Source organism: Coenobita brevimanus, chromosome 37 (genome assembly GCF_032717465.1).
Source record: "Coenobita brevimanus isolate Jiangsu-jjx chromosome 37, ASM3271746v2, whole genome shotgun sequence".
In the NCBI taxonomy this organism is placed as follows: Eukaryota; Metazoa; Arthropoda; class Malacostraca; order Decapoda; family Coenobitidae; genus Coenobita; species Coenobita brevimanus.
This window is the reverse complement of record NC_136990.1, coordinates 403,342-475,430: the sequence shown is the minus strand read 5'-3', so window position 1 is coordinate 475,430 and position 72,089 is coordinate 403,342.

Sequence of the window (72,089 nt, the reverse complement as noted above, 5' to 3'; positions counted from 1 at the left end):
TGTTTCTTGGCAGTGGGCGACCCCGAGGTGGTAAGACCCTTGGCTAAAACAAATGAAAGTGGTGTGTGAGGATTTACAAGTCAAGAAGGGAAAGTTTAAGTTATTTACATAATAACAAGAAACATCAACGCAGTGCAACCTGGAAATTACCTAAGCCTGGGACTCCGCAAAACTTTCAGCTTCCTAATAATTTTGAACAAATGGAAGTCAGAATTAAAATCCGCGCTCTTTCGAGATGACAAATAGAATGTCAGGAGTAAACACAGTACCTACGAAATAACAGCAAGAAACATTGAACCCCTGACACAGCTGGACCATATTATGAAAACAGAACGAGAAGGCATGGGTATGCTTCCTGATTCTGACTACAATCTATGAAGTATATGATGAAGATAGAATATTTGTAGTCTTACCGCATCGTAGGTAAGACTGAAGCTGATTGAATCTAAACAAAACAGGTGTACCATAAATAATATCTTGCTTACACTTTCGCTAACTCAACTTTAATAATACGGACGAGAGATCCTGCTGGCTATGAATGTGACCACAAACTTCGACAGAATCTCTACGAAGCCCGGTAAGACCTTCCATTGCGAGCATCATGGGAATCAAGGTCCAGTCTCTGGACCTTGATGGGGATCACGCGGGCTTACGGTGAAGTACGGTACGGGTAACTAACTGAGACTACACTGTGTACACGCCATCAGAAAAGTATAAAAGTATAAAAGCATCCCCTCACAATGTAAATGAAAAATGAAACAGTCTGGCATCACGGGCGATGGTTATGGCTAAACACCGTTAGTCAATCATCACAATAGTCGTCCCTCTTTCATTTATAGCTCTTACAAGTTCAAAATAAATACTGTTTTTGTTAATATACTGTACACATTCATATATTTTTTCTTTGGCTGAGTAGTGGACACTCTAACCGAACCCCACCTCCCTTCCACCCCAGCCCAGCCTCTCTTCAGGCAGTGGCTTTATGCACTATATTAACCCAGTATCTAAGTACGCTTTTTGACCTTAATCCATTACCCCAGGTATTACAACTGAGGGACCTGGGTGGGTGTTTATTCCATTTATGCCAACCCAGACGAGGAATTACCATCTCTTTCAGTGGCCATGTTCACAATGTATTTTGGTTTGGACGAACAGACTCGGGGTGGTGTGAGAGACCTTTTCATTTTTTTTTGTCAAAGTTCTCCTGCAACCAATTAGCACTGCTTGTTGTCGCTATTTTTGGTGGGACTGGTTTGATTAAAGAAGTAAAAATCGGAACTAAACCATGGTGAACTGTGCAGACAAAAGTGTATTCCATGTGTTCTTCAGGTTGTCAGGGATGCATCTGAAAAATTTTACCTTAACTCCCATCGTGATACCTTTGGACAGGGTCAGTTTATGCCAGTCTGTTCGCGCATATAAAGCTGAATTTGGGACCTGGAGTCGTAAATGGATGGTTGGGTGTCGTAGTCTGGGGAAAGGTTTGTTAGGTGCATTTGTAGTCAGTTATACATTCATATACTTAACTATTTAAACAACACACCGAGGAAGCGTCACAGGCAAAGATGTGGCATGTGAAGTAAGGTGGGGGTCGGAGTCTTACATAATTTCTGGTTATCATTAAACGATTTATTTAGCTTAAGTAACACATATCACACAGGAACGGTGGGATATAGGCTTCATTTATCATTTCGCTACGGAGGGGCGGGGAGCAGGAGATGACGGTGAGCCTACACGCGTGCCTTGTGTTCCCTGCGTGGAGCTAAGCAGTTGAGGCGTCCACCCAGTAGCCAAACTTCCTCATATTTCGTTGCACCTCGCCCTGGGGAAGGTCTCTGGTTCGACCCTGGTGAGGCGTTGTCTGCCACAAGGGAATACCAGATCCCTAAACGATGTATGTGGTGTATTGTGCCTGTAGGACGGCCCCATAAAAGCATTTACTTACATGTGGTCGGCGGGTCTGGTTAGTCAGGCAGGTCGGGGTTAACCAAAAGCAACAACGACTGCTGCTACTATTATAACTACTACTGCTGCTGCTATTATTATTATTATTATTACTACTACTACTACTACTACTACTACTACTACTATTGCTATTATTATTACTTCTACTACTACTATTACTCGACTGCTACTACTATTATTACTATTACTACTACTCTTACTACTACTACTACTAGGGGCTTTCCTAAATTAAACAAAATCGGTGTATAGCAGCAAGAATAAACTACAAAGGAAACAAATGGAGAAGTCAGACAGGTATACGTGCTCTCCCTGGCCAGACGACCCAAGAGACGCCAGATAGGAAGCTAAATTTGGAGAGTTAAGGAGTTAGGAGGGAGAGTTGAGGAGAGTCTTGCTTGAGTCTGGGGTCTGCTGGGAGCGGAGGGGGAGAAGGAGGGGAAGGGGGAGGAGGAGGGAAACGGAGGAGGAGGGAAACGGAGGAGGAGGGAAACGGAGGAGGAGGGAAAGGGGGGAGAGGGAGGGGAAGAGGGAGGGGGAGTCCTACGTTACCGGGCCACATTCTCGTTGCCTCGGAGCAGCGGTTCCCTAACTTTTTTTTTTCTTTCTTCAAGGTGTAGGTGTCTCAAACGTTTCTCCACCAGGTACTTAAGTCAAACGTTTTTCCACAAGTACAGGAGTCATTAACGTTTTTCCACCAGGCACAGGAGTCATAAACGTTTTTCCACCAGGTACAGGAGTCTCAAACGTTTTTCCACCAGGTACAGGAGTCTCAAACGTTTTTCCACCAGGTACAGGAGTCTCAAACGTTTTTCCACCAGGTACAGGAGTCTCAAACGTTTTTCCACCAGGTACAGGAGTCTCAAACGTTTTTCCACCAGGTACAGGGGTATCAAACGTTTCGCCATCAAGTACAGGAGTCTCAAACGTTTTTCCACCAGGTACAAGAGTCGTATTTCCTGCCCATCTCCTCATCAAATTACTCGTTGGGGGGAATCGTAGTCAAGTTCCCATACCAAACAAAGACCTATTATTTAATGTTAACCCTTTGACTAAGAGGACGTAATATTTCCTTTGTATTTGGCACCCGTGGACGATTTTCTCATCTTAGGACGTGATTTTCGTCGTATGGGGTTAAATTAAAACCGAATCTATCTTCTCCAGTTTGAAAAGTCTCTCCAAAGCAACACTAGATTGTCTGAAATGGGAAAAAATAAATTGAAAAAAGTACGTAAAAGGACTGAGTGGATTAAGGTGGTAGTTAGGAAGGTTGCTGGATTTTACAAGGAACTGTTCACGATTGCAGTGTTACGATACTCCTTTTACCTTTACTTGGCCTAAAATTCCCATGTCTATCGCGAATCGTGGGTTGTAACAATACATTAAGACTAAAATATGGTGCTAGTCATGAAGAAGTGCTATGTAAAGCATGTAGTTCCCTACACTGCTCTTTCCCACCACTGAGCAACATAACACAGGACGACGAAAATCTGGATCAAGTTAAGGTGAAGGAACTATAATGATATAGGAGAGCTTCGAGTCTTTGCAAGCATGTCTTAATTCTGGTGTGTGTGGTAGAGTTGGTGATGTCTGTCTGGTGTCTTCATAGAACAATTTGATTATAGTACCATTCGTGACATCGCAAAAAGCTTAAGTCTGTGTGCTTAAATCTTGAATCGCAAAGTGGAATGCTACCCCCTAGTTCTTTACTGTCATTTATGGAACGTCTCTTGTTATTAGATATGGTCAGCCAGCCTCCAACATTACAGAGCGCGGTTAGCAATGATACATGAAGGTTACACACACTCCATCTGACTCCTTTCAGAAATTATCATAGAAAATAGGGACCCTCCATTCCACCTCACAGTTTAATGTTTAAGTATACAAGCACTAGAACCAGGAAGAGAATGTCTTGGTTAGGCTGCGTGTGGTAGTGTGGGGAGTGTTTGCTGGGTGTCGTATACAGGGAACAGTTAGTGACTAGATTATTACTCGTGGCATCATAGAAAGCTTCGAGCCATCCCAAACGTGTCTTCATTCGGTGTAAAACTCTGGCTGTCGCTTCCTCTCTACCAAGGATGGGGATAGACGGTGAAGAGAATCTATAATGTGAGACTGTAGCCCATGAATTGTGTTGGACAGGGAAGCCTTCACGTGGTGGCACCGATATATCCAGGCGCCTCCACTATCCGGTTATACAAACGTCCCTCCTCTCTCTCCCAGTGCCCCAGTTGGGCGATGGTGGACTGCAGGAGAAGGGCAACTTTAGCCTCTCGTTCACAGCGTTCACGTTTCATATAAGCCTGAGACCACAACAACAAGGCCATTTGTTATCCAATCACCCACCCATACCTCGGATGGTATTAAAATGAAACTTGTGCAATATTCACTTTATTTTTATACTCTTCACTTTACTAATATAAAGCTTAAAGAGGAACCGTAAAGGACTTAAATAGGAGCGATTAGGACGCGACATGAGAGATAGGGTGAGAAAGATAAGAAATTACAAGACAAGAATAAGGAGGTAAAATGACAGAGACAAAGAAACAGAGGGGGAGATAGACAAGGAAGAGGCACAGTAAAGAATATAGATAGAAATGATAAGGAAGGAAGAGAGGAGGAAGAAAAGGAGAATAAGAGAAAGAGAAGGAAGCGAACAGGGGAGAGGGGAGTAAAGAGAGAAAATTAAGGATGAAATAACATAAACAGAAGCAAGAACGAACGAAGAGAGGAGAAACTGGGAACACATAATAGGGAAATAAAAGATATTGTCTGGTACGAGACTGAGATTACAATGGAAGGAAAGTTAGAGAGAGAGAGAGAGAGAGAGAGAGAGAGAAAATTGATAGATGGATGGATAAGCAGATAGGTAAGGTAAACAGATATAGGTAGATAGGTAAATTAAGAAAGAGAGGAGAGAGAGAGAGAGAAATATGGGGAGGGGAATCAGGCAGGTGACAGGTAAGAGTGTAGTGCTGGAGCCACGCAAGGTAAACACAACTACACACGCGTCAACACCTCGCTCACATCCACACACTGCCTCTCTCGGGTCTGCAGGGGATGGAAATTTTGGAAAACAAGTGTACGTGTGTTTTTGTGGTTGTGAATATATTAGCACATTTCTTGAGTTTTGTGAAATAATTCTTTTCTTGAAACCTGGATCAGTATTCTCCCTAACACGTATTCCTTAGCGATTTAATTATGGATATGGCTGGTTAATATCCTTTTGGCGGTATTTATGCAGAGTAATGATGATATTTCAAAGATTCCTCACACACAGACTAGGCCAGTAAGATGTAATAAGCTAAATAAATCGCTTAGCATACGATGTTAGGGAGCTTCATTAACCGATGAGAATACGGGCTCTAGTCTAAATTTAACCCCTGCAGGCCTAAGACGTCATTTGATAATTTAATTGCTAACAGATTAAATTCGAGATGCATTTATCGGACAGGAAGAGTGAAATAAAATTCCCCTTTTCTCTTTCACTACAGGACCATCTATAGGACTGAATAACAGGATCAGGAAGTGCCAAGAATAAGTAAAAAGAGCCACTGTGGTAAAGAGGTTGGGTACTAAAACAAGATTATTTTTATCTTAAGATGCTGGTCTAGAGGTGAACTGGATGAGGAAGGCCATATCTAAATTCTTATATTAATTTTACTACATAGAACATTCAGCAGCGAGGTACAGTTAATGCATCTTATATTCCTCTTGGGTTTAACTAATTCTGTCTGTCTACTGCCAGACGCCTGAATCCCGTAAGGGGTGGCCATAAACATATCGCCTCCATATCGCCCTGTCCCCTGCCATTTCGCTGCCCTCCCCCCAGCTCATATACCCCTCTCTCAAATACCTATCCACTCCATCCCGTAAAAAATTGAGGCTTACCTATCACTTGTACTCTGCTTTAAGAATACACCCAATAACTCGCATAAATAATTACAAGAATGGAATAAGAATGATGAAGAAATAAACTGGGAAGGATAATGTTCTAAGGAGACTGTAAAATCACAGTAATAAGGACGATGATGATGAGACTTGGCTACAGCATTAACAGCCACAACAATGTCATTATGAATAAAGGGAAAGTTTTCAGACAGTGGAGGTTGGATAGTGCCTTCACTAAATGTTTCCTACGAAAAGGATCCTATGCGTAATAAAACTCTCAGGAGGAAGCACGAATAATCTAAAATATATTGCCATCCTAATTAAGTCCTATACCTTACTGCTGTCTTGTTCTTGCATGCATGGGATGTATTAAGAAAAAGAGTATTTTCAAAAGTTTTACTCTTTTACAAATATAAGCCACAAACTTTTCTCCTATAGAGTCAGACTTTCACTTAATGCGAAGGAAAAAAAAATTTCCTTAATGATTTGAGTTTCAATGAAAGTTTTAGTCTTTTTACTAATATAAATCACAAATTTATCTTCTATAGATTCAGACAAAGGAATAATTACATTAATGAGACATTTATTCTTGATACTGGGGTAGTTTTCCTTAATGATATCTGGGTGAAAGTAATGGAGATCCTGAAAATGGTCTGACGTATAAACGCCTGTTGACGCAGTTCATGTCATAAACTTCATTATACTTTCAGTCTAAATCTAAGAATGCTCCTGCTCATAAATGTCAAGTAATGAGAGTTTCATTATAGTGTAATCAGTATAAGCATTTTGATCCTGTAAAAATAACCGCTAATGTTGTAACACTTCCATAAAAGATATACTCACAATAAAACTTGTACGAATATCAACAACATACTTATGCATCATTGCAAACGTTAAACTGTCTGTAATTTTACAACATACTTTCTAAGCTTAAGGAGCCCTTCAGTTCGAGAATAAAGATCTTATTAGTGATTGTTAAGATTCACAGTATCCTTTTATCAATGCAGTTTGTGACAAAAGTGCTTTAAATATTTCTGAACATTTATGAAAGCCATTTGTTTTTTTTTACTTGCAACAGACACGTAACTGCTGAAAAAAAAATAAAAAAAATACCTTCCTAGTCGTTAACTTTGTTATACTTGACATTATTCCCAATGAGTTACTTCAGATATTCACAATTAGTTATTACAAATATCTTTATCCTGACCATCCCCCTTTGCTGAACTTTTCCAGTGTCTCAGTTACACAGAGAGTAGGCCAGCATGCTCTCTAATACAAATTTCTCTAATTATCTACACCGAACTACATGCACAGTACACACTACACTTCCTTCCCAAAATTCAATAAAATCATGGCGTCTCAACACTCAGCCTCGGAGTTCCCAGGGGGGGGGGACCATAAATGCCCCCACCTTCCGCCCCTCTCCCGGTGATGACTTGAGCTGCCTGGAACCACTGTCTGACTCTCTTCTTCTTCATTTCAGCAACATTCGCAGCCTTTCTTCTAACTTTCGCTCTGTTGAACACCACCTCTCCTCCCTTAAACCTCACCTTCTCTTTCTATCTGAGACTCAGCTGTCTGAGGCAACTGACAGCAAACCCTCTTCTGTATCCTCCTACTTTCTCTATATTCATTTCAAAGCCAAAGGTGGATGTTGTGTATATATACGCAACGACTTATCTTGCTCTCGTGTTCCTGAACTCGATTCTCCTGAATTCTTTACACTCTGGCTTCGGCTTTCCTGTCATTCTCTGACGAAATATATCTGTGCTGTTTACTTATCCCCTAATTCTACTATCAAAAATTCTTTGACTGTCTTACTTCTACGATGGAACACATTCTGTCCATTTCTCCTTACTCTGAAATCTCCATTCTTGGAGATTTCAATGTTCACCACCAACTTTGGCTCTCCTCTCCTTTCACGGATCCACCTGGTGAACAAGCCTACATCTTTTCTATCCTTAATGACCTAGAGCAGCTTGTACAGCACCCTACCCGTATCCCTGACCGCCTTGGAGAGAGCTCCAACATACTTGACCTTTTCCTTACAACTAATCCTTCTGCTTAGACTGTTAATCATTTCTCTCCGTTGGGCTCCTCTGATCACAGCCTTATCACCTTAACCTGTCCTATCACTCCGGTACAGCCTGTGGACCCTCCAAAGAAACGTCGTCTGTGGCTCTTTGGAGCTGCAGATTGGGAGGCCCTCAGGCAGTACTTCTTTGATTTTCCCTGGAATGATTATTGCTTCCATGGCCGTGAGCCATCCGAGTGTGCCTTGTGCATTTCGGAGGTTATTCTCTCGGAAATGGAAACATACATTCCTTTCTCGTATCCTTTGTCTAACGCAAGAAAGCCTTGGTTTAATCACACTTGTTCTAATGCTGTCCGCAACAAGGACAGGGCCTACAAAAGTTACCAAAGCCAACCCACCCCTGAATCACATCATCTTTACGTTTCTGCCCGGATTCGTTCTAAGTCCGTTCTTCGCTCTGCAAAAAATAATTTCATCCGTCCTAAATGCTCTGAACTCTCCAACTCGAATTCTTCCCGCTCCTTCTGACACCTTGCCAAAAACCTTTCTAACAACTTTACTTCATCATCCTTCCCTCCTCTTTTCTACTCTGATGGTTCTGTAGCTATTTCTTCTACTGATAAAGCAGATCTCTTCACACAGACTTTCTCCTCCAATTCCACATTAGACAATTCCGGTGCTGATCCTCCATCACTTCCCCCCCTCTGACTTCCTCATGGCTGACATTAAAATTTCTTCAGTTGATGTATTTTCTGCCATCACTGGCCTCAATACTAACAAGGCATATGGGCCTGATGGGGTCCCTCCTGTTGTTCTCAAGAACTGTGTTTCTGTGCATACACCCTGCCTAGGCAAACTCGTTCGCCTTTGTCTGTCAACTTGTACCTTTCCTTCTTGCTGGAAGTTTGCTCTCATTCAGCCAGTCCCAAAGAAGGATGACCATTCCCAACCCTCTAACTATCATCCAATTGCTTTAACGTCCTGTATTTCAATTAACTTACTGTATTTCAAAAGTTTTCGAGTCAATTCTCAATATAAAAATTTTAAGGCATCTTTCCTATCACAACCTTCTTTCTGATCGTCAGTATGGGTTCCGTCAGGGATGCTCCACTGGTGATCTTCTCAACTACCTTTCAGACTCCTGGTCATCCTCCTTTCGGGAGTTTTGCCATTGCACTTGACATCTCAAAGGCTTTCGATCGAGTCTGGCATAAAGCCTTACTTTACCAAACTGCCCTCTTACGGTTTCTATCTTTCTATCTGTGCCTTCTTCTCTAGCTTCCTTTCTGGTCGTTCTATAGCCGCTGTTGTAGACGGCCATCGTTCTTCTCCTAGATCTATCAACAGTGGTGTTCCTCAGGGCTCTGTCCTATCACCAACTCTCTTCCTTTTATTCATCAATGACCTTCTACGCTGTACATCTAACCCTATCCACTCATATGCTGATGACTCCACCCTTCACCTTTCCATTCGGTTCCCGCAACGTCCATCTCAGCAATTACTTCAAAAAACAAGGGATGAGGCTATGACACACCTAATGTCTGACTTGGCTCGTATCTCTGACTGGGGTAAAAATAATCTGGTTGTTATTAATGCATCTAAAACTCAGTTCTTACACCTATCACCCCGACAAAATCTTCCACAGGTATACCCACTAATGTTTAATATAATATTCAGCTTAATCCTGCATCATCCTTGAACATGCTTGGGGTTTCATTTACTCGGGACTTATCTTGGAAAGATCATATTACATCTCTTGTAAAATCTGCTTCCAAGAGTTTGGGTGTGCTAAGCCAACTCCGTTCTTTCTTTACCCCTGAACAATTGTTGACTCTGTACAGGGATTTCATCCGCCCCCGTGTGGAGTACAACTCTCATGTGTGGGGAGGCTCCCCACATACAGCTCTTCTCAATAGGCTGGAGTCAAAGGCATTTCGTCTCATTAACTCTCCTCCTCTTACTGACTCCCTTCAACCTCTGTCTCTTCGCCGCGCTGTTGCATCTTTATCTTTTTTCTATCGTTACTTTAATGGTCACTGCTCCTCTGAACTGTCTGCATGCATTCCTCCACCTCTATGACGGGCGTGTAGCACCCGTCTAGCAGCAAACTCTCATCCCTTTTCTGTCCAACTCACTAATGCAAGAGTTAACCGTTACTCCCAGTCCTTCATTTATGCATCAGGTCAACTCTGGAACTGTCTCCCTCTGTCTGTATTTCCTGCTGCCTATGATCTCCAGTCTTTCAAACGCAGTGTGTCCAGGCATCTCGAAATGATCGGATCTTGAATTTGGTTCTCTATTGTATTTTGTTGCTCTCTTGGAGGGAACTGTTATTGCGAGTTCATGGCCTTTGGTTCCTTCTTCCTCGAATAAAAAAAAAGGGTGGCCACAAACAAATCGCCTCTAAGTCGCCGTGTCCCGCTCCATATCACTGCCCCCCCCCCCCAGCTTAAGCCCCTCTCTCTCATATACGAGTACCTCTCCACTCCATCCCTACATCTCATCCTCGGCCTGCCCCTCCAAATATTCCGAGGTAATTAATTGATAAAGATATTCAGTCATTTTTCCAGCATGCTGATGGCAGCCTGGGGTCTTTGTATATGTCTGACACCCTCCAAATTGCTGGCTTAATTGCAGCTCATTACTGAATATAAAATTTCAGCATTAATTACAAAACCGTGCATATTATATTCAGGATAATAGTATAGTGGTACAATGAAAATGGATGGAAGGGGCATGACGAAATTACTAACAAATAAAATAAAACAAAACAAGGTAGGTGAAATTAACCATTTTCATGGTTGCATTACTTCTAGCTCAATATTCCGGCCAGCGCCTGACATTTGTATTCATCTAAATGAGTCAGCGAAGCCTCGCACTTAATTTACAAATATATTCAGTCGTTTTGCGCCACACTGATGAGTGTTTGGAGCTGTTAAGTACGCATGGTTCTCCCGTAACTAGTAGCTCCATTGCGACTCATTAATGAGTAAAAAAACTACAGCTTTAACTGGAGAGCAGTATATATTTTACTCAAGGAATAATTGCAGATGTTGAGTGAACTTCAGGTCAAACGAATGGAAAGAATAAAATGGATACTGACAGTGAGAAGGTATATACTTGCAGAAAGACAATGCGATTAATGTGAGGGTACAACAAACAAGAAATACTGTTGCGATATCTGAGTAAATTCTTTCAGTTGCCTTTTACATCTTACCACGACACATCCTCTCCCACTACTGCCCCATGACCGTGTGAGCTACATGATGTTTTTTTCCCATATACTCTAGGCTTCAGTAAGTCAGGCCAATAATCCCAGTGTTAATAATGAGTTCTGGAAATTTAGTGTCTTGCAATAGAGACATAATATTTAAACTCAGTACACCTGAAAGAGAAAGTGTGAGATCGGTAACACCGAGCTCACTTCTTTAGTCTTCCACAATTCTTGTGAAAAAGTGAGCTCTGGAACCGAACATCTTTTAGTAACCAGACAGATAATATTCTGCTCCAGTAGTACTTGACAAGGCACTGTGAGCTTCATAATATTTGTTCTCATCCACTTTGAGCTCCAGGCATCCATCTTTCACCATACTTGTCGTGGGATAGGTCAGTGTTGTCCCTATACCTTTGACAGACAGATACCATTTCATAACACTGGTTCTTGATAAGCAACATCAACACTGGCCTCTAATATATCCATTCTTTGCTACAATATCCATTCTTCGCTACAAAATCAATTCTTCGCTACATTTGTTGAAATAATGAACCCTGGAATTAAACCTTTGGCATATATACCATTCCGACTCACTCTAATTGGAGGAGACAACGTGAACACAGTAAATCTCGTTTCATTCATTTTAAGATCCGGTCTATTAATAACTCTTGGGGAAGGTAAATTTTCCTAGGAATGAGCAACTATCAAGACACCATTTAATCTCACTGACTTGAAGAGACAGTGTGATCAAACTAATACAGCAACTCTTTCCATTCATGAGGTTCAGCTCACCTCTCGTTTGTAAATGTGGAGAAAATGAAAGCAGACATTGCAACATTTACATACATAAGCCATTCCTTCACACTGGCACTTAAGGAGACAAAGTGAACTAAGTAATCTCTCTCTCCATCCACTTTGAGCACCAACCATTCTGTCCTGTAAATACCAGCCGTGGAAAAATTGGATCTGGAGTCTTGAGCCAACACGCGGGCTGATGGAACTGTTGTGTGCGGCGTGTCAACATCCCGCTCTGGAGGCGGCAATGTTATTCATGTTTTACGTCTCATTTATGTTTGCACAAAGCCTGGCGGTGATTGATGCTGTTGTCCCATTAATAATACAGTGACTGGATTTGGTGGTAAAGTATTTTGTGACAATGACAGTCTCTTAATCTCTGTGATCTGGAAATTATATAAGCACTGATTTGTTTTTAAACTTTTACTGATGCATATAGTAATCCTATATATGTATACACCAAAATACAAGCCATCTTTCAGGTGAAGCAATTCTACACTGAACGTCATTATAACTAATAAACAAAACAAATATCATATGCAAGAAAGAAATCAAACAATAGTAGAATCAAAGACATCCCGAATCCGTATAGGTAATATGTGTAGCATGCAAGTGGCCTTCCACAGAACTGTCTGATTATAGGCAAAGTGCTGGTTCATTAGCAGCCTTATACTCAATCGAATTTGTCCCTCAAATAGTTCCTGTGTGTGTGTGTGTGTGTGTGTGTGTGTGTGTGTGTGTGTGTGTGTGTGTGTGTGTGTGTGTAATTCACCGAGTCGGTCAGGATCACTTGATGGTCGTGATCGTCAGCTTTTACCCTCCCGGAAGGGAGCTGAGAGCTCATATAGTCCGATCTAAGGGCAAGGCTGTGACCTTCACACACGCACACACCCGTCCCCTTGCTCAAGGGGGACAGTAACCACCCACTTCGTCAGTGAAACTTTTCGCAACCTGAGCGAGGCGCGAACTCCCGTCCACCAGTTGGCGAGCGAGAGCGTTACCACTGCACCAGCGAGCGGTGTGTGTGTGTGTGTGTGTGTGTGTGTGTGTGTGTGTGTGTGTGTGTGTGTGCGCGCGCGTGCGTGCGTGCGTGCGTGCGTGCGTGCGTGCGTGCGTGCGTGCGTGCATGCGTGCGTGCGTGCGCGTGCGTGCGTGCGTGCGTGCGCGTGCGCGCGCAGTCATGGTGGGCCACATTGTTGCAGTAACATATTAACACTGGGTACGGGAAGGGGTAGGAGTATAAATGGAGGAGGAAATGAGTGACGTAAAATAGAGCTCTGTATAAAGAGAGATTTTCAAGGTGATGAAAGGTAAGTAGGAGAAGTGTAGGAACGTAAGGTAGAAAATCAAGGCAACGAACTTACGAAAGGATTTAGTAGAGATGAGATTTATAGTAAGTTTTTCATCGTTATGGAAAGTTATTTTTATGAGAGAAGATCAGAAGAGAAGTGAAGGATCTTACAAAGAGAGAGAGAGAGAGAGAGAGAGAGCAGATAAGAATGCACTAATAAATTTACGTCAATAAAGTAACAGAAGCCAAGGATATAACATGGACGTCAGGGCAAACAGAGGACAAAGGAAAGTAAACGATACTGGGACACAGTTCAGGAGTAATGACTATCAGGGGAGGCAGGGGAAGGAGAGGAGTGAGTGGAAGGGAAGGAGGAGGGTAAGGGAAGAGGGAAAGGAAGAGAGTGAGGGAGATTAGGGATGGAAGGAGAGGAAAGAGGGGAGTGAGTGAGAGAGGAAGGAAGAGTGAGGGAGAGAGGGACTGCAAAGAGGGGGGAAAAGAGGAGTGAGTCAGAGAGGAAGGAAAAGAGTGAGGGAGAGGGAAGGAAAGGCAAGAGGAGAGTGAGTCTGGAGGCATGCAGCAGTTCAGCTCAAATGGTGCTGTGTTAAGGCCGTGATAAACCCCAGCCAGGGAGTTACATCGACGTATCCTGCTCCCATCCTCGTTATTTTCATCTCTGCCTCGCCTTCTGTCGTGTATTATAACCAGTCCTTATGCAGTACTAGCTCCAAAGCCATCCACTGATTATATTAACACTATTTGTATTCATCTTAAAATATGAATTATACTGTAAGATAATTCTTAGGTTAATTTGTCATCCATCCAGCAAAACCACTGAAGGACTGGCTAGAAACTATGTGGTTAAATTGCTGGAGTTTGTTTCATTCAAAAGCCTTTTTTTTTTTCTTTTTTTTTTTAATTTGAATGAAACTGAAATATGGCTAGTCTGTTGTCTTAATATAGATCACGGGAGACATGGTAGACACCACATTATTTTACGTTTCATAATATCCCTTTCCAAAATAAAATAATGTAGAATGTACACTTTATATATTCCTATGGACTTTTGAAGGCATTTGTAATCTACTACATGATGAATCTTCTTGTTTTGTTATCCTTGTCTTGGACCCATACCGGCTACCACATTCAGTGTCAACTCTATGAGAAGCAGGGTTAAAAGGACCAATAGTTATGCAGCAGTGTGATTCTCTTAGTAATCTGAATTCATTAATCCCCTCTCTTCGTACCTCACTCCTTACACCTCTCCCTCATCTCATTCCTTCTCTCTCTCTCTCTCTCTCTCTCTCTCTCTCTCTCTCTCTCTCTCTCTCTCTCTCTCTCTCTCTCTCTCTCCTTTAACTTCATGCAATTGCCAGGACCTGTGCAAGGTCAAAGGTTTACGCTCTTGTTGTATACAGCTGGATGGAGGGAAAGAGGAACAAACAAGAAAGTAAAATGACAAGTCCATTTACTTTAAATGGACTATTTACCTATTTACCTAGATAGATACGTAGATAGATAGATATTTCAGTGGGTGAGTGTGCAGGGTGGGAAGAAGGTTGTGTGGAGGTGGGTGAATGGGTGGGCAAACAGGGTGAGTGGATGGACAGGGTGGGCTGGGGGATGGGTATGCTTTCTTGGTGGACGGATGGATGTGAAGTATCTCGGAGGACAAGGCAGGAGTCGGGCTTAGGCTGCTAGTTCACCTTTAAGTGGATGTGCTGGTTGAAATGGTTGCAAGTCCTTAAGTATGGGTGTACTAAACTCAGGTGCTTGGACATTTTGTACTGTACTAACTTCACAAATATTAATACATGAGCAACTTCTCAACCTGTAAGGAAGTATAATTACCATACCTTTAACCCTTTCAATATGATGTTTTCAATAGTCTATTTTTCCGTGCTGCCGTTGAAGAAATTATTTATGCAGTGAGAGAGAGAGAGAGAGAGAGAGAGAGACACACACACACACACACACACACACACACACACACACATACAAGATGGGTAACTTCGATAATTTTGGAGGTTTAGAGGGAGTGGGTGGCAGGATGCGGAGGGAAGGAAGACATTGAGGATCTAGTAGGGTTTACCTGACACCAGTAAATCCAGGTTATGGTGGGTGGTAATGGCAATGCTGGCTTGATGGGTTTTACTTGCGATATATATAGTGTTGTATGTAAGGTGGTGCCTCTCTCTCTCTCTCTACCGAAGTGATGTCTTTTCTAGCTAAAGAGAGTGTGTGTGTGTGTGTGTGTGTGTGTGTGTGTGTGTGTGTGTGTGTGTGTGTGTGTGTGTGTGTGTGTGTGTGTGTGTGTGTGTGTGTGTGTGTGTGTGTGTGTGTGTGTGTGTGTGTGTGTGTGTGTGTGTGTGTGTGTGTGTGTGTGTGTGTGTGTGTGTGTGTGTGTGTGTGTGTGTGTGTGTGTGTGTGTGTGTGTGTGTGTGTGTGTGTGTGTGTGTGTGTGTGTGTGTGTGTGTGTGTGTGTGTGTGTGTGTGTGTGTGTGTGTGTGTGTGTGTGTGTGTGTGTGTGTGTGTGTGTGTGTGTGTGTGTGTGTGTGTGTGTGTGTGTGTGTGTGTGTGTGTGTGTGTGTGTGTGTGTGTGTGTGTGTGTGTGTGTGTGTGTGTGTGTGTGTGTGTGTGTGTGTGTGTGTGTGTGTGTGTGTGTGTGTGTGTGTGTGTGTGTGTGTGTGTGTGTGTGTGTGTGTGTGTGTGTGTGTGTGTGTGTGTGTGTGTGTGTGTGTGTGTGTGTGTGTGTGTGTGTGTGTGTGTGTGTGTGTGTGTGTGTGTGTGTGTGTGTGTGTGTGTGTGTGTGTGTGTGTGTGTGTGTGTGTGTGTGTGTGTGTGTGTGTGTGTGTGTTCGACTTTTGGGTATAGACATAGTAGCTCGTTCCCTTAGGCCCAGGAATGTTCCTCCTTACTACACACCTTCACATCTCCCCACATGGGCACTAATACGAAATGTCCATAAGGAATACACGCTAAGACTGTCTCGTGCAGTAGTGGTGTAGTGGTATGAGCTGGGATGATTTTAGGACGTGATGGAGGGTCTAGTGGTATATGAAGACTGCTTTAGCCAAATTCAGGTCAGGCTGTTCCATGTGTCAGGTTTTAACGAACTCGCTTTGTTTTGGACAGATTTCATTTCTAACCACTAGACTGCTACTTCCCCCACATACAGAGGCCAACTCAGGGATTGGATGTTCCCCAGAATTGTCCCACTGATTCCTGTAGCGTTATATATGAAAATGATCTTCCTGGCATCGTGATAAGTTTACTACCACCATGAAGCAAAAATAGAATTAATTACTAAATGCTTTATATAAGGTATGGCTTTCTCACTGGTATATATTAAGTTCTATATCCATTTAACTTTACCTGATATAAATACACCACTCCCACACCTTAAGTATTATAATGATTTTCCTTCATCGTGATAAGAGTACTACCTCCATGAAGCAAGAATAGAATTAATTACTAAATGCTTTATGTAAGGTATGGTTGTCTCAGTGGTATATATTAAGATCTATATCCATTTAATTTTACATGATATAAACGCGCCACTCCCACACCTTAAATATTATATCGTGGATGCCTAAAAATCGATGAGACTTAGGTATGGGGTCCGGATGGCTTATATCTGGTTGTTTCCTTACGTAGATGACAATAACATCTTTAGTCTTTAGTCTTGCTGCCACCACACGATAGGATAGATGGATGGATGGATGGACAGATAGGTAGATAGGCGGATGGATGGATGGATAGGTAGGTAGACAGAGATAGGTAGGTAGGTAGGCAGATAGATAGATAGATAGGCAGATGGATGGATGGATAGATATATGGATTGGTAGACAGACAGGGATGAGTAGATAGGTAGACAGATAGATAAATAGATAGATAGATGGATGGATGGATGGATGGGCGGATAGGTAGATAAATAGATAGGTAGATAGACGGATGGATAGATATGTTTATTCATCACAAATTTACAGCTTAAGACTCTTGATGGGTAAAGTCTTCAAGCAGCCTTGCACTGAAACCCTGAGAGAGAGAGAGAGAGAGAGAGAGAGAGAGAGAGAGTGAGAGAGAGAGAGAGAGAGAGAGAGAGAGAGAGAGAGAGAGAGAGAGAGAGAGAGAGAGAGAGAGAGGAATAACCAACAAAGACACGATAAAATAAGACAAACAGAGAGAAATAAAGAATGAGGAATAGAGAGAGATGACAATGAGACAACAAGTAAAACATACAAACTCTAAGATCAAACAAAGACGGTGGACAGTGGTGTGAGGAAGGGAGACGTAGGAGTAAAGAAAATAAAGGAACATGAGGTAAAAATAAGAGACAATGGATGACGTGAGGGAGATGAAAGATGAACCGGGGGAGAAATATTAAATCCGGACGTAGGGAGCAGCGACGGGGTGTGGGAAGAGGACAATAAGAAATAAAGGTAAAGGAAAAGATAAAGAATAAAGGAAAATATAAAAGCTTTTAGGATATCTACAGGATTTATAACTTACGTATTTAAGACCATAGATAGGTGACAGTGTTCATCATCCACTCTCTCCTTGAATTGGCGCCTTCAGGTCCCTCTACACTGAGTGACAAGCCAATTAATTTCTTGTAAATCAGGAAACCAGTCACTGTGCTGGGTGGTAACCATATAACCACTGACGCCTGGTGATTTAGTGGGTTTAGGTGCTTCAGCTAGATTGAGTCTAGAAGAGTTTACATCCGAGGAATGGTTAGGATTTATTGCTCATAAAATGCCACTCGGGGAAGAGTGAGGTTGGTCACCCTCCCTTTGAATGTCGGAGCTGAGTAGCCTAGCCACGGGGTCCTACGCTCCTGATGGGGCAAAAAGGGATTGGATGATGGATAAAAATAATGAATGTATAAATAAGCAAGATTTTGAAGGTGAGGAAGGAAAATAAAATGACGATTGATGGAAAGGAGTGCATTAAGTATGGATGTAGTGTTTACCGTATGCAGTATGTATGAAACCCTTTGACTTAGTATGCACTGGAAGGATCTATCACACACTTTTAAACGCAGTGTGGCCAGACATCTAAAAAAGTAAAAAAAAAAGCAAAAACGGATATTGAATGGAAAGGAAAATGGATATTGATTTAGGTTCTCTTTCGCTCATCTTTCTTTGCAGGGGACCAGTTTTACAGGATCTCTGAGTCTGGTTTTAAAAATTTCCCAAAGAAATCCTACTGTCAAAGGAATGAATTACTGTGTGTTCAGCTTCTTTTACCCTCTGCCCACTTCCCTTCACCACATGTCGTGAGTTCTCTTTTCCATGTCCAACCCTTTATCGTATTTCTTCCAGTCCTTCATCCTATTTCTTCCTCTTTTCAATGGGGGAGTAGGTGGTGCACTGGTTAGCATATCAGATTCATAACTAGAAGAACCTGGATACAAATATCGAACCGGTCAGACTGGTGGAAGCAGTTCGTTTCATCCTTGTTCCTAATCACCCAGCAGTACAAATGGGGACCTGGGAATCAACAAGTACTGATTTTGTACCTGAACTGCCCTCGTTTGGTCAACAGGTATTAATGTTAAGCCTTTTTCATCTCATACCTGTCTCTACTAAGGTCTGAAATTCTCCCATATACTCCTCTACATTCCTGCTTTCACCCCTCCCTCTTCCCATTAATCTCACGTCCCCCTCTCAGTCCTCCTCCTCTTCACCCTTTTCACCCCTTTCCCCTTCCCTTTGCTACTTAATCCTCTTGAGTTCCTCTTACTGCTTCCCTCTTACTTTCATCGCCTATTTCAATCACTTCCTCCCACTTCTTCCTTCTTCCCTTCATCATATGCCTTAAGATCTCCCTTCCCAGCCCACTGCTTCATCCCCCTCCTTTCATTAGGCCCTTCCTCGTCTTTCTCACTCGCTCACCCACATCCATATCCACACCCACACCCATACCCATACCCATACCCATACTCACACTCACACCCAAACCCACACCCACACCCACACCCCCCCACACACACACTCTCTCTCTCCCTCTCTCATTTTCTCAGGGGATACCATAACATCTCTTTCTTAGTAACACATTAGACTCTTACACTTTAATATCCTTTCGCATATTACTGATTCGATGCCAATATAGTGACAATATATCCGTAAATACCATACACGATAATATTAACGTGTATTAGATTAACGCCAAGGAAGAACTGCTGCAGAAACTCTATATACAACAAGAATAAGCCATTGATATAACTCTTCCTTCCTTTCCCTGTCCACTACTTCATCCCACTTCTTCTCCCTCCTTCACTCACTCCCTTCCTTCCCCTCACGTCGTAAAGAATCGGAAAGTTCCTGGGGACACTCATATATTCTTCTTCATCACGCACTTCCCTGCCGCCTTCATCCTTCCATCTAAACCCACACAGGCAAACTTCGCCAGTATTTCACCTCTCTTATTTCCCACAGACAGACAAATGAGGAAGTTGAGGTAAGCTGTGGTGTTGATGTGGATGTGCTGGACAATATGAGGAGAAATATCCTGAGGTGGCTTGGTCATGTGGAGAGGAAGGAGTTTCAGAGATTGACTAGGAGAGTGTATGTGAATGGGAGAGAGAGAGGATGAGGTAGAGAGCTAAATGAATTAGGATAGTGCGAGTTGGAACAGGGCAGTCTTATGGTTGAGGAGAGGGAGACATTGAAATTTATTGTGGTTACTCCGTAGAGGATTAAGGAGTCTATGGACAGGAAGATAGCAGGCAGACAGACAGACAGACACATACAGACACTCAGACAAATAGACAGACAGGCAGACAAACAGACACACAGAAAGATACAGAAAAATGTTTCTCGCTTTTCTCAACTAGCTTATATTCCTAATTTGAGAGAAGTTTGGCATATTTCCCTGACCATATATAGAAAGTTCGTCAATCACTTCACCTTTTCTACTCAGTTTCCTTTCCTGGCTACTAATGCATAGCTGGGAGAGGCCTTGTGTGCTCACTGTTCATATATACAAAAGTTCACCTAATGCTTTACTATTTAACTTCTCACTTTCGCCTGTTAGCTAATATTTCTAAGCTAAGAGAGGTTTAATAAATGAACGCTTTTCTAAACACAGATGATTCCCTTTGATATGGCTTATCTGAAGGGAAGGTGACTGACGTGAGGTAAGTAGGAAGTGGACGCAGGTAATCAGGCAGCCGGCACTTATTTCTTCCTGTATACCTTCCTTTGCTCTGTAATCACTTCTCAGCCGAACGTCTTCCAAGTCTTCTCATTCCAGAAACTCCTCCTCTTGTGTGTGTGTGTGTGTGTGTGTGTGTGTGTGTGTGTGTGTGTGTGTGTGTGTGTGTGTGTGTGTGTGTGTGTGTGTGTGTGTGTGTGTGTGTGTGTGTGTGTGTGTGTGTGTGTGTGTGTGTGTGTGTGTGTGTGTGTGTGTGTGTGTGTGTGTGTGTGTGTGTGTGTGTGTGTGTGTGTGTGTGTGTGTGTGTGTGTGTGTGTGTGTGTGTGTGTGTGTGTGTGTGTGTGTGTGTGTGTGTGTGTGTGTGTGTGTGTGTGTGTGTGTGTGTGTGTGTGTGTGTGTGTGTGTGTGTGTGTGTGTGTGTGTGTGTGTAAGGGGTCAAAAGTGTGAGACTGGCGTGGAGTTCAAAAAGGGGCTGGAGGCAGGGTAAAAATATGCGTGTGATCAAACAGCGTGAGAATGAACCCAATTATGCCACGACACGGAGGCTGCAGAGAGAGAGAGAGAGAGAGAGAGAGAGAGTATTGGCGAAGGAAGTAATGGGATGTGCAAGGAATAAATAAGATGTGACATATTAATTCCCTTCGGCTCTATAAGGGTCATTCAGGAAAGCAAAGTCTTTATCATCACAGTCCTCCCCTCGCATACCACCCCCATCAGTCACTGTTATATCCAGATCCCTGTTATACCACATGATGAACAGGGAGAAGGGGAAACAAACTGTGTCGTAAAGTCTAACCGGCTCCACAACAAACTAGGGTGAGACAGGTGATGAGAGATAAGATAAAGCTGTGTTGGTGAGATGGGGAGCAGGGAGAGGGCCAAGGAAGAGATCTTGAAGGGGAAGGCTGGGGGGAAAGGAGAAAAAGGGGATAGGTTGGTAAAAGCATAGGGAAGAAAGGGAAGGGGGAAGGGTAAGAGGGGAAGAAAGGGAAGGGGGAAGGGTAAGAGGGGAGAAAAGGGGAGGGGGAAGGGTAAGAGGGGAGATAAGGGGAGGGGGAAGGGTAAGGGGGGACAAAAGAGGAGGGGGAGAGGAAGAGAGTGGAGGAAAGGGGAAGGGGGGTATAGGAAGGGAGGATGATGGCATCCAATGAAGAGGGAAGATTCTCTCTCTCTCTCTCTCTCTCTCTCTCTCTCTCTCTCTCTCTCTCTCTCTCTCTCTCTCTCATATACTTCCCCACCATTCTATATCCTCCCACATTCATTATCCAGTCTTTATATTCCCCTCCTCTGTGCACCCTTCCATTCCAGTCCATTAATCTTTCTCATTCTATCTCCCTCCATGAATTCTGTTTCATTTCAGGCTTTATTTCTTATGTCTTTTGCTTTTCATATTTCATTTTCCGCTCTGCTAATCACACACACACACACACACACACACACACACACACACACACACACACACACACTCTTTTATTACTGTACAAACTGCGTCCTCTGCAAGATCAATCATCATTATGTAATAAATGTGAAATACTTTTGATTACATTACTCACCATGGCACCAAAGCACATCATTGCCACTCACACATTGTCCCACATCTATTTCCCATCATTTTTTCCTGCCCAAGAAAGTATTTTGATTTTAAACATAGTCGTCTCTCGTTAAGAATAGATTTACTGCTTCTTAATATCATAATGTGAAGACTGTGTAAACGATGTTTGCTTGGCTGATTTGTGAGTTAAAGAAGGAAAGAAAATATCGACGCTCCTCAGAAAAGCAAACTGAGCCGTTTTCACAACACAAAAGAGTAGAGGGAGCAATATATGGACCACCTTATATAATGCAGTGATGTAATGTGGCAATGAAGTGAAGGATCAGTAAGCCAGTTGTGTGTGAGGAATGCATCTGCTCTCCAATGTGTCTGGATATTGCAGTTATCAAGGCACACTCTACATTTTCACCGTAATCATTATTTCAAGGTAAAGATGAACATTCTTCTTATTTACTGTTGAAATTTGCTACTGAAAGCATCCGTAATTATTGTCAGCTGCTTGAACGAATGTCAGTGATTGAAGTAATAGAGGAAGACTGAGATTTTTGCCTATCGACTACAAGAGAATAATTAAGACAACCAATTTACTTGTGTGTACGTCCCATTCCTCCCCTGGAATGCGAAATGCAACCACTGAATTTACATCCAGGTCCCCATTTGTATTTGTGTGAACATGGACAAAGGGGACGTAATAGTGATAGTCTGGTACACACATGATCAGTCCAAGAATAATCCCAGAAACTCAGTGGTTTATGTAATAGTTTCGGACTAAGCTGGGATATGAAGCAAGAATGAATCTGACTTGAATGGCAATATTAGTGATGCCTCATTGTGTAGCAGAAGACGTGGTTGATCATTATGACTTATTACAAGCTTCGTCCAGTGAAGATTTGTGGCTGATATCTGAAAACTTCCTTATCTCTCATGAAATATGCACAAGGACTGCGTACCTCATGAAATATTTATGGTCTTGGCACAACTCATTTATCTTTGAAATTCTGAGGTGGATATTTGATGTTTTTATAATGCTATACCCTTGAACAAAGAATACACACGTTATCCATGAGGTTTGTGTGTGGTAATGTGGTGCAGTGCGTGAATGTGGTAGTACTAGAGGTGTTGGGAGGTGTGGTAGTTGAGTATATGGTGTGTGTGGTAGAGGGATGGTAGTGTGTGTGTGTGTGTGTGTGTGTGTGTGTGTGTGTGTGTGTGTGTGTTAAGTAATGTGGCGACAGTATGATGATATTATGGTGGTAAAGGCCTTATGTAGTGCCTGTTGTGTGGTGCATGGTTAAATTAGGTGTAATGGTGTGGTGTGTGGTTAGTTTTCGTATGATGGTGTGGTGTGTGGTTAGGTTTGGTATGATGGTGTGGTGTTTGGTTAGGTTAGTGTGGTGTGTGGTTAGGTTAGGTATGATGGTATGGTGTGTGGCAAGGTTAGTATGGTGGTGTGGTTTGTGGTTAAGTGTGATGGTGTTGTGTTTTGTAAGGTTAGGTGTGGTGGTGTGACGTATGGTTTGGTTAAGTGTGGTGTGTGGCTAGGTTAATGTAGTGGTGTAGTGTGGGGTTAAGTTAGGTGTGGTGGTGTGTGGTGAAGGGCTGGAGTGATAAGACATGTTGGTAATGCCTGGCAGAGATACTAACTGGGATCTTCATGACACATATAAACCTCAGTAACGACACCACCAGACCGCCTCACCATCCCATCACTCTCACACGCATTCTCCTGCCCTCTTCGTCACACTGTCACTCTTATTCTGCCACGTAAACTGCCACCCTCACTCTCATACACACATGATTATTACTATCCTCACTCTCATTCACACGTGATTATTACTATCCTCACTGTCATTCACACGTGATTATTACTATCCTCACTCTCATACACACGTGATTATTACTATCCTCACTCTCATACACATGATTATTACTATCCTCACTCTCATACACACATGATTATTACTATCCTCACTCTCATACATACACAATTATTACTATCCTCACTCATACACACATGATTATTACTATCATCACTGTCATACATAATTATTACTGTCCCCACTCTCATACACACAAGATTATTACTATCCTCACTCTCATACACACATGAATATTACCATCTTCACTCTCGCACTTACACTCTTACACCCTCATCTACACACGTTGCCACCACCTTACATCGTCACTCTCACACTATCACATTCACTCTCCTTCACTGTCATTTGCTGTAACGCACACTTTCAAACACTTAGTAAACTGCACATTCACCATCTCTGTCTCTTACATACACAATGCTCCTCTTACTGTCATACTCTCTGTCTCACACCCTTGCATTCTTCCATCATAAACTGCCGTCATTACTCTCACTATCACTCTCACTTTACCACCTCGTTCTCAAGCGTTGCGTCCCTCACCCTAACTGTCAATCTCACTCTCAAAGCAAAAATGAAGCTCCAAGTCTCTCATATCAACTAAGTCTTATCTCCCAACCCTGCCATTAGCAAAGTGTTTTCAATTCTCCCTTTAAACAAGTCTTCTTACTAGTTAATTATTATTAGGAAACATTTAGCTCTGATGTACTGTCGTTTTAATTATCCACTCTAGTTTTGAAATCCTTAGTAGCTAAAACAGTTAGGATAAGAGCATACAAAAGACATTACAGGCAAGTCTAAGATGCAGAAATTCGTGCATATGGCCTTGGATAATTACATCTCTCGACTCTGCAGATGAAAGATATCCAGTGACATTTTTATGAAACAAGTTTACCATCATGGGACAGAATTGCTTTATTTTTTTATCATCTTCATTTCCCTCTTGACCTTTTTAACCCATGGAAAGATTGGATGAGATAAGGTCCAGAAACAGGGAAATAGGAAGCAGGAAAGTGGAAGGACTATTAACAATAATGGGAAAAAGACCCTACGTTCCTTTTATTATAGAAATTGAATTGCCCTGAGAGAGTATGGCCTCCAAACTCTGCTTCCCAAAATTGGGAATCTCTAACCTCTTGAGTGAGACGATGGATTTTATTGATAATAGTTTAGAAAATTAGAAGTAATTGTATTCAACTTAGAAAGGACGTGCATTATTGAAGGGATGGCTGAAGGCAATATATAAACTTTCAAGTGTGACAAATCTCTCCTTCTGTGAAATTAATATAATTGTTTGGAGACAGATAGAAAAAAAATAGTGTAATGTGGCAGGGGGGAGGGGGAGAGAGAGAGAGAGTATTCACGGAGGAGTCATTATCTTCCTCCAGACTCACACGAGCAAACTTCCTCGGTTCCATTGTCACTGAATATTAAGGAGTTTTTTTCCTGCATAAATTATCCTTTCCTGAGGTAATGACTCTATTCTCCCTCCAGATTTTCCTTCCCTCATAGACCTTGATTAATAGCTCTTTCTTGAGGTGTTTTAAGCACCACACCACCACACCTAACCACACACCACACCACCACACTAACCTAACCACACATAATACCTAACCTAACCAGTAAACACACACCACACCACCACACCTAACCACACACCACACCACCACACTAACCTAACCACACACCACACCACCACACTAACCTAACCACACCAGTAAACACACACACCACACCACCACACCTAACCACACACCACACCACCACACCTAACCTAACCACACACCACCATCACACCTAACCTCACACCACACCTAACCTAACCACACACCACCATCACACCTAACCTAACCACACATCACACCTAACCTAACCACACACCACACCACACCTAACCTAACCACACACCACCATCACACCTAACCTAACCACACACCACCATCACACCTAACCTCACACCACACCTAACCTAACCTCACACCACACCACCACACCTAACCACACACCACCATCACACCTAACCTAACCACACACCACCATCACACCTAACCTAACCACACACCACACCACACCTAACCTAACCACACACCACACCACACCTAACCTAACCACACACCACACCACACCTAACCTAACCACACACCACACCACACCTAACCTAACCACACACCACACCACACCTAACCTAACCACACACCACACCACACCTAACCTAACCACACACCACACCACACCTAACCTAACCACACACCACACCACACCTAACCTAACCACACATCACACCACACCTAACCTAACCACACACCACACCACACCTAACCTAACCACACACCACACCACACCTAACCTAACCACACACCACACCACACCTAACCTAACCACACACCACACCACACCTAACCTAACCACACACCACACCACACCTAACCTAACCACACACCACACCACACCTAACCTAACCACACACCACACCACACCTAACCTAACCACACACCACACCACACCTAACCTAACCACACACCACACCACACCACTAACTTAACCACACACCACACCACAACATTAACCTAACCACACACCACACAACCACACCTAGCCTAACCACAAACCACACTAACCTAACCACACACCACACTACCACACCTAACCACACACCACACCACCACACTAACCTAACCACACACCACACCTGACCTAACCACACACCACACCTAACCTAACCACACACCACACCACCACACTAACCTAACCACACACCACACCACCACACTAACCTAACCACACACCACACCACCACACTAACCTAACCACACACCACACCACCACACTAACCTAACCACACACCACACCACCACACTAACCTAACCACACACCACACCACCACACTAACCTAACCACACACCACACCACCACACTAACCTAACCACACACCACACCACCACACTAACCTAACCACACACCACACCACCACACTAACCTAACCACACACCACACCACCACACTAACCTAACCACACACCACACCACCACACTAACCTAACCACACACCACACCTGACCTAACCACACACCACACCTAACCACACACCACACCACCACACCTAGCCTAACCACAAACCACACCATCACACTAACCTAACCACACACCACACCACCACACTAAACAAACCACAGCTAACCACACACCACACCACCACACCTAACTTAACAACACCTCACACCATGACACCTAACCTAACCACACACCACACCACCACACTAACTCAACAACAGTATATTCTTAGTATTTTTCTCAGTATTTTTCTCACAGTATTTTTCTCACATGATTTTTCTCACAATATTTTTCTCAGTACTTTTCTCACAGTATTTTTCTCACAGTATTCTTTAACAGTATTTTTCTCACAGTATTTTTCTCACAGTATTCTTTAACAGTATTTTTCTCACGGTATTTTTCTCAGTATTTTTCTCAGTATTTTTCTCACAGTATTTTTCTCAGTATTTTTCTCAGTATTTTTCTCACGGTATTTTTCTCACGGTATTTTTCTCAGTATTTTTCTCAGTATTTTTCTCACAGTATTTTTCTCAGTATTTTTCTCACAGTATTTTTCTCAGTATTTTTCTCACGGTATTTTTCTCAGTATTTTTCTCAGTATTTTTCTCAGTATTTTTCTCGCAGTATTTGTATGACCTAGGGCGGTATCCTGGTGCGATTAGGAAGCTTACTAACACCTCTTCCTTACCGATTTATTTCTGATTAAGATCCGTTACTATATTCTTGTGTTCTATTCATGCAATCTATGTCGATAGTAAAAAGATATAAGCAAAAAAAATAGGGTACTGATGAGTAGTTTGGAAAATAAATGGTTAAGGAAGAGGTATTAGGGAAATTCCTTAACCGAGAAGAGTACAGGCCTTGGCGTCAGTTCCAACTTGTAATACTGTATACTGTATATGACATTTCTTTATACTTTATTCATTTGCATTATATCTGTTTACATTGTATTTCTTCACACTGTTATTTAAGCCACAGTACTGTCAACTCTGTGATCTTCTGTGTCACTTACTACCAACTTATAATAATGCCAACTCTGTGGTCTGTGTCACGTACAACCTACCTACTTATAATACTGCTAACTTATAATACTGCTAACTTTGTGGTCTGTCACTTACAGCCTACTTACTTATAATACTGCTAACTTATAATACTGCCAACTATGTGGTCTGTGTCACTTACAGCCTACTTATAATACTGCTAACTTATAATACTGCCAACTCTGTGGTCTGTGTCACTTACAACCTACTTATAATACTGCTAACTTATATCACTATTAACTCTGTGGTCATCTGTGTGACTTACAAGCTACTTATAATAATATATTTGCTTCTGTTGTTTTCATACTGTTTTCGTTATTATTATTTAACGATTTATTTATATTCTTACATTCTGAGATTTTTCTTTGCGTTCTCTCTCTCTCTCTCTCTCTCTCTCTCTCTCTCTCTCTCTCTCTCCCCTGCAGTGCTATCGTTTTCTCGTACCTTTGTAAGTTAAATGTTGTGTAAATTATTAGTGTTCAGGCCGGACCACCCCGAAGGGATCGAAATGTCTGTGTGATCAGTGTATAAGAATCTCTCTCTCTCTCTCTCTCTCTCTCTCTCTCTCTCTCTCTCTCTCTCTCTCTCTCTCTCTCTCTCTCTCTCTCAATTACCAGCATACCTTTTACCTGTAAAACAGTATTATAATCCTAACCACAGATGACAATTTAAGAAGCTGCAACTATTTATTTTTCAGTTTTCCTTTTTTTCCTGTCGCCCTGTCTAACCTATTATTCAGGACACCACATGAAAATCGAATGCGCTGTCGTTAGTAAATAAAGTAAATAGTGTTTCCAATATCAAGGTCTAATTATCCAGAAATATAAATTTTGGATTTTATAAAACGGGGATTATTTTGATGGTAGGCAACCTCTCCATGATTAAGTTAACCAGTTTTATTCTGCACGGTACTAGTGGGTAAATCTTTCCTTTTTTCCTTTGGCAAATACAGGTTCTTTACATCACTAAATCGTCTGGTTATGGACAGATATAGACATTTTTTTTAGCTGTGTCAATGCTTTTCTAACTACATATCTTAAAAATGAAAGTTAAGACGTCTGGCTATGTACTGATTTTTGAGCGTATGTCACTGCCCCTCTATATCTCCCAAATGTAAATTCTGGCGTCTGTCTGTGCATAGATTTTTAAGATTAATATCTCTGCCTTCCTTCTATCTCAAATGAAAATGAAAGCGACTGGCTGTGAGCAGAAGGATAGATATTTGTAGATATTTGTAGCGAAAATCAAGGCATCTGGCTATGAACAGACAGAAAATATTTAGAGCTGATTTCACTGCTTTCATAACTATCTCATACTTGAAATTAAAGCTTCTGGCTATGAAGTGATTAATGGGAATGATGTCACTGGGTTTCTATCTCCTAAATGAAAACAGAACACTCACCAACCCAGAAGCACCAGCCAGTCAAGATGGGTGGGTGGTGAAGAAGGAGCATGTTGGTCTTGCGGGGTCCACTTCTTTCACCATCACAGATATCTTTCTTCATTTGTGTGTGGAACGAGACTGCATTTCCTCCGTTTCTTTCTCCTTTCTTTAGACCGCCTCCTCAACTTCCCCCATTCCTTTATCTGTTCACCAATTTGCTTCAGCCTTAGAGCAAATTTTCCTTGAACAAGTTGCCCCAGACCCTTCTTCAATTCTCCATTAATATAGTCATTTTAAAGGTATTTTTTTTAGGGTGAAACGTAAAACTATAATACACTGAAATTTTGGTGGCCTGTGTTTTTGTATGTTCATTGATCATCATGCCAATTTGTACAGGATATGTCAATGTATTTTTGCTATGTGGAGACCATCTTGCACTCTTTTTTAAAACGTAAGTAATATTGTTCATGATTAATTCCACAAAAGGATCCACAAAGTACGACACACACACACACACACACACACACACACACACACACACACACACACACACACACATTGTAACCCTACAGTACTCAACACTGTACTTAATACTACGGTACCCATCACATATAACATTACAGTACTCAGCATATTTACTGCACCGATTTGTTTTCGCCTGATGGAACTGAGCCATTCTCTTAACTTCAGTACTAGGGCACGTATTCTAGTCGATAAAGGAAGCTCCTTATCACCTCTTCCTTACCGATTTATTTTTGGATCCGGCAGGGTAGTATCGCTTTGTACTTTATTTATGTTGAATATGGCGATGTTTTAATAGTTTAAGGAACACAGGAGAGGACAGCAAGGTGTAATAAACTAAATAAATCGCTTAGGAACAGGTATTAGGGAGCTTTTTTGACTGACGAGAAGACGGGCCTAGGTTGTGACTGCATGAGATTCTATGAGCCTTCAGTATAACCAGGAGAGTCTCCTTGGTTACTAGTCAAATCCACCCTCAAACCTGATGACATTTATCCATCAACTGAGCTGTAAGGGGCCAGGAATTCTGCCAATTAAGAGTAAATACACTATAGTTATTCAGCACACACCACACACATTACAGTAAGGGTCTGCCTCTAAACACACTAAACCTTGCTTTGACATCTTCACTTCCACGCTTCAGATAAGACCAAAGTACGTATTCTATTACAAACTGCTCACAAGGAATCAAATATCTCACTTCCATTGTTAACTATCCTCTCTTCAGCAGTTCCCACACGACCACCAACGTATGCATTCTATTATGAATACCCAGAATATGTCAAATAGATAAATCACTTCCTTCGTTAGGCATGTTCACTTCACCTAGTCACACACTTCTAATGTACAGATTACACAGAAGGTTAAATATCTCACTTCCACTGTTAGGTATCTTCACTTCAACACTTCCAATACAACCAATAAAGTACGCATTTTATCTGCCCCCAAAGAGTAAAATTTCTCACTTCCACGGTTAATCTTCTTCACCTCACCACTTCCCACACGACTAATGTACGGAGATTACACAGAAAGTTAAATATCTCACTTCCACTGCTAGGCATCTTCAGTTCACCACATCCCACACGATCCAAGTACACTTTCTACCACGAAACGGTTAGTAATCTTCACTTCACCACTTCCCACGGACCACTAAAACGCATTCTCTTTTCACACCAGCTGCCAAGAAAAAGTTAAATCTCTCACTTCCACCTTTAGGCATCTTCACCACATCCCACAGGTCCAGTAAAATACGCGTTCCCTTATCAGCTGTCCGGAAAGAATGGGACAACTTCACTTCATCACTTCCCACGCGACCACCAAAATACGCATCCTCTTCTCACCAGCTGCCCAGAAGGAGTACAAAATTTTATTCCACTGTTAGGCAGCTTCCCTTCAGCACTTCCCGTATAATCAGTGAAATACTCATTCTCTCAACAGTCTTCCAGAAAGAGTCCTGTATCACATTTGCATCATTCATCGTCTTCACTCCACCACTTCCCACACGACCACCAAAACACGCATTCTATCCATGACTGTCCTGAAAGAGTCGAATATCTCACTTCCACTGTTAGGTATGTTCACTCCACCACTTCTCACACGACAACCAAACACGCTTCTACCCTCGACTCTCCAGAAAGAGTCGAATATCTCATTTCCACTGTTAGGCATGTTCACTTCCCACTTCCCACATTACCACTGACATGCGCAGTCGCACTCACTCACCATCTTCCTGGAAAGACTCAAATATCTCACTTCCACGGCATCCAAGGTTTCGAGACAGGTTCGTATTCTAGATGGCAAATGAGACTTCGAAGCATCAATTCTTAGGTATTTATTTTCACTATTTCACCTTAATATTCTCTAGTGTATTGTCTCTATCACATTAATACTGAAATGATTTGTTTCAGTAGCATCCAAAACTGTACTGAAATCTAACTTGAAGAATAAATCGCTGGGGAAGAGGCGTCACGAAATCTCCACGACACCAAGTTGAATTTTAATGCTCGGAATAAATCCCTGAGGACAAAGTGTCGCGAAATCTCCACAAGACCGTATTGAACTGCATAATGAAAAAATCCCTGGGAAAGAGGTGTCAAGAAACCTCTACACGACTATATTTAGCTGTACTGTGCAGAATAAATCGCAGAGTAAGAGGTGTTACGAAAACTCCAAGGCTACTTCGAATGTGACTCAGAGGCACTTGGATGCTGAGGTGATTTTATCTTTAGAAAGGCTAATACTCTGTTCACCTTAATTTGGCCTAAATTTTCTCCTTTTATCAAATTATTTCACGCAGCTCTGTGGCAGAAAAAACAATATTACGACTCTACTTTCTCTGCTACCGCACTTCTTCGTGACTAGACCATATCAACGTGTTAATCGTGTCGTATTGTATCGTATCGTTTATAAAGACTCCAACATGAATACATGCGTCGGCCTTGGTTACCTATTGGGGGCTGTCCACGCGGTTCGATCCCTGTCAGCCTCCCTATTCAGTCCCACATCCTTGAGGTCACACTCTACGAACTCGTCCCAGGTCTTGTTTGGTCTGACCCGATGTTCATTTTTTCACCTTCCGCATCCAGTTGTCATTCTCTTTCCCCTCTTCATGCCCAAACCATCCCAGTCTACCCCTCCTCATCACAACACCAATACTCTCCAGTCCCATTCTTCCTCTCAACTCTTCAATCGTAATGCAAGCCCCGCCAGGTCTCGCATTTAAAGACGCAACACACATCCATCATAGCATTAACCTGTTCTTATAATTCAGCATTTAAGATGGAAAGATGGCAGATTTAGAGCAAAGAGAAAATAATTCCTTAAGACCATACTATAAGTGGCATCAGTGGCCTCGTAGCACCTTTTCCTGAGAAATTTACTTTACGTATAACACCTTAACATCAAGTTTTTTGCTTGTATTCGGTTTATGTCTTTTTAATATCAATACACGTCGCATAAATTTCACACAAAAGGGTATTGAGTTACTATGTTGAATAAAAACCAGTATAGTGCCATAAATCTCTCTCTTACTGTTAGTATAACTTCCTCTCATTTTCATTTCAATGAGCGATTGGTGAAAAAGATAACTAGAGCTGATGTGAGAGGTGTAAGACTGAGAGGAAGACCACGAATAGGATGGATGGACAGTGTGAAGAGAGCGCTGGATGCGAGAGGGATGTCTGTTGAGCAAGGAAGAGTGGCTGTGCGTGACAGAAATAAATGGAGAGAAATTGTGAATGAATAAGTGATGACGCAGCCCTGAGGGGATATTCTCCCGCATTTGGTCTGATCAGCTAGTCAGGTCAGGTGCGGGTAAGGGGATGGGTCTGTTATGATGTGGCAGGGGTAAACCAGTTCTGCTGTCGGGCCCTGCTGTGGATGTCACTGCTTGCATTGCGCAGTTGACCCTTGTGCGGTGTGATGCGGTGAGGATCTGTCCGTTCTCCCCTTTGGGGCTAAGATGCGAATGAATGTGTTTGAATGGATGAGTAAATGGAGAGTGAGTCGTCCTGTCTCGGCTACCTCCCTTTCCTTGGGGGAAGCAGCCTAGGTATATAGATAGATAGATAGATAGATAGATAACTTCCTCTTCACCTTCACTGCTATCATTACTTCCTGTTCACCTGTACTCCTATTATTACCTTCTTAAACACAGCTTAATCACTTAAAGTAGTGGGAATTCTGTGTGTGTGTGTGTGTGTGTGTGTGTGTGTGTGTGTGTGTGTGTGTGTGCAGGTTATGGATGCAAAGGAGCGTAAATGGGAGTAATATCAGTATGTGTGTGTGTGTGTGTGTGTGTGTGTGTGTGTGTGTGTGTGTGTGTGTGTGTGTGTGTGTGTGTGCAGGTTATGGACGCAGAGGAGCGTAAATGGGAGTGATATCAATGTGTGTGTGTGTGTGTGTGTGTGTGTGTGTGTGTGTGTGTGTGTGTGTGAGGATACAGGTGCAGAGGATGGTAAATGACAGTAATATCAGTGTTGGTCAGCTTATGCTCTGATGAAACTCTTGTGTTAAAGGCAATATTATGTGATTTATTGACGCAGTGACCGTTATGGGAGGTGGTTGTAATGACGTGATGGTTGTGCATGATTATATTTGTGTTGCGTCGGTGCATGGCAGGTATATGAGCGCTAGTTGTAATGACATGATGGTTGTGCATGAATTTGTGTTGCGTCAGGAAACGGAAGGTATATGAATGCTGGCTTTGTTGATGTTATAGTTATTATATTTTCACCTGCTGTGACTAAATCCTTCCCAGACATTGAATCCTACTTAATGTTTACATGAAATTCAGTGAGCCTTAGAATGAGAGTCTTTTATGACTAGAGAAATCAGTCCCCTAGTCTGACTCCACCTGGCCATCAACTGAGCTGAAAGGGGATAGGGAATCTTGGTCAGGTTTAAGTACATGCGCTACACCTGGGATGAATTGGTGGTTTGAGGGGTTGACAGGGTAGTGGATTGGCGACTGTATGGCTGCAAGTTCGATCCGCTGTGTCTTACCAAAGTCCTTGTATACTTAAATTTGTGTATGCTTGAAGTGTATTGCTCGTGTATACCGCACTGTTAAGTAGTTTTTTAGCCTCCTCATTTAGCCCTTTTGTCTTATTTCCCTTCTTGAGATATAATTTTGTAAGGAAATTCAGCGACCCGTATTTGCCGTAAATATTTATACATTGAACATCTATACAAGTGCACTACAATTTCGTTTTTTGGTTACAGCAACTTTCAGATTCCAGCTTACTTTACCCTCACTTCCTCTTAACTTCTCTCTCCTGTAAAACTCCTAAATTCTCTCTCATCCTCTCTTCTTGCAAATCATCAGGTGCACTCTTCTTCTCCGCCTTACATCCCCATCACCTCTCTCATTCTCTCTCTCCGTCCACTTCCTTCTCCCCCTCCTCCATCTTCTCTCTCCCTCTCCTTCGTTACACATTCCATCACCTCTCATTCAATCTCCTCCACCACCTCCTTTTCCCACTCCGCTCCCACCCCCTCCTCTCCACTTTCCTTCCACCTCCTTCTCCCTCCACCTCCATCTCTTACCTTACACCTCCCATCACCTCCCACTGTCCCTCCCCCTCCAGCCCTTCTCTCCCTCGTAACATAAACTACTGAAGGCGTTCCTGTCAGGTGCTCATACCCTCTGCTCTTTCATCCTCACCCTTTCCTTCCCTCTCACTTTCACCGTCACTATCATTTTCTTTGGCTTGCATTTTCTACCAGTAACATATCGTATTTCGTTATTGCTGTTCATATTTCCTTCTCTAATACGGTCTGCTCTTCATCATGGCTCCTTCATTCTCTTCCCTCTCGTTCTCACTCTTCCTCTTTTCACTCACAATCTTTGCTGTTCACTTTTCCTGTCTATTTTATTCTTCCTAGTTACTTATATCATTCTCTCGGGTCTGCCTTCACGTGGTGGCACCGATGTGACTGTATGGCTTTGCTGCCCAGCTACGCAAACATCGCTGAACTTCCCCCACATCGCCAGAAAGGAGGATGATGGACTGCAGGAGGAGGGGTACCTCAGTCTGCAGTCCACTGGGATAACAGTTCAGATGAACCTGGGGACACAGCAACAGCAACAAGAACTACTACTACTACTACAACTACTACTTCTACTGTATTACTACAACTACTACTTCTACTGTATTACTACAACTACTACTTACTGCTACTGCTGCTACTACTACAGGTCTTCACATTTAATACTTTCATACGGCCCACTCGTTATCTTACCCCCTTCTTCCCTTCCCTCTCATTCTCACTCACATTTTTTGAAATTCATTTAAACTTTCTGTAATCGATCTTTTCCTATCATTTTTACTCTACATACACATTCTCTTCTGTTATGGGACCTTCTTCCTCATCCAGACTCCTTCCTTCGCTCCCCTTTCACTGCTGTAACATCCTCTTTTCACCAATATTTTCTACCATTCACTTTTCGAATCTACTTCATACACTTTTTCACATGCCCTTAATTCGCGCTTCCCTCAGCCAGTCTGCTGTTTCATGCTGTCTTTTCTTCCCTTCCTTATTACTATAACATAAGAATCATCCTCTGTTCACTAATTTTCTCCATCACTTTCTCACCATCTTAAATTTATCACCATCATACTTTCATCAAACTGTTGCAATTTTTTCCCTTCCCGCTTTCTGAAATATCTGCTACTGTGCTGGGCATCTTCAAGGCCTTTGACAAATTCTAGGCAAGATTTCTACACAGCCATCTTTCTCCATTTCCATCAAACTGTTTCTCTTCGGTAGTTTATGGCAGCAGCTGAAGATAGTCACCGTTCTTTTACTGATCCTAACAATAGCGAGGTTCCTTAGGGTTCTGTTCATTCGTCTACTCATTTCCTCCCATTCATCTGTACCTTATTGTACCGATAATATACAGTGGCGCTATCCTCTCAAACGCTGATGTCTCCAAACTTCACTTATCTACCCTTCTTGTTTGCAGAGAGAGAGAGAGAGAGAGAGAGAGAACCTTTCTCTACGTTTCTTCCCACTGCTTTGTCCTCTGCTCTTCCTGTCTCTCCTCGCCTCCTTCCCTGCTCAGGCTGTCCTTCTCTGCTTCTTCAAGTTCACGTTCATTTGCCAAACTCCTCCAGCCACCTTCCCTCACACGTTCACCCACACTGCCCTGACACTCATGCAATACCCACACATTTCATACATCATTCACCTGTGTGTGTGTGTGTGTGTGTGTGTGTGTGTGTGTGTGTGTGTGTGTGTGTGTGTGTGTGTGTGTGTGTGTGTGTGTGTGTGTGTGTGTGTGTGTGTGTGTGTGTGTGTGTAGTTCAGTGTTCGGGTCTTTGCGTGTGTGTCTACAACTGTCTGTACATGGTGTGTGCGTATTTGCTCCTTACACACACTAGCATTTCTTTCCTTCTTCACCCGCGCTCTCCAGGACATCAAGAGAGAGAGAGAGAGAGAGAGAGAGAGAGAGAGAGAGAGAGAGAGAGAGAGAGAGAGAGAGAGAGAGAGAGAGAGAGAGAGAGAGAGAGAGAATTCTGATAGCAAATATTTTTATGGTCGTCATGGTGGAGGGATGGGGAACTAATCTTTTTATGGCGAAGTCAGAAAGCGTCAGACCAGTGAATTCTTTTTCCGCCCTCTGACTTTCTGTCGATCATTTTTCTTTCTTCCCTTTTTTTACGTACATAAAACTTTACTATTGGTTCTGTGCTTCTTTACTCCGATGGCTTTTGTTTTTTCTTTTATTCTGAAAATCGAACAGTCGAGTTTGTGGATATTATTAAACACCTGCTATGTTTAAAAGGTAAATGAAGATTACGTTGAGTCCCAAGAGTTGAAAAGCTTGGAGAATGTGTCGTGAAGGTTTTAGGTAGTGAATCTCTCTCTCTCTCTCTCTCTCTCTCTCTCTCTCTCTCTCTCTCTCATCAATCTCAGAGCTGGGGACACATTATTTTTCTAAACCAAGGCTCTTACTCTCGAGGCCTTTGTAAGTTTTGCTAGCACCTCCTTAGCAATTTCTCTTCCATAATACACATTTCTGTTTTCTCTTGTATTCATCTTAGTCACTACTGAAGATTTTTTTACATATATCAATGGCTGTAATGATAATGGGGTATATGTATAAATTTACCGGTAAGGAAGAGGTGTCAGACAGTCACCTTAATCTGCGAGAATACCAGCTCAGGTGTATTAATTAACCTGATCGTAAAATATTATCCCGTTTTTTGTTGCGTGCTCTCATAGCGATACTGGAACTTTACAAGGATACTATGATATTCTTATGTCCTCAGGCTTATTTTGACGTGAACACTGTGGACTGCAGGCTGAAATTGCCCCTATCCCACAGTCCACCATCCTTCTTTAGTGGGATATAAAGGGAGAGGAGAGATCCTTGTAAATTTGGGCAGTGGATCCGCCAAGTTATATCAGTGCTACCACGTGAAGGCGTCCCTCTATTATCGTAACCTTTATTGACATTTCTCACAGAACTTTTACCTCGAAAATAAGGCAGTAAAAGATATTGATACTTCCAAAGATAAACATAACAGTGCCAATATTTGTAAACATTCCCGACGTTCCACAGTAAAATCTTTAGTTCCACGATGCAGCTCTGTGGGTCTGGGGCCTGTATTCTCATTGGTTAAGGAAGCTCCCTACCACCTTTTCCTTAGCGATTTATTTTGTTTATTACACCTTCCTGTCCTCTTCTGTGCTCCATAAATCCTTCCAATATCGCCATAATCTGCATAAATAACGTTCATCAGGGTATTAATCAGCCATAGCTAAAAATTGGTCGCGAAAGAAAATGTGTTAGGGAGCCACTCAGTGGAAGTGTTTTTGCTTCTGTTTTTGCTATTACTCAACAATTATATTTCACTTTGGAAGAAGCTTTAGCACTGAGGAGGCTCCCAATCACTTGTTCCTTAGCGATTTAATTTTGGATATGACTGATTAATATCATCTTGCACATTATCTATGCAGAGTATGGCGATATTAGAAAGATTTATGTAACACGGAAATGAACAGTAAGGTGTAACAAGCAAAATATGTTGCTTAGGAAAAAGTGTTAGGGAGCTTCCTCTGCCGACCAGAATAGGGATCTGTATCTAACCTCTCGAGATAAAGTTTCTCCCAAGATAAAGAACATCGACGTAAAATAACAAAAATAAAATGTACAACGCGTCAGGTGGGTGAAGTGTGTTTTTTTATTACGGTATAAGTTGACCTGCTTTACTGATTACCCTGCGACAGTGATGGTGTGTGTGTGTGTGTGTGTGTGTGAGAGACACACACACACACACACACACATACAGGGTCATCAACACCAGTTCTATACACATATAATTCCACCTACACACTTACACATCTCCCCTCACACACAAGCACACACAAGCAAACAGTAGAAACAAACAAACATGCACAACACAGCAAACGCAGGACCATCCCCCCCCTACACACACACACTCACACACACACACACACACACCACAAAGCCAAAGAGTAATACCATCACATCGACACGTGTTACTCCCTCCACTGACTAAGAACGCAATATGGCACAAAGAATCGCCACTTACCTCTCCACAAAGCAACACAACAACAAATCACTGTATCCAAATTACTGCCTCTAAATTACTGTCTCTAAATTACTGCCTCTAAATTACTGCCTCTAAATTACTGTCTCCGAAAGTTACTGTCTCCAAAATTTCTGTCCCCAAAGTTACTGTCTCAAAATTACTCTCTAAAATTACTGTCTCCATGATTAGTCTCAAGATTACTCTCACCAAATTACTGCCTCCAAAATTACTGTCTCCAAAAATTACTGTCTCAAAATTACTCTCTCCAAAAATTACTGTCTCCAAATTACTGTCTCAAAATTACTGTCTCCAAAATTACTGTCTCCAAAACTTACTGTCTCAAAATTAGTCTCCAAGATTACTTTCTCCAAATTACTGTCTACAAAAATTACTGTCTCAAAAATTACTGACTCCAAAATTGCCATCTCCAAAGTTACTGTCTCCAAAAATTACTGTCTTCAAATTAGTCTCCAAATTAGTGCCTCCAAAATTACTGTCTCCAAAATTACCATCTCCAAAATTACTGTCTGTCTCCAAAATTACCATCTCCAAAATTACCATCTCCAAAATTACTGTCTCCAAAATTACCATCTCCAAAATTACTGTCTGTCTCCAAAATTACCATCTCCAAAATTACTGTCTCCAAAATTACCATCTCCAAAATTACTGTCTCCAAAGTTACTGTCTCCAAAAATTACTGTCTTCAAATTAGTCTCCAAATTAATGTCTCCAAATTACTGTCTCCAAAATTACTGTCTCCAAAATTACTGTCTCCAAAATTACTGTCTCCAGCGATGCCAGTCTTCAAAGTGGAGACCAACACACCTAAGAGCATAAAGGAAGACAGCCAAGTGCAGTGTTGTGCCTTGTAAATAATTCCAATTATCCAGAATAAAGAAATAATGATTAGAAAGGAAAGAGATAAGTAAATAAAGCACATGGTATTCTTGGGCTGGTATTCTTGTCTGAAGAGGAAGCTCCCTAACACCCTTTCCTAAGCGATTAATTTTGCTAAATACACCGTACTGTCCTCTTCCTTGCTACTTACGTTCTTCCGATATCGCCATAGTTAGCATAAACAGCGTACAAAATTATATAAATTGACCGTATCCAAACGTAAATCGCTAAGGAAGAGGTGCTACGGAGCTTCCTTAATCAACAAGAAAACAGGCTTTGGACTAAATTTCTTTCCTGTATTCCTATCAACAATACCCACACAACACTCTCGCGTAAAAGAAAAACACATTAATTATCCACACGACCATTACCCTGCAGTGGTGGTGTAGTAATTAACACCAATATTCCTGTACCACGGCAGCTGGGAACACGCCAGTTATATGTGGTTTTCCAATTGCGTTTTATCAACAACACGGAGAGAGAGAGAGAGAGAGAGGGGGGGGAGAGAGGGAGAGAGAGAGAGAGAGAGAGAGAGAGAGAGAGAGAGAGAGAGAGGGAGAGAGAGAGAGAGAGAGAGAGAGAGAGAGAGAGAGAGAGAGAGAAAATGATTCCCAGAGTTGAAAATATAAAAACTGTTTAATCACTCGCCTTTATGACTTTCCTCAATTCCTCGTACCCTCTTTTATCAATATATTCACATCATTCACCAGCTTCTTCATTATTCTTTATCTATTCGTGTCCTTTCGGCGCCTGGTGGTCTAGTGATTCAGACGCACCAGTTGGAGTGACGGCCTTCCATAGGTCATCATCATCACCATCATCCCAAACCTAATTCCCAGCTAGGGGATGGGGTGAGGCAGGACACAGAAACGAATCATCATCATCATCATTATCATCATCGTCCCAAACCCAATTCCTAGCTAGGGGATGGGGTGAGGCAGGATACAGAAATAGAAATCATAATCAGGAGAGCCATCAAAGGCATGCACAGTGATTTATGTCATAGAATGCTTTACATATCATCCAAGTCTGTTACATTCTCAGTCCACCTCTCATGCAATCCATCTGCACACATTTAAGCATACAGTATTATTATTATTAAAGTACTGATGTTAATTTCTGATAAATAGATAGATAGATAGATGGACAAACAGATGGGCATAAAGACAGACGGATAGATACATAGGTAGAAGGAGATATGGGTAGCTAAAAAGACAGGCAGAGAGATAGGCAGAGAGATAGATATGCAATTAGTTGGATAGGTAGATCTATGGATAGAAAGATAGATAGAAAGATAGACATATAGATAGATAGTTAGACAGATAGATAGGTAGTGAGAGAGAGAAGAGAGAAACAGACAGTAATAAGAAGGTCAATAGGAAGAAGAGACACTGGGAAGAGAGAGACAGCAGTGTGAAATAAGAGCAGAGGAAGGGAAGAGAAGGGCAGACAATGAATAAAGGAGAAGAGAGAGATAAGCAATGAGATGAGAAGAGAGGATGAGAAGAGGAGGACAGGCAATGAGAAGAGAAGAGAGAGTGACAGGCAGTGAGATGAGAAGAAAGAATGGAAAGAGGATGGCAGGCAATGGGAAAAGATAGGAGAGAGGTTGGCAATAGGCGGAGGAGAAAAACAGGCAATAAGAAAGGGAAGAGAGAGATTGAGAGTGAGTGGAGGGAAAAGAGAGGCGAGGAAGAGGGTGGCAGGCAGTGAGAAAAGAGAAGAGAAAGGCAGGTAGGAAGTGAGGAGAGGGAAAACGAGAGGCAAGGAAGAGGGAAGTAGACAGCATAGGCCCTTCCACAGAATTTGTTGTGTCAGAGCACGCTACTCAGCAGTCTTGAAGCATGAGGACAAGACACGCTAGTAGCAGTGGATCAGACACAGGGATGGCGTTTCAGTTCACTGCTTGTACACATTTATAGCACATAATCCATTACCATACAACATCACAGGTGCCTAGTGATCATGTGGAAGGCCATTAGGAAATGGGAAAAAGAGAAGCAATCAGAGAGAGGCAGATAAGCAGTGGATGAGAGGCAAGCAGGAAGAGGAAGGTTCTCAGGAGTACCGAGGCTAAGGAGGGGAGGATGTAGAGACGTAGCATTACCTTTTTCTGCCATTGAGCTTCGTGGTATAAACTGTGGAAGGACGAAAATCTAGACCAAGTAAAGGTGAAAGAACTACACCACCCATTCCTTACAACAGTATCTCTGCAAATGACACGTTAACATAATCTTTTATGCAATGTATATCCCTCAGTGCCCACATCAAGAGGACTGACCTAACACACACGACAGTATTTACCTTCATAGTTTCAGAACAAGGTAACAAGTTATAATTTCTTTTTACCTTCAGAATCTTTTACTCCATTTAGGGGAAACCCAATATAGTAAGGAAGTTAATGAAGGCCGTATCGAACCTCCCGAAGCCCCCAATTCAAAAGGTCTTTCCCTAAACAGAGCGAAATAGTCTGGATTTAGCAAGATGAGATTAACAAAAAAGATGTCGAAATGCTAAAGGCTGTATCTAAACTCTCCAAAGTCACTTCTTAGCTGAATAAAATCGTCCATAGGTAACCCGAATTGAGTAAGAAAATCGTCATCTAACTGGAGGGGTTTGGGTTTTAGTCTGACTCATCTTGCCTCTTCCAGACGATTTTATCCAGCTTAGGAGGGACAAAGAAGGCGATATCTAACCTCCCCAGCTTAGTAAATCTCCCCATGGTTGAAGGAAATCGTCTGGGGTTGTCAGGGTTGAGATAAGAATGATATAATGGTGCTGGAAGGGTTAACATGCCCGGATGTTGGGTCATGATTGGAAAGCGATGGTGCGGGATTGGATATTGAGGCATGTTGATGGGATATTACTGTATGCAGATGGAGAGCATGCAGCTGACTGGCGCACAGGAAGGAAGAATAGATAAATAGATAGATAGATAGATAGATAGATGGAGATAGGTCGAGAGAGAGAGAGAGAGAGAGAGAGAGAGAGAGAGAGAGAGAGACGACACGCAAGCGATTGAAGCAGCAGTTTTAAATAACAAAACTTGCAAGAAAAATAAATGGAGCAGAGAAAGAGAACGATAAAAAAATAAAAATACCGAAAACTGATAAAAAAAAAAGATTATATAGCGCGGAAAGGCATCCTTAAAAGGACTGAGATATCGAAAGAAAGGGAATGAGAAGGTGAAACAGAACCAAACAAGAGCGGTGGCAAGGCCCAGCAAACCCGTCCCCGGCAGTCATTTTAGTGGTGAGGTATAAACACAACAGGATATCTAGTCAAAGATGTCACATATCAAATTTGGAGTAAATCGGGTGAAAATTGACGATTTTATGCCCATTTGAAATTTTAGGCCCGACCCACCTGACACTGACCCCCCTACCGCTAACTGGGGGGTGACCCCCCTGATGTAATGAGGCATGTTATAGGACCCACCTGACACTGACCCCCCTACCGCTAACTGGGGGGTGACCCCCCTGATGTAATGAGGCATGTTATAGGACCCACCTGACACTGACCCCCCTACCGCTAACTGGGGGTGACCCCCCTGATGTAATGAGGCATGTTATAGGACCCACCTGACACTGACCCCCCTACCGCTAACTGGGGGTGACCCCCCTGATGTAATGAGGCATGTTATAGGACCCACCTGACACTGACCCCCCTACCGCTAACTGGGGGGTGACCCCCCTGATGTAATGAGGCATGTTATAGGACCCACCTGACACTGACCCCCCTACCGCTAACTGGGGGGTGACCCCCCTGATGTAATGAGGCATGTTATAGGACCCACCTGACACTGACCCCCCTACCGCTAACTGGGGGGTGACCCCCCTGATGTAATGAGGCATGTTACAGGACCCACCTGACACTGACCCCCCTGATGTAATGAGGCATGTTATAGGACCCACCTGACACTGACCCCCCTACCGCTAACTGGGGGCCTGATGTAATGAGGCATGTTATAGGATGCAGAATTGAAAGATGCACCATTAGGTTTGGGTTTCATGTCCACAGCACCAATCGGAAAGGAGTTAGGGAGAGAAAACGATTTTTTTTCCATTTTTCTTTTGGATTACAGCCTGGGCCTTGGCCCAATTTGTCCCCAGATTGAATCAGGTGATCAGAAGGTCATAGCCCATCATGCCTGTAATTTTAGTCAATATCGCACCAGTAGTTTTCGCGTAAATTTGTTAACACACAGACAGACAAACAAACAAACAGACAAACCGAGTGAAAACAATACACGTCCCCGAGCCCATCCGGGGCGGGGACGGTAATGAAAAGAAGTTAAAAAAGTGAAATAAGGAAGGGAAAAGGGATGGAAAGGGATGGAAGTGTTGCAGCTGACTGACGCTCACGGAATATAGGCAGATATATAGGTAGATAGATCGATAAACAGATAAATAGACAGACAGACTGACAGACAGATAGATAGATAGATAGATAGAGAGAGAGAGAGAGAGAGAGAGGGAAATTTAAGAAGTAAGACATATTGGAAGATAAGTAAGGGCGGAAATTAAAACAGCCCGACATCCCCAGTTCCTTCCCCTTCCCCCAGTCTGTCCCTCCTTCCTCTCACTCTTGCGGAGGTCATCCTACGAGGAGATGAAGGGAAAAGGAGAAGGAGGAGGAAGGAGACGGAGGAAGAGAGGAGAGGAGAGGAGGAAGGAGAGGGAGGAAGAGAGAGAGGTGTAATTCAGCCTCGGCGATGGTAACAATTATAGGACTGACAACAAAAGGGACAATCTGAACGCTTTGTGTGAGAGGAAATTATCTATATTGTATACCTGTGAACTCCAGACTTTCAACATATATCTTAGACCAGGAAATTGTCTTGTTGTGATCCAGCCAGATGGTGCTGTGGTGATCCTGCCAGATGGTGCTGTGCTGATCCAGCCAGATGGCGCTGTGGTGATCCAGCCAGATGGTATTGCTTGTATGCACATTTTCATCCTTGCACGATATTCACAGAGATATATACTGTGGCAGCTTTGTCTGTGGTGGAAATAGTCAAAGGATGATAATGACGTGGAATTCAGCTGAACTTATCCATAAATAATTTTTCTCAGCCTGTAATAAAAAAGAGAAGAAAAAAAAGAGAATGGAACATGAAACATCAAGGGGCCTAAATTGGCTTCCCTCTCTCTCTCTCTCTCTCTCTCTCTCTCTCTCTCTCTCTCTCTCTCTCTCTCTCTCTCTTAACACAAATACACCCATGCGTCTCACTGCCAACACAAATACACCCATCCGTCTCACTGCCAACACCAATACACCCATCCGTCTCACTGCCAACACAAGTACACCCATGCGTCTCACTGCCAACACAAATACACCCATCCGTCTCACTGCCAACACAAATACACCCATCCGTCTCACTGCCAACACAAGTACACCCATGCGTCTCACTGCCAACACAAATACACCCATCCGTCTCACTGCCAACACAAGTACACCCATCCGTCTCACTGCCAACATCAGTACTCGTGACTCGTCTCGTCCTTTCTGTGTGTTGGTTAATAAGCTTCCCAGCCTGAGTGGGACCTGTTTTACTTCAATGTCTTTCTTATCGGTGATGTTCCATAATATCAAAGCACACAACACTCTTGATCCATTCCCTCCTTTACATATAGCTTGTTCTTCAGTCTAGGGAGAGGGGGTCTGGCAACTCAGCATTAAAGGTAGTAATGTATCTTCATTCTATGATATTTACTTAACTACCTCCGCCAGCGAAGTTGGTCGGAGGTTATGTATGTACCCGTGGCTGTTTGTCTGTCTGTGTACAAGATGTCTCAAAAAATTATTATCGCATTTCCCTGCTATCTGGTGAACACTGAACAGGTGGGCAGAGTGTCAAGGAAAAGTTGATGAGATGTTGTGGTGGATCCGGATTCGGATGTGGATGCAGGAATAAATGATAAACTTCAGTGATATTGGTGGAGGTATGCTCTCTGCGATAGTGTAACAGGGTAGAAGAAAACCGTAGAGTTAATTAACTATGTGAGATGGCATAAGTATTCGTCTGGTTGGAAAGGGAAATAACAGCAGTACTGTAAATTGTAAATTTTATTTTGGCTGGCGGAGGTATGAGCTCGCTGAGCGCTGTCTAGCTGCTGTGTACCGAACTGGTTCGCTGCACGAGATGCAAAAGTATATTCCGTGAACCTTTGTTGATCTTAAGCAACTGCTGCAGCCAAGTACTTTAAAAGCTATCTGCCGTTGTCCTTCCTCTGTTAAAGGTGCAGCTGGGAATCTAAGTTGGTGAAAATCAGACGGTTTTGTTGGCTGCGTGAAAATCCAACAAAGGGTTAAAAGAAAAAAGAAAGAAAAAAGAAAAAAATGTAAAGGAAAATACTAGAGGTGATTTATATAAAGGATTCACTATATTGTCCTGCCACTGTTAGTAAAGCGAAGTAGGCTTTGTTTAATATCTATCGACTGCACGAGTCACTAAGACAAACACTGTTCTTTATTCAAAGTTGAAGTTCTCCCAAGAGTACAGCTCAGCATTTATGAGGGAGAGATGACAGTTTTAGGGCCAGATAAAGTGGACACGGTAGAGTTAAGCTGGAAAATAGCCAAGGGAGCACGGTTGGCAGAGACGCGTGTAGGCAGCTATCTGGACAAAACAGGAGAGGCATCGTTACCTGTGTGTGTGTGTGTGTGTGTGTGTGTGAGAGAGAGAGAGAGAGAGAGAGAGAGAGAGAGAGAGAGTACTGACACTCACCACCACATCTATTCTCTCCTACACTGTGGATATTTAAGGCAATGTTATTTAAAACTGAAGGGGCGTCTTTCATACCTGGGGACATAAATAATCTCCCTTAATACCTTCAGCACGAGAGATCTACCATGAACTGTGTAATACTGTCTTGCCGGGTCAAAAATGATGTAAAAACCGCGTCCAGAAATACTTTGTGTAAGTTCCCTCGGTTGGGTTAGAGAAGAACCACACTGGAGGGATAGCCACCAAGTATAAAGCACCTGGATACCTGGGAGTAATTGTTTATTCCACTCTGTATAATAATGTCTTTGTTGTTTCATTCTAGTTACTGTGAGAAGTCTTTACTTAGATTTATAGAAGGAGAGGATTATGGAAGATGTGACTGTTCCCTTTATTCCTATGGTGAAAACAACTTGTGTGTCTAATATGTTAGAAAAAAGGCAATTTACAAACATATGCTATACAAGACTACCCCTACCTCAATCCATTTGGACTCCCTTGCAGTGGACGTCCCCCATCAAACAATCTTTACTCATATGCTACACCCATACCTTCCCTACACCCCAGTCAAACAACCATTACTCATATGCTACACCCATACCTTCCCTACACCCCAGTCAAACAACCATTACTCATATGCTACACCCGTACCTTCCCTACACCCCAGTCAAACAACCATTACTCATATGCTACACCCATACCTTCCCTACACCCCAGTCAAACAACCATTACTCATATGCTACACCCATACCTTCCCTACACCCCAGTCAAACAACCATTACTCACATGCTACACCCATACCTTCCCTACACCCCAGTCAAACAACCATTACTCATATGCTACACCCATACCTTCCCTACACCCCAGTCAAACAACCATTACTCATATGCTACACCCATACCTTCCCTACACCCCAGTCAAACAACCATTACTCATATGCTACACCCGTACCTTCCCTACACCCCAGTCAAACAACCATTACTCATATGCTACACCCATACCTTCCCTACACCCCAGTCAAACAACCATTACTCATATGCTACACCCGTACCTTTCCTACACCTCAGTCAAACAACCATTACTCATATGCTACACCCGTACCTTCCCTACACCCCCATCAAGCAGCCATTACTCATACGCTACTCCCTCCCTTTCCTACACCTCCGCCAAGCAACTGTTACTCATGTACTACACCTATACTTTCCTTACACCCCCACCAAGACACCATTACTCATATACTACACGTACCTGTATACCTTCCCTACACTCCTACCAAGCAACCACTACTTTTCTGTTACACCCAGGCCCTCCCTACACCGACACCATCCAACCATTATTCACATACTACACTCATTCCTTCCCTACACCCCCACCATGACACCATTACTCACATACTACACCCATACTTTCCCTACACCCCCACCAAGTGTAGGTCTCCCCAGCAACACACCATAACCCAGGCTGGCGTGGGCTTTAGGCTGCTTTATGAGCCACTATAACCAGCTTTAATATTCACAGTTTGTCCTTATTAATTCAGTGACCCACAGCCATTAACGGTAAGTGCCTCTGACATGACCTAGATGGCTCTGGCACTGGAATAAACAGGCAACAATCAGCTGAAATTTCCGTAGACTTAATCACTTTTGTATGATGCATTTTGTGGATTATTCTTACTATCTCCAGTCGCTTTACTTAGCCTGGGGGACTGCCATAGAGATGGGAGACTTCATTAAGCTTTCTCTATCGCCCCCGGTTATAAAAAATCTCCTCTAAGCTAAAGCAAATACGTGTGGAGGCAGCAAAAACATAGTAAATATGGCGCCTTCTGACTTAGAGTTTTAATAGTAAATGCTCCTGTGATGACTTCGATTACACTGGCAGTACAATAAACACAACGACGGACGACTGGAGTCTCTGCACGGTTAAGCACCTTCCAACCATAATATATTTTTTGTCATTCTTGTGATCCTGATGTTACGATTTACGCTGACGATTTTACTCAGCCATGGACAGACGTATTGTAGTCTCTATCTTTCACTTCTAGCTTTAAAAATCTCTCCCAAACTTTTTATTTTCTTACAAACCATGAACAGAGGATGGAGAAATAAATTACATAAAAACAAATTCCATCCACTGAGTTATAATTGTCCTGCATTCATTAAAAAAAAAAAAAATCTGGTTAAGTACTGTACATAAGAATTACGTCCTTTGGTTCTTACTTCCGGGATGACCTCGGCAGCACAGGGAGACCGTCGCTTGGCAGGTCACAAGAGTAATAATATAAAGTGAGGTGGATGGATAATGTACTGTCATAAGCAACATTTTTCTCTCCTCCTGCTCGTCTCTGTTTACATTTATTAGTGTCTCTTTTCCTTCTTTACCTTCGTGGTGTCCGTCTGTTTCCCTCGTTTATCGTCTGTGATTTTCTGTATAACCTATTTTGTACAGAGAGATTTACTGCATGTTAATTTACTTCCTTAAATCAGATTTTTTTGTTTTCAGTTCAGAGGAGGACATCAACATTTCCGTAGCTCCTAGGTGAGTAGAAAATACCTCTCTTTCCACACTATTTCAGCTTGTAGACTGAGATGGTTTGGGCATGTGGAGAGGACGGGGGATGACAATTGGGTGCAGAAAGTGAAAAGTGTTAATATTGGGGGTTGGGCTGCGAGAGACAGACCGAAAAAGACCTGAGACGAGATCATAAGGGATTGAACAGGGAGGCTGCCAGAGATCGAGCAGCATGGAGAACCGCCATTAGGTGACTAAGGCTGACGCATGCATGTTGGAGCCTTTATAAACGAAACGAAACGAAAAAAAAAAATGAAACGAAATGATTATCGTATTTATTGCCCATTCTCCATCATCACTGCTGAGATATAACAATAGATTAACCCTGGAATACGATGCTAGTCACGAAGAAGTGCTATGTAAGTGGAGCTGAAGCATTGCCTTATTGTGCCACTTAGTTACGTGAAAAAACTCTCATATGATGCTAGTCACGAAGAAGTGCTTTGCCAAAAACAGCTTCCACCTCATCTTGTCCTTCAGCATCTGTCTGTCTTCCCTCCTGCTCACACTTTCCTCATTTTTCTCTCCACCACATCCCTCCACCTCTTCCTCGGCCTCTCTCTCCCTCTCTCACGCTGCACCTCACTAACACACACTCTCCTAGTCAGTCTCTCATTCTCCATTATCTCCACATGGCCAAAGGATCTCATAGTACGTCTTTCAACACTTTCAGTCACATCCAGATCAACACCATTACACTCTGTCACTCCCTCATTGTCTCTCTGTCTCTGTTAACTCCCCATCCATATCAACACAATGCCTTTTCACTTCCTAATTTGTCTGTCTGTCTCTCCATGTAACTCGCCGTCCACATCAACACCACAACGCTCCCTCACTTCTTCATTTGTCTGTCTGTCTCTCCACGTAACTCCACATCCACATCAACACCACATCGCTCTTTTACTTCCTCACTATCTCTCTGTCTCTATTAACTCTCCATCCACATCAGCACAACAATTTTTTGTCTGTCTGTCTCTCCTCGTAACTCCACATCCACATCAACACCACAACTCTCCTTTACTTCCTCATTTGTCGCGGAGTTGACGTAAAATACATTAGTTTCCCGTTTCTTTACACGTTCTCTTTGGTGATACAATGATAGAAAACGTAATTTTGGCACAAATATTATGGTATACTCGTGTATTATGAGCATAGCAGACGTACGTATGAATCATGAATTAAAACATATCCTGATTGGTGTGTACTGAAGTTAAATGGTTAATATACTAAAATAAAACTTCAGTGAATCCTGAAACGTAACGAAATAAGTGAAATAAAGGCATAAGTTTATCCACACACAACAAATAATAAAGGGACTAACCATGTAGCTAATACATTTGATAGTCTGTCCATACACGATAAAAGAGTGTATGTGAGTGAGGTGGAGGAGGGGAGAGGAGGGGGAGATCGAGGATGAGATGGAAGGATGGAGTAGAGAGGTGCAGGAGAGAGGGAGGTGTAAGCTGGGGGGATGGAGAGTGGGAGATTAAGCACGAATATATTACATCCGTTTATAATGTCTAATCGTGAAGTCCTGCTGGCCATCATACTATGCCAAACTCATCCGCTGTTCACCTACACACGATTTACGGCGAGAATTGCTTTTGTTGTTCCTGAACGCTTTTAATATGGCCGCCAGTGTTTTGCATTTGCCTTGTCAATAATTTGGCCAGTAATAAGCACCAACGGTAGCGTGAAGCAGCTGTGTTAGGAACTCTGGTGAAAAGCCTGGTTTATGAAAAAGTGATGAGTAGTTAAAACCAGCCTTCATTCACGGTCAGCAATGGCCTGTTCATGAAAATCTGTGGGTGACGCAATGTTTCTTATTCAAGTATGTATGTGGTGAGTCTGGGGGTGGAGATAGGCCAACCACTGAAGCTTATCCTGCAGAGTAGTAGTAGTAGTAGTAGCTGTTGCCCAGGCAGTCTGGCCGAACAGCCCCGAGTCCCTAAGGAAGGCCACGGCCCAGACCGGGCTTTCCCACAGAGCTCTCAAGAAGTGTACAATGTGTTGTTGGCGTAGGTGATTGTGTGCAATGCAGTCTTGCATAATGTGCTTAATAGTATGGGGTGCTGTGTTGCATCTTGGACAGGCATCAGTGACGGGGTCATCCAGCCTCTTCTGGTAACTCAAGAGGGCTGGATGATGCCCACATCTCAGCCTGGCCAGGTGGACCCTGTCCTCACGAGGGAAATAGGATTCAGAAGGGTGGATATCAGGAGGCCGTGCATGCAGCTGTGTGTTGTCTTTGAGTGACTGAATGGAGTGGCGAGTGATTTGAGTGTGGATATGCTTCTGGAAGCTGGTCTGAGGCGGGCGAGGGGGGAGAAATGACAGTATTTGTGTATATCGTGTGCTGGGTGTTGTTTTGAGGTTCCTTGGTGTGTGTGGATGTGCTGCCATGTAGTGTAGTGTATGGTGTTGTTTTGATGTTCCTTGGTGTGGGTGGATGTGCTGCCATGTAGTGTAGTGTATGGTGTTGTTTTGATGTTCCTTGGTGTGGGTGGATGTCCTGCCATGTAATGTAGTGGATGTTGTGGGTTTGTGGAGGCTGCAGCAAGAAACTGGGTGCCTCTCATGTCTAGATGATCCTTGACTTTGAGGACTTTGGTTTCTTGATGTAGGTGGTTTGTGGGTGTAGTAGCTGTGCAGCCTGTGATTATTTTTAGGGCCTTGTTCTGTATGGTCTGTAGAGTGTTGTAGTGTGTTTTGGTGGGGTTAGGAGTCCAGACAGTCCCTGCATAATTCATCACTGAACGTATGTATTGTTTGTATACTGTGGTGGTGGTTTCTTTGTTGTGTCCGAATGTTGTATGGGCAAGTGACCTCAAGGCATTGAGTCTTGGTGTTATTTTATTTTAAATGTTTGTGATGTGTTATTTAAATGACATTGATGTGTGTGTGTGTGTGTGTGTGTGTGTGTGTGTGTGTGTGTGTGTGTGTGTGTGTGTGTGTGTGTGTGTGTGTGTGTGTGTGTGTGTGTGTGTGTGTGTGTGTGTGTGTGTGCGCGCGCGCGTTAGGGGAGTGTTGTTTATGGTGAGGTGTGGGATGTAACTGTGTTCTGCTGTCCAGCTTGTGAGAAGGGTCACTGTAGGTTTGTCTGGGGCTGTATTGACTCTGTTTGTGGTGAACCATTGGTGTAGTGTTTTGAGGTAAGGTTGGAGGATGTGTGCAGCTGCGTTTGCATTTTGGTGTGTACATGCAAGTGTTATATCATCTGCATAGGAAGCTATGTGTATCTGTGGTGTGTGGGGTGTGGGTGTGTCGTGCATGTATAGGTTAAAAGAGTGTAGGGGACAAAACCGGTGCTTGGGGGTCGCCGTTTGTGAAGTTAATGATGTTTGATGACTGACGGGCAAATGTTACGTGTGTACATCTGCCTGCTAAATCGTTTGCCAGCCATCTTTTTGTGTTATTGTGCATGTTTGTGTTATTTTGTTTATGAGGTTGTGGCGGGGGATTGCATCTAAAGCTTTGCTAATGTCTAGTGTGACTAGGAGTGTTCTAAGTGATGGCCTAGCTGAATTGATGCTATCAAAAACTTTTTGTGTAAGGTCTGTAAGAAGAGTGTTTGTGGAGTGTAATGGTCTAAAACCATGTTGTGAAGGGGCTAGGGGGGTGGGGGTGAGGTGTAACTAGTCGTAATACCAGTAGTTCAGTGACTTTGGAGGGGGTGCAGAGGAGTGTGATGGGGCGGTGTGAGGAGGGTAACGTGGGGTCTTTGTTGGGTTTGGGGATAGTGATGGTAGTGCCATGCTTCCAGATGTTGGGTATTATGTTGTGTGAGTAGCTGTAGTCTGATATGTTGGTGAGTGCCTGTATGCCTTGTGGTCCAAGATGTTTAAGGTGTATGTTGCTTATGTTGTCTGGTACACAGGCAGATGAGTGCTTAAGGTTGTTAATGATGTGCTTCGTCTGGTTGTAAGTGAAAGGTGCGTAGTCTGGGTCTGTGGGGAACTGTCTTTTACGTCGGATGATACGTCGGTCTTCGGGATGGGGGTTTAGATGGCTGACATGTGAAAAGTGATTGATGAGAGTGTTTGCTTGTTGTTTGTTTGAGGGTATGGTGTCTGTTGTTGTGATGGCAGCGTGTGTTTGTGTAATGTTGCTGTTGGAGAGCGTGATGCTGTTTAGTGTTTTGTAGAGTTTGCTGGTGTTTGTGATCAAGTGTTTGGGGATAATTATTCCAATTTAGTGTTTGCTGCTCTGATATTTAATTGTGTATTTGAGTGTTGAGTTCCTGTATTTGTTGTACGGTGTCTTGTGTAAGACGTGTTGGGGAGTGTTGTAATGTGTCGCGTTGCCTGATGAGGCCTTTGGTGTGAAGTGTATTGGTGTTGTGATGAGGAGGGGTAGATTGAGATGATTTGAGAGGAAGGATGGGACTGGAGTGTATTGGTGTTGTGATGAGGAGAGGTAGATTGAGATGGTTTGAGAGGAAGGATGGGACTGGAGTGTATTGGTGTTGTGATGAGGAGGGGTAGATTGAGATGGTTTGAGAGGAAGGATGGGACTGGAGTGTATTGGTGTTGTGATGAGGAGAGGTAGATTGAGATGATTTGAGAGGAAGGATGGGACTGGAGTGTATTGGTGTTGTGATGAGGAGGGGTAGATTGAGATGGTTTGAGAGGAAGGATGGGACTGGAGTGTATTGATGTTGTGATGAGGAGGGGTAGATTGAGATGGTTTGGGAGGAAGGATGGGACTGGAGTGTATTGGTGTTGTGATGAGGGAGGGTAGATTGAGATGGTTTGGGAGGATGGATGGGACTGGAGTGTATTGGGGTTGTGATGAGGAGGGATAGATTGAGATGGTTTGGGAGGAAGGATGGGACTGGAGTGTATTGGTGTTGTGATGAGGAGGGGTAGATTGAGATGGTTTGGGAGGAAGGATGGGACTGGAGTGTATTGGTGTTGTGATGAGGAGGGGTAGACTGAGATGGTTTGGGTATCTGGAGAGGAAAGGGGATGATAATTGGATGCAGAAAGTGAGAAGTGTGAGCATTAGAGTTAGGGATGCGAGAAGCAGACCGAAAAAAAAACCTGGGGCGAGGTCATTGAGTGTGACCTCATGGATAAGGGACTGAATAGGGAGGCTGCCAGAGATCGAGCATCATGGTGAGCCGCCAGTAGGTGACCAAGGCAATGCATGCAAGCAGGATGGAGCCTTTATAAACGAAACGAGACGAAAAACGAAGCTATGATAGCACCGTACAGCTGGCCTGGACATGGCACTTATACTGTAGTTGCCACACAGCAATAAAAGTGATTTTGTTCCCACCAAACACCACCAGTCTGATGTAGCCATTCAGTCAGGAGATCATTCCAACACACTTCTCACTTTCTGCACCCAACCGTCATTTCCCATCCTCCCCAAATACCCAAACCATCTCAGTCTACCCTTCCTCATCACAACACCAGTACATTCCAGGGTGTTTACTGTGCACGGCCATGTTAGGCAATGCACACACGGGGCTGGAGGTGGCTGGGTTGAACACAGAGGACTGGGGTGACCTAGAGGTTCACCTACCACCACAGCAGGGGGTCAGTGCTCATGTTACGACACTCCAGCCATTATGGAAGCGTTGCCACTGAGAGGATATGATAATAAACATAGTGTCAGTGAGGGGCAGTGTCTGTGGCAGCCATCCAACGCGGGTGACGCTAAGTACCCGTGCACACGTCAGTCCCGGCAACACCCTTCACTGGTGCACTTAGGGTACCAGTGCAAGGGGCCAAAAGAACACCGGGGCAAGGTTTGACTGATGATATGATGAGTGACATTATTTGCCTCCTCCACAGCACCAAGACATGTCACCCAGCAAAACCATACAGGTGATGGAGCACGAGGAACCTACCGCACTCAGTGTGAATAATTATGAGAAGGCCAAAGAAACACCACAGACGGTAATGAAGAGACCGACACAGCGGAAACTGAGAAAAATATCGGAGGTGGCCGACTACTTCAAGGATTAATGGATGTGATTCCAAGGTGGCGACCATCATCCACTCACTTGATGTAGTGCTGCCTACTTCTTTCTTCACCTTATCATTGTTTTTCTGTGTCTGCCCTCTTCGTTTCCTATTTCTCACCATCATCCACTCACTTGATGTAGTACTGCATACTTCTTCGTTTACCTCTATCATTCTTTTTCTGTGTCTGCCCTCCTCTCTTCCTATTTCTCACCATCATCCACTCACTCAATATAGTGCTGCCTACTTCTTCCTTCACCTTTATCATTCTTTATCTGTGCCTGTCCTCCTCTCTTCCTATTTCTCCCATCTTTCCTGTCACTTTTTATTACTCTTCTTTCCTTTTCAGGTGGCTTTACATTGAGTGACAAGCCTAATGGTTTCTTGTAAGCCAGGAAACATTTACAGCGCTGGGTGGTAACTATATAACCAACCCATATGTGTTCCCTACGTGTCAACAAGTGGGTTGGTGGAGGGTTAATGCCCCTCCCCGTAAAACAGCTAACTCGAAGACAAACGGCCACCCCTTACGGGATTATAGCGTCTGGCGATAGATAGATAAGGGATTATGAAGTCTGGCGATAGATAGATACAGTAGATACTGGATTATGGTGTCTGGCAATAGATAGATAGATAGATGGATAGATACGGGATTATGGCGTCTGGCTATAGATAGACAGATAGATAGATAGGTGGATACGAGATTATGGAGCCTGGCGATAGATAGATAGATAGATAGATACGGGATTATAACGTCTGGCGATAGATAGATTGATAGATGGATAGACACGGGATTATGGCGACTAGGGATAAATAGATAGAACGAATAACTATCTATCTATCTATCTATTGCCAGACGCCTCAATCCTGCAAGGAGTGGCCACAAACAAATCGCCTCCATGTCGCCCTGTCCCCCGCCATTTCACTGCCCTGCTCCCAGCTCGCACACCCCTCTCTCATATACCTCACCACTCCACCCTTTCATCTCATCCTTGGCCTCCCCCTCCCTCTCTCCCCCTCCACCTCACTCACATGCACTCTTCTCGTCAGTCTCTCACTCTCCATCCTCTCCACATGGCCAAACCACCTCAGTGTGTTTCTCCTAACGCTTTCCATCACATCCACATCCACACCACAACGCTCCTTCACTTCCTCATTTGTCAGTCTGTCTCTCCATGTAACTCCACATGTTCCTCTCATTTTTTTTAATGCAAGGAAGAAGGAACCAAAGGCCAGGAGCCCGCAAACCGTTCCTTCCAAGAAAAAAAAAAAAAAACAATACAAAGGGCAGCCAAATACAAGATCCGTTCATTTCGAGATGCCTGGACACACTGCGTCTGAAAGACTGGAGATCATAGGAAGTAGGAAATACAGACAGAGGGAGACAGTTCCAGAGTTGACCTGTTGCTTAAATGAAGGACTGCCCAAAGGATCCTAGTGAGATATACCACCTTCCCCTCCCTCTATAAAACAACGATAATATTAACAAGGAAATTATAGTATATGTAAAGACAGCGAGGAAAACTATTTAGTATGTGTTTGTTTATGTAGATGCATTTCTGATGGATTGATTAGTCTACAGGAAGTTGTTGCATAAGAAGATGGAGGGTGAGCGGTTCTTCACATCCCTGTCTATCTGTCTATCTATTGCCAGACGCCTTGATCCCGCTAAGGATGGCCGCAGACAAAACGTCTTCAAGTCGATGTCACCCTCCATTTGACTGCCCTCCTCTCATCTCACTCCCCCCTCCTTCATTTACCTCTCAACTCCATCCCTCCACCTCATCCTTGGTCTCCCCCTCCCTCTCCCTCCCTCCACTTCACCTACATACACCCTCTTAGTCAGTCTTTCATTCCCTATTCTCTCCACATGTCCAATATGGCTTAAAGATACAGTAATACACAACTCTGTACGGTAAGTGTTATGCACAGCTTTGTTTTACTGTTTACATAGAACTATTCCTACTTGTTTTTATATATTTGCTTTAGAACCCAATGTGTCATACAGTGAACTACGCTATGTTGTAGTTTCCTCCTTCTTGCTTTACTATCCTTATCCTTCAGCATGTAGAATTAGATCTCGTAGTCATAGTCTACTCTGTAACAAGCAGCCTCGAAAGGATCATAGGGTCTGTTGCTGTTTGCTGTTCTTTGTATTCCTTTGTACTCCCTCCCTCTTCTTTCTCCTCCCTCCTGTCTCACATCCCTCTCTCCCTCTCCTTCGCACCCTCTCTGCCTCTCCTTCCCTCCCTTTCTGCCTCTCCTTCCCTTCCTCTCTGCCTCTCCTTCCCACCTTAACATTATCTTCGAGGGCGCTATCTAGCAGCTTCCTCTCTCTTAACACTATCTTGGAGGGCGCGGGCTATGGTATTATCCCCAGCTGACACCCCCCCTCTCCTCTCCTCGGCTCTAAATGGGTAGCGTGTAATTTTTCCCGCGTGCAGGTCCGTCGCTTACTTGTTTTTCCACATCAGCAGACGATTTCCACGGAGCGGCAACCCTGTCAGCCTGTCTGTCTCTCCACGTAGCTCCACATTCCTCTCAGATAACTTATTTCCACACCACTTTTCACACTAATAAAGACGATTTGGCTCAACTGAAAGAACAGGCAGTATCAAAGAACTGATGAACAATATCCTGCCTTACCTTTGTTTATCTCGGATAGATGGGCAAGCTGTTGAAACACTATCAACACTGAGAATAGACACACAGCTCGAGCGTCCTCCTCCTACCACGGTTAGAGGGTGACTGACGGATTCGAAGCTTCTTTTTTTTTTTTATGCAAGAAAGAAGGAACCAAAGGCCAGGAGGCCGCAAACCGTTCCTGCCAAGAAAAAAAACAAAAACAATACAAACGAGAGCCAAATTCAAGACCCGTTTATTTCGAGATGCCTGGACACACTGCGTTTGAAAGACTGGAGGTTATAGGAAGTAGGAAATACAGACAGAGGGAGACAGTTCCAGAACTGACCTGTTGCATAAGTGAAGGTCTGGGAGTAACGGCTAACACTTGCATTAGAGAGTTGGACAGAAAAGGGATGAGAGTTTGTTGCTAGACGGGTGCTACACACCCGTCGTAGTGACGGAAGGATTCAAGCAGACAGTTCAGAGGAGCAGTGACCATTGAAGTAGCGACAGAAGAGAGATAAAGATGCAACAGTGCGGCGAAGAGACAGAGGTTGAGGGAAGTCAGTAAGAGAAGGAGAGCTGATGAGACGAAATGCCTTTGACTCCACCCTATTGAGAAGAGCTGTATGTGGGGAATATCCCCACACATGAGAGTTGGACTCCACGCAGGGGCGAATAAAATTGAACTCTAGTTCGAAATAAAATGCTTGTTTTTATTATGCTGATTAATATTTATCTTTAATATTAATTCTTTCTATATAGCTGTCTATAGCCAGACGCCTTCATCGGGTAAGGAGTGGCCACAAACAAATCGTCTCCATGTCGCCCTGTCCCCTGCCATGTCGCTACCCTTCCCCCAACTTACACCCCCCCTCTCATATTCCTCTCTCCTCCATCCCTCCATCTCTTCCTCGGTCTCCCCCTCTCTCTCCCCCCTCCACCTCACCCACATACACTCTCCTAGTTAGTCTCTCACCCTCTATACTCCCAATTTACATCCCCCCTCTCTCATATATGCCCTACCGCTCTCCTCCATCCCTGCATCTCCTCCTCTGTCTCCCCCTCCCTCTCCCCCCTCCACCTCACCCACATACACTCTCCTAGTTAGTCTCTCACCCTCCATACTCCCAACGCTAATCTAGTCGTCTGGGTTGATGATGTTCACCTGAAATACATTTTTATTTATCCTTTTTACTAGCAAGCATCCCAACCCCGACCATCGTGGTTGTGGTAGTGGTGGTGGTGGTGGTGGTGGCAGCAGCAGCAGCAGTAGTAGATGTAGCAGTAGCAGCAGTAGTTGTAGCAGTAGTAGTAAGAACAGGTAATGTCAGCCTGCTATCCAGCCTGCTGTCTAGCGTGTTGTCTGTTGCTTAGTCTGCTTGCCTGCCTGTCTACCTACCAGCCTCCGTCTACCTACCAGCCTCCGTCTACCTGCATTTGAGTTGGGATTAAAGTTTGCGCTTGTGTTGGGATTAAGATTAGCGCTTGAGTTGGGACTTAGCTTTGCGCTTGAGTTTGAAGTTAAGTTGGCCCTTGAGTTGGGATTTAATTTGGCGCTTGAGTTGGGACTATATTTTGCACTTGAGTTCGGACTTAAGTTTGCTCTTGTGTAAGGACTTATGTACGTAGGTTGGCCCTTGTGTTGGGACTTAGTTTGGTGCTTGTGTTGGGACATAGGTTGGCACTTGGGTTGGGATATATCTTGGCCTTTGATATGAGATTTAAGTTGGCACTTGAGTTTGGACTTAAGTTAGCGCTTGAGTTTCGACCTGAGTTCGTACTTGTGTTAGGACTTAAACTGGTACTTGTGTCTGGACCCAAGTGGAACCTGTGTTGAGACTTGAGTTGGCACTTGAGTTTGAACTTCAGTTGGTCCTTGAGTTGGGATTTAAACTTACGTGTTGGGACTTTAGTTGGTACTTGTTTTCGTACTTAAGTTGGCACTTGTGTTGGGACTTAATTTGGCACCTGAGTCGGAGCTTAAGTTAACACTTGAGTTGGCACTTATGTCACAACTTGAGTTTGCACTTAAGCTGGCATTTGAGTTTTCACTTAAGTTTGCCTTAGAGTTGGCTCTTAAGCTGGCATTTAAGGTGACACTTATATTGGCAATTGAATTGGCACTTACATCTGCACTTACCACTTACGTTGGCACTTGATATGGCACTTAAATTGGTACTTATGTTGGGATTTAAGTTGGCGCTTGAGTAGGGACTTAACCTGTTGCTTTAACTAGAACTTAAGTTGGTGCTTGAGTTGGGACCTAAGCTCGCCCTTGAGTTGGGACTAAAGATGGCGCTTGAGTTAGGACTTAAGTTATCATATGATCTGGGACCTAAGTTGGCGCTTGAGTTCGGACCTAAGTTGGCATTTGAGTTTGCACTTACGTGTTCACTTGAGTTGGCATTTACGTTGTCACTTGAGTTGGGACTTATGTTTGCGTTTATGTTGCAACATAAGTTGGCGCTTTAGTTGGCACTTAAGTTACCTCTTGAGTTGGCACTTACGTTGGCACTTGAGTTGGAGCTTACATTGGCATTTGATTTGAGACTTAAGGGTGATGTTAAGTGTGCTAGCATTCTCTACCAAAGTTCAGAGTTATGTACGGTATGTACTGTAATTATGTATTTACATCCATATACCACCTCTGTATGCTGCTTTCTCATAAGCTCTAAGCAGTATTATATGATAATTTGCTGTGAATTCAGGCATTTGTACAATTTTGTACCTTAAGAGTGGTACTTCCCTCCTCAGTTAACTGAAGTGCTATTATAAGTGTGACAGTCTGCCTCTCACAACCCAATTCCCGACATTCACACTTCTCACTTTCCACACCCAACTGTCATCCTCCATCCTCTCCACATGCCCAAACCATCTCAATCTACCCCTCATCACCACAACACCAATACACTCCACTCCCAGCCTTTCTCTCAACTCTTCAATCACGAACCAGCCCCTCAGGCCTCATATTCAAGGACACACTATACATCCTTTTAATCACTGTCATTTCTGTACATATGAGCCTACAGATCTCATCTTCCTTTACTGCCCAGGTCTCATTACCATATAGCATTACACGCCTAATGCATTCTGCATACAAAGGTCCTTTAGCAATGAAAGGAGAACCCTCTCAATGTCAGGAGAGGTAATAGCTCCCTGAACTTCTTCCAACCACTCCTCACTCTGGCCACAGAGCTGTCTCCAGCCCCACCTCCAGCACATAACAGGTGCCCCAAATGACAAAACTCTTCCATATACTCAAGAGACTCACTAGCATGATCAATACTTTCAACCTGACAATCTTAAATGCTCTCCCCAACACACCACACACATGAAATCAACATTACCTTGCAGTCTACCTCTAATACCACTTCATCTCTTATGCACCCACTTATCACAAGCACTGCACAAGATGGAGTTAGAACTGGAGAGGTCATATATAGCATTCAGTTACTCCTTCCCTAAATGAGGTCTCCCTGATGCTCATAAAATCAATTAGATGTAGCAAGAACAGTTATTAACACTACACCAATGGCCACAAACACCGCCTCCTTATCGCCCTCCCTTCCCCCCCCCCCTCCATTTAACTGCCCTTCCCTGCAGCTCACACCCCTCTCTCTCAGATCTCCATCCCATCCCTCCATCTCATCCTCGGCCTCCCCGTCTTCTCCTCCCGCCCTTCCACCTCACTCACATACACTCTCCTCGTTATTCTCTCGCTCTCCATCCTCTCCACATAGCCAAGCCATCTCAGTGTACTTCTAGCTTTCTATCATATCCACACCACAACGCTTCTTCATTTCCTCATTTGTCAGTCTGTCTTTCCATTTAACTCCACATGCTTCTCTCAGTAGTCCTCTCTCTATCCCCCATCCTCAGCGAAACAAATATACAGTATTTCTCACTTGCCATATGACGATACTGGCGCCGCGGAGCTGGGCGGCACGCACCTTCACCGACCCCCTGAAAAGCAGTAACTAAGCGAGAGGCGGCGACCGTTGTTCGGCCGCTTGGGCGTTGGTACGGGCGGGTACAGGCGCGTAGGGATGCGTCTTGGATGCGTCAGTAGACGGCGTGGCGCCATGGAGTAACAGACGCTGATATGAATCCACCCTTCACAAGAGCGACACTGAGGGGCACCGACTGGGCATGGGGGATTTATGGGTAAGGGCGCGGTGTGGCAGACTGCTTGGCACCGCGCTGGGGGCGGTGCCTGCGACAAACAAAATCCCAGAAAATAGAGAACTTCGACGAATCTCTACACTGTTCATTGTCTTTTCTTTCTTTTCTTTTAATTTTTTCCTCTCTCTCTTGTTCTTGCGTTTCTTAATGGCGGTGGTCTAATATAAATTTCCATGTGGCTCTATATGTGGACACTCAGTGGATTGTGTTTTCCATTTATTCCTCCTAATCTACAGTTTATCACGTCTTTCCTGGCTTATTTCCCAGCGATATCTATACTGCATTCGGATTCTACACCAAGTTATTGGCTGCTTAATCAGTTGCTTTGTACTGTGATCGTATCGTATCGTTTATAAAAGCTCCAATAAGCTTGCATGCGTCGGCCTTAGTCACATGATGGCTCTCCACACTGCTTCATCTCTGGCAGCCTCCCTATTCAGTCCCTTACCCCTGAGGTCACACTTTATGACCTCGTATCAGGTCTTTTTCATAAGAACATAAGAAGAGAGGATAACTGCAGTAGGCCGGTTGGCCCATGCTAGGCAGCTCCTAGAAGAGCTGAAGAGTAACTAAACTACAGTAGTTGTTGTGGTAATAGTAGTAGTTGTAGTAGTAGTAGTAGTAGTACGAGAGAGAGAGAGAGAGAGAGAGAGAGAGAGAGAGAGAGAGAGAGAGAGAGAGAATAAAAGGTACAGTCGTCAACACAAATAAATGGACAGGGTACACACACACACACACACACACACACACACACACACACACACACACACATAAATGGAGTAATACATGGCAAATGGAATTCAATGGGGACAAGTGTCATGTAATCAAGTTTGGTAAAAGTGGAAAAAGACCTGATTGGGATTATAAGTTAGGAAATAAACCCGTACACACATCAGAGAGAGTGAAGCACATAGATCCCTCTCGCATTCCTATTTGCTAATTCCTTTGTCATCTAAGCCGTATTTTCCCCAATGGTCTTGCCTACGTTAAGTACTGCTTCCCTTCCCTGTAACTGTAATATACTCCAAGCCTGGTTTGCGTGTGGTGGGTGCGGGGCCTGTGTGCAGACTTATCTCTTGGCAGGCTTTGTTCTCGGCCTCTGCCTCGCCTCTGCTCGCACACTGTCTCAATGCCAACCCCTTCAGTGCAAGAAGGTCTTTTTCACTTTGTTCATGCTGTCTCTAAAGTATTTTATTCCGCATTTTATTACCATGCTATACCACATCACTCGGTGAAGACAGGTGGCGCCTTTTGAGTCTCTGCACTGTGCTTGACCTGTCCTTAGTGATCAGTGGCCACCATGGTCAGTTAAAAAGGCGTACCAAACACTGTTGTCCACGCTAAATTCGCCTTTATCGACCGCTGGGAAGCTGTTGTGGAACAGGCTTGGATATCCCGTGGGATCAAAAATATTTCACACCTGATCTCTCTCTCTCTCTCTCTCTCTCTCTCTCTCTCTCTCTCTCTCTCTCTCTCTCTCCCAAGAACTGCCTTATTATAATGGACAATGGTCTTTACCACTCAGAATTAGTGAACAAAGTCCCAGCCAGTAATTCTAGTAAGGCAGACCTAAGGCCGTGGCTTGATGATAATCCTGTACCTTATGATGCCTGTGAGACGACAGACAAACACGAAATAGATGAAATAGCTGGTAACAGTGGGCGTGAGGTGCTACCACTGCCCCCATATCCCTGCAGCCTTAACCCCACGGAACTCATGGCCACAAGTACAATCTGAAGTCAAAGAAATAACTCCACTGCAGACCCGACAATCACAAGGGCTGAGGGAATGACAAAACCTGCCATCGCCAACGTGTCTGCCGAGAACTGGACAAAATGTATCAACCACACAAGTAAATAGAGGAAGACTGCAGGAGAAAGGCTATTGCTGCTGAACATTTGTTTGATAGCTTCGTCCTAGGTCAATTCTCTTGACCTAGGCTTCGTCATCACTCTGAGTAACTCTGACGACAGCAGTGAAGATGATGGCTGACACACACACACACACACACACACACACACACACACACACACACACACACACACACACACATCACAAATTTAAGGATATGTACGATAAATATGGTTTAAGACACGGGACAGTACGAGCTTGACTCATTCCTGTAAATATACAATTAGGTAAGAACAATTAGGTAAGGTAAGAACACACTCTCTCTCTCTCTCTCTCTCTCTCTCTCTCTCTCGTTACATGATGCATTTACCCTTCTCCGGCCTTCCCTTCATCGCAAGCAAATTTTGAATATATATTTTTGTATTAGTGTTGCTGTAAAGTATTGTTAGGTTAATTTAATTCAATACAAACATTATTCTGCATTCGTCAATTTTACACAGAAGTCCTCTGAATAAACCGATATCCATGTTGCTAATTTTGTTTCTCTAATATCATTAGAGAGAGAGAGAGAGAGAGAGAGAGGGGAGGGGGAAGATGGGAGGGAGAGTGAGTCAGAGGAGGGAGAGAGGATTGTCAAAAGCAAAATAAAATCTCTCGAGTAAGCATGAATAATAATAATAATAATAATAATAATAATAATAATAATAATAATAATAATAATGAATTGAATAAAATAGCTTAGAGACAGCATAAAATTAAAATGTTATCGTGCTGAAGGGACTGTAATTCGACCACAGCGGGGAAGCCTGCCTGCTCTTCTACTCTTGCCTTTAATTGCTAGAACAGTTTTGAGTTATAACCTGCCCCATACCAGACAGCCACGACGGGACCAAATGTGCTTTCCTTGGTGCTGCCTCCCCTCCCTCCCTCCCACACTCCCATTACAAGCTACCTATAGAAGGAAATAGGTAGAAATTGGTTTGGTAATAGAGTAGTAGACGAATGGAATAAGCTACCTAGTAAAGTAGTTGCTGCCTCTTCCATTGAGAGTTTCAAGCAGAGGCTAGATAAGCATATGACTAATAAGGGGTGGGTATAGAAAAAATAAATCTTATAACCTATACTAATTCATATTTTTTTCCTTTTCAGGTTACACTACAATAGTCTCTTTTTTTCTCCTCTCACACTTTCCTATAAAATGTCCACGCCAGTTTTCTATACTGCGTGGAATACTTTCTTTTTCCTGCTGGCTTCAGCTGGAGGGTTTGGAGGGCGGGGGAGAGCCTTCCTCTTTGCTATCTAAAATGCCCGCCGCCGGACCATCCACCCTGCCACCCCCCACCCCACCACCGGGCCACCACCACCCCACCACCCGAGGAAGAGATAATGGGGAGGTTAATGACCCAGGGCAAAAGGGTCACCCAACCACCACTGACCTGTGCCCCTTCTCCCCGCAACTGCCCCAACGCCAGGTGAGCCTATTATAGTATTGTGGTGACGACCACAGCTTCACCCCAGAAGGGCAGGAGGTCCCTTGGTGAGCCACGAGGTGTTCGCACCTGCTGCCGCAGTGAGCCACGAGGGAACACCACCCTCTACCACCACTCTGGTGAGCCACGAGGGGCCAGTACCCTCTGCCACAGTGAGCCACGAGGGAGAAATACCCTCTGCCACTACCAGGACAGGAGGTCCTTTAGTGAACACGAGGGAGAAATACCCTCTATCACAAACAGGGCAGGAGGCCCAATAGTGAACTATAAGGGGCCAACACCCCTAGCCACCCCAAGGGTAAGAGCCCCTTGTATAAAGCCAAAAGTGGCTCCCAGGGTCGATCGACCTGGCGCCACGGCTGTGTCAGAGACAAGAGAGAGAGTCGCCTCTGTGCTACCCTCCCTGTGTAAGAGAGAGAACACGGCCTCCGTGTGTCCTCTATATTCAGCCAACTCCGGCAGGAGTAGCTGGACACCACCCGGGAGAGTTGCCCCGAAGGTGTCCCCCGAGCAAAGACCCAGTCCCGGTTGGGACCTACCTCCCACTCCCGGGAGATTCTTGTCTCCCCTAGGTACCAGCAGGAGACGAGGCCGCAGCCCACACCTGACGGCGCGTCCCCTGACAGACCTCCACAGTCCCCGGACCCCCAGGCGAGCCCAGCAGCCTACCAACGCTGTCCTCCTCCCGCCGCAGAACCTCCGACGCCAGACACGACTGCTCCACCTGTTTGGCTCCAGTCCTGAGGGCCACAACAACAGGTCGAGGCCCCACATAGACGGGCCTCCCTACACCACTACGACGGGACCCTGAGAAGAGGGTCTACAACAGGTCGAGACCCCAGGCAAGAGGGTCTCCCTGCAACGCCTCAGTGGATCGGACCCGGGTCGAGTCTCCCCCCAGCGGGTACGGTGATTCCCGCCACGGGTAGAGCCCCCGGAGGTCCCCTTAAAGTGACAGAGTGATATCGCCCCAGAAAATCGGGCAGGATTAGTGACATTCCCTCCTACATCCGAGGAAGTGAGACAGGGACAGTGATACAGTGACAGAGTGAGGCCAGTCAGTCGCTCTCGTGAGGCCAGTCAGTCGCTCTCGTGAGGCCAGTCAGTCGCTCTCGTGAGGCCAGTCAGTCGCTCTCGTGAGGCCAGTCAGTCGCTCTCGTGAGGCCAGTCAGCTCAGACGTGCTAGAGACCTGTGGTAGTGTTGTGCTAGTGTGCTTTAGTGATCTGTGATAGTGGTTGTGTTAGTGTGTTGTAGTGATCAGCGATAGTGCTGTGCTAGTGATACGTGAGTGTGTGTGTTGTGGTGACCCGTAGTGACCCGTGATAGTGTGTGCTACCTTGTGTGAACTAGTGCGTAATGGCTTCCTCGGCAGAGAGCTGTGTCCCCACTGCAGGTACTGAAAAGGACTACCTTGAATTAAAGGAGGAACTTCTCGAACTGAAGCGGGAGGTACAAATTCTCAGGCAGGAGAAGGCACAAATGAGGGAATTGTTGGAGGAGATGTTGGAGGAGAAAGAGAAAAAGGCTGAAGGTTGGACACTTGTTAACAAGGGTGCAACGAAGTTCACTCTTAAAAAGCAAACGGAAATTAAGACAACTAATACATTCGACACACTACGGGACGAATGTGAAGGGAAGGCAGAGAGGGAAGTAGAGGAGAAGGACGGTGAGAGAACTTCCAGTACAGGTAAGTATAAACAGAACAAGAAAGGTAAGAAAAATGTTGTTGTTGTTGGAGACTCCCAGGTGAGATATCTGAACAGGGCCATGTATACTCCACTCGCTAAACATGTGTGTCTTCCAGGGGCCAGGGTGGCTAATGTGGTAGATAAAATTTCAAATATCGTAAAGGAAAGTGGTGACAAACCCACTGTGTGCCTCAGTGTAGGAGGCAATGATATTAGTAGCCGTAAGAGTGAGGTACTGTGGAAAAGGTACAAGTTGATGTTAGAAAAGGTTAGGGAGAGGGAGGAACCCCTGTAGTGCTTGGTGTTTTACCAAGGTGGCGGGTTGGAAGGGAATGGTTGAGCAGGGCAATAGGGTTTAATTGCCGCCTTGAAAGGTATTGCAAAGATAATACAATACCTTTCATAGACAGCTGGGACCGGTTTTATGGACGAAGTGCCTTGTATAGTTGGGATGGGACTCATCTTAGCAGGCAAGGAGTTACTGTTTTAGCTGGAATGATAGATAGGGAGTTGGAGGGATTTTTTCGAGATTGAGAAGTAGGTGTACAGGAAGATGCAGCAACTACAGTCAGAAATCATTATTACCATGTTTGGATAGATGCATCGATACTTGCAAAATTAAGAACAAAAAGTTCAACCAATAGTGTAGATACATCCACTCAGGCACCTCAAATTGAGCAGGCGATGATAGATGATAGAACAAGCGATGATAGAAGGGCGATAAGCGATAGTACAAAAAATTGTTATATTAGTAAAGTAAAGAGTTTCCCAGTTAGTAATAAAATAAATAACAGTAAATGCCAAGGTAAAGGCATAACTACTCGTAATAATCTGAAAGTGTACTACACAAACAGCCGGAGTTTACGTAATAAAATGGATGAACTGAGGGCTTTAATTTGTACAGAGAAAATAGACATTGCCGTTATTAGTGAAACTTGGATGAATACAGACACTCGAGAATTTTTAGCAGAATATCAGATAAAAGGCTATAATATTTTTGTGTCAAACCGTCAGGGAAGAAAGGGGGAGGGGTAGCTATTTATGTAAAGGATTCACTAAACTGTTACAATAAAGCAGACATTAAAGTAAATAGGGACACAGAAAGTGTCTGGGTTGAAATTAGTAACAATAGGGAGAAATTAGTCTTAGGAGCAATTTACAGATCTCCAAAATTAAGTAGAGCTGATAGTAAATACCTCTGGGAGGAAATTAGGAAAGCATCACAGTCCAGCTTAGTAATAATTGTTGGGGACCTTAATCTGCCAAGGATAGATTGGAGAAATCAGACAGGAGATGCAGAGTCAGAGGAATTTCTAGAGGTAGTACAGGATAATTTCCTTTATCAGTATGTCAGGGAGCCCACCAGAGGTAATAATATACTAGATTTGGTTTTAGCTAATAAAGAAAATATCATTAGCGATATAGAGGTTGGTGGACGACTTGGTAATAGCGATCATGAAGAAATTAAGTTCAAATTTATTTGGGATGTCTGTTCCACTGAAAATACCTCCACCGTTCCTAATTTTCGTCTAGGAGATTTCGATGGCTTAAGAGCTTATTTTCGAACGGTATTCCACACAGGGAGATTAGCTATTTGAGGGAATGTCAGGTTAGTGGGGATCCCCAGGTCATAGTTCAGGCGCAGGAAGCACGTGGGGACGTACGTCAGGTGTCTGTGAGGGGTTAGGTGGTAGATAGGAATGTAGTCCAGGTGACGGAAATTAACTCAGCTCCAGTACCAAACAGACGTTCGACCAGTGAGAAGTATAACGAGTTAATAAATATAATATACGGAGGCCAAGATAGATATATTCCTTCAAAACCGTTTAGAACTAACAATTCAGAACCAAGATGGTTAAACAACAGATTAAAATCTCTCATAGGCCAAAGGAAAGGAATATATAGAAAAATAAAACGTGGAGAGGAACACTTACGTAACCGGTACACAATTTTAAATAGAGAAGTAAAGAGGGAGATAAGAAAAGCAAAGAGAAGTTATGAAATTAAGGTTGCAAGTGAATCAAAAGTAAACCCCAAGGGTTTTTATCAAATGTACCGAACGAAAAATAAAGATAGGATAGGACCACTCAGAACAGAATCAGGTGACATTACCAGTGAAGATAAAGAAATGTGCTCCATCCTAAATAATTATTTCATATCAGTATTCACCAAGGAAAATCTAAGCCTGGTCCCTCAAGCAGCAAATATTTACCATGAGAATACGGAAAATATTCTTAGTAAAATAACCATTAGTAAGGAGGACGTATTGAAAGAAATTAACAAGTTAAAACCTCAAAAATCGCCAGGTCCGGACGATATATATGCAAAAATTATAAAAGAAACCAAAGAAGAATTATGTCAGCCACTTTTAACGTTATTTAATGACTCTTTAAGTTCAGGAGAAGTTCCAGAGGCGTGGAAAACCGCAAACGTAGTGCCCATCTTTAAAAAAGGGTGATAAATCAGCTGCGTCGAATTATCGTCCGATAAGTCTAACGTCAATAGTAGGAAAAAATGTTAGAGTCAATTTTGGCAAATAAGATTAGAGAACACTTAGAAAGATTTAATCTTATAAACGAAAGTCAGCACGGATTCAGGCAAGGACGATCCTGCCTCACAAATTTGTTGTCATTCTACTCGGAGGTCTATGAGGCAGTAGATAGCGATAAAGCTTACGATGTTATTTATCTGGACTTTAGTAAAGCTTTTGATAGAGTCCCACACGAAAGGTTAGTTAGAAAGGTTCGAGCACACGGTATAGACGGCGATATCTTAAAATGGATAGAATCCTGGCTGAAAGGACGAAAGCAGAGAGTATTAATAAATGGAACTAAGTCGGACTGGGGATTAGTAACTAGCGGTGTACCACAGGGTTCAGTACTCGGTCCCTTATTATTTATCATATATATAAATGATCTAGACTTAGGAGTCAATAGCAGAATCAGCAAATTTGCCGACGATACAAAAATAGGGCGTATCATTAACTCGACTGACGATTGCCATTACTTACAAAAAGACCTCGATACATTGTCCAAATGGTCTAAAACTTGGCAAATGGAATTTAACGTTGAAAAATGTAAAGTACTTAACGTAGGCAAGACCATTGGAGATACTAAATACAGCTTAGATAACAAAGAAATTAGCAAATCGGAATGCGAGAGAGATCTAGGAGTTATGATTAGTAACGACCTTAAACCTAGGCAACAGTGCATTAATGCGAGAAATAAAGCAAATAGGGTCCTAGGATTTATTTCGAGAAGCGTGAGCAATAGATCATCTAAAGTAATACTGAAACTTTATCTAGCATTAGTAAGGCCACATTTAGACTACGCAGTACAATTTTGGTGTCCTTACTATAGAATGGATATTAATTCGTTAGAAAATGTACAGAGAAGAATGACTAAAATGATACATGACGTCCGGAACCTGTCATATGAAGACAGACTGAAAAGACTAAGTCTGCATTCGCTAGAGAGGCGTAGAGTAAGGGGAGACTTAATTGAGGTTTTTAAGTGGATGAATGGTATAAATAAGGGAGATATTAGCAAGGTACTTAAAGTGAGCATACAGGATAGAACTAGAAATAATGGTTTCAAACTAGAAAAATTCCGTTTCAGAAAGGAAATCGGTAGAAATTGGTTTGGTAATAGAGTAGTAGACGAATGGAATAAGCTACCTAGTAAAGTAGTTGCTGCCTCTTCCATTGAGAGTTTCAAGCATAGGCTAGATAAGCATATGACAAATAAGGGGTGGATATAGAATAAAGAAAATATTATAACCAATACTAACTAAAAAATAAATTTTCTTTTCAGGTTACACTATGATAGTCTCTATTCTCCTTTCACACTTTCCTGTAAAATGTCCACGCCAGTTTTTCTATACGGCGTGGTGTTCTTTCTGACTTTTTCCTGCCGGCTTCGGCTGGAGGGTTTGGAGGGCGGGGGAGAGCCTTCTTCTTTGCTATCCTTATCTCATTCTAGTAGTTCAGTTACTCTTCTAGGAGCTGCCTAGCATGGGCCAACCGGCCTACTGCAGTTATCCTCTCTTCTTATGTTCTTATGTTCTTATGTTCATCTATAAGTGCCCGTGATTACTTTCCCTTGATTAAAGACTATAAATTCTGGGCCCGTGAATCTAGTGTTGTTACCCCAGCCCAGAATAGAGGAGTTCCCCCTTACCAGTGCACGCGCGGGCGAGAGTCGCCGCGCCGAGCCCAGCCAGTAAATTATAGTGATCTGCTCCCCCTGTTCTTTTATAGTAATATTCCTCCCCTGGACCATTAAGCCTATACATCCCTATTGTACCAGTGCACTAAGACCTTTTGGACTTTAATGAAAGACAGTCACATCCACTTATAGAGCCCTAACCCATTGTACAGTGTAATTACAGTGTGTGTGAACATCCCGTGCTATCTTAACGTAACTTTGTATATCTGTATCCCCTGTCCAGAATATCATTCTATGTAATATTGTCACGGTGTTAGAATTAAGGTAATAGATGTGTTAAAGGTGGACTGCCTGGTTTTTATGTCCTGTTCCTTTGTTAGTGCTTTACTTCCGGTCCGGAAAGAGGACCCCGCTCAGTAGCTAGTGTTTCTAGTACGAGGAGTCGGCCTAAAAACACTCAGCATAACACTATCCTTATCTCATTCTAGTAGTTCAGTTACTCTTCCAGGAGCTGCCTAGCATGGGCCAACCAGCCTACTGCAGTTGTCCTCTCCTCTTATGTTCTCTCGTTCTTTCTAATCCTGCATTTCCTCTCCCTCCCTCCCTCCGTTTCATTCCTATTTCTCCCTCCCTCCTTGTCTCCTTCCTTCCTTCTTTGCCTCCCTCTTCCCCCTCCTCTTCTCTCCCTTCCTCTCATCATAAGGAAAGTGCAGGTGACAAAGGTGGAGGGGACAGGGAGGAGGACACGAGGACGAGATGGAGGGATAGGGTGGTGAGAGGTGGAAAGGCAGAGCACAGGGGTGACCTGAAGCGACTTGTTTGCAGGGTTGCCAGGTGGGTGGCTGATGTTGGCGCCCAATCTCTCCCGAAAACGTGCCCAAAAAGCGCCCAACGCGTTACTAAAGCCTTGATCCAGCTATGAGCCATAATTTGATGACACAAATTGTTTTTTCCTTTCTTTATGACTTTATAATAGACAGAACTATATTATAGAAGTGCAATTCATCACTACAGCTTACCTTTATTTGTTCACTTTCCATGCATAGGAAACTATAACTTAGAAATAAATGGGTGCAATTATTTACA